The sequence below is a fragment of the Acomys minous genome (assembly GCF_964271855.1).
Source record: "Acomys minous genome assembly, chromosome: 14".
Lineage (NCBI taxonomy): Eukaryota > Metazoa > Chordata > Mammalia > Rodentia > Muridae > Acomys > Acomys minous.
In genome coordinates this window covers 76,529,069-76,601,157 of record NC_140496.1, presented here as the reverse complement: position 1 = coordinate 76,601,157, position 72,089 = coordinate 76,529,069, and the positions used below count along the sequence as shown (strand labels likewise).

At 40.7% G+C, this 72,089-nt stretch overlaps 1 long non-coding RNA gene across 2 annotated transcripts; it reads left to right on the top strand.

The window, feature by feature from the left end:
- The first annotated feature begins 26,013 nt into the window (after positions 1 to 26,013).
- LOC311582691 lies at positions 26,014 to 60,067 on the top strand. Of its 2 annotated transcripts, XR_014774195.1 has the most exons (7): positions 26,014 to 26,239; positions 26,666 to 26,688; positions 28,436 to 28,543; positions 29,399 to 29,525; positions 38,337 to 38,472; positions 57,275 to 57,490; positions 59,642 to 60,067. It is a non-coding gene; the product is annotated as an uncharacterized lncRNA (long non-coding RNA). The 2 variants fall into 2 exon arrangements; XR_014774194.1 differs by lacking the exon at positions 29,399 to 29,525.
- Positions 60,068 to 72,089: the final 12,022 nt, after the last annotated feature.

Below are 72,089 nucleotides of genomic sequence, written 5' to 3'. Positions count from 1 at the left end.
ATACTACTGCATGGGAAATGTGTTCAGGGAATACAGAAGGGGCCGGAGTCAGCTATTAAATAGAAGTGGTATTAGTAGGTTCACTAGATATTCCATTTTTGCTTACGATGGTTGTAATTTTACCACATCCCAAGCACTCGCTTATTCCAGTGCAAACAGGAGTAGTTGGTTGGTTATTGTGATGGTCTGGATGTGAAATGCCACTCAGCCTACTCACACACTGAGTGCTGGATCCAGAGACACTTGCACTGTCTGGGGAGAGCATGGAGCTTTTTAGCATAAAATGCTTTCCTGGAGGAAGCGTGACACAGAGTGCAGGTTTTGAGGGTTTCTAGCTTAGCTTCACTTCTTGTAGGCAAGATGTGAGTTCTTAGCTTCGTGCTCCCAATTGCACTCTTGCCTTTTGCAGTGTTATTCCCCCATTATGGACTCTAGCTCTCTAGCTCTCTGTAATAATAAGCCAAGGGAAACTCTTTCTTCCCTCAGTTGCTTTTGGTCATGGAATTTTGTCACAGGAACAGAAAGATAATTAACACGGTCACCCTAACCTTGGCATTTGAGATGCCAGGTTTTAAACCTCTATTTGTAGGTTTCAGGTGAATGCTGCATTTCATGAAGCTACTTGAGTTGGGAGACCAAGACATATATAACAATAATTAAATTGTTTACAGATCGCTTTTCTGAAGTTCTTTTTCACATACATTTATTTTTCGTGAGCATAATAATTTTACATGTTAATGGGGTTTGATGCATTTCCAAGGATGTCTGTAGCAAGTATGGCTCATATCCAGTTGTCCTTCTCTCACTCTCTCTCCTTCTGCCCTCCCTTCCCTTCATCTTTTCCAGCCCCTGGTAACCACTATTTTATTTTTAGGTTAACTTATTTACTTGTCTAATTTTTAATTTTCTCATTTTCCACATGCGAGAGAGATGTTGTTCTTGACTTTCTGTCTCTGGTTTGTTTTACCTAATGCAGTGTCCTCCAGTTCTATTCATTTTGCTGCAGATAATATTTTCCCACGTTTCTTCTGGCAGAATGAGAGAGAATCCATTGTGTACATATGCCATATTTTCTTTATTTCTCCATAGACATCAAGGCTGAGTACAGAATTTCAGTCTTGAGAACAGTGCTATTATAATGGGCATGGACGTGTCTCTTCTACCCGTTGGATTTTTATGCATATCTTGAAGTGGGAGAGTTCAGCCATGTGGTAGTCTTATGTTTTGGGAACACCCATACTCTCCACAGCGTTACTACTGAGATTTATGGATGACAGTTAGAAATCATTTTCAAGAAGGGTCTAGCCTAGGGAGCACAAGATTGACTTGCAGGATAGTGTTGACACCTCTATTCTGTGTCAGCACAGGATAACCTTACGGTGGAGCCACTCTGTGGTTAATAAAGAGTAAGGTGACTACAGCTTTGCCTCTTTCCCCAGGCCTGTGGCTTTGTGGTAGGGCTGCCATTAGCTTTGGCAGGAACTACTTGAGGCTGTTACACAAAATCTTCCTAGTTGCCATGGCTTCCTCCCTTGTTTTCCCTCCCTCTCCATCTTTTTCTACCTATTACCATCATTGGAGTTGATTCCCACTTCCTCCAAGAAGTTGAAAGGCAGATTTTCCTGACTCATGTGTGTGTGTGTGTGTGTGTGTGTGTGTGTGTGTGTGTGTGTGTGTGTGTATGTGTATGTGTGTGTGTTGCGTGCTTATGTGTACAGATGCTAGGATATATGCAGAGAGAAGGTCCCGTATGCCCTTATTCATAGTCTTACATTTTTAATAGATCTTTGTACCCTGAAACTTGTCTATTTCTTCGAAATCATCTAGAATTTCTCAAAGGAAAAGATAATTCATGGTCCTGTTGCCTAAAAGCAGCTGTTGCAGATGTTTGGAGGGAAGGCATATGTAAACATCCTGAAGGTATGACACTTTAAAGGATGACATGCTATTTAATAGTAAATGTTTGGATTTTCCAAGGAAATACTTTTCTTTGTAAATCAAGAGCCGTATGTCTAACTTGGGAAACCAAAGCGAGGCCACTGTTAGCACAGCCTCACGAACTCAGGCAGGCAACAATTTTCTGCAGCTTTGTTCTCGTTAATTAGGAAGCAGTGTCATGTCATGTCTATCGTGCAGGGCTTGAGGGAGGTTTAGTAGTGTCTTAGTCACTGTTCTACCATGACCATGGCAAGCCTTATAAAAGAAAGCCTTTAACTGAGGCTTTACAGTTTCAGAGGCTTCATCTATTTTCACCCTGGTAGAGGATGTGAAACAGGTGTGATACTGGAGCAGTAGCTGAGAGATACATCTTCATCCACGGGTGGGGGGGGGTGGGGGGGAGAGAGGGAGGGAAGAAGGGAGGGAGGGGAGAGAGAGAGAGAGAGAGAGAGAGAGAGAGAGAGAGAGAGAGAGAGAGAGAATGAGAGAATGAGAGAATGAGAGAATGAGAGAAAGCAAGAGAGCCAGAAACAGACAGAGACAGAGACAGAGACAGAGAGAGAAACTGCATCTGACTGGGTCTTTTAAAACCTTAAAGACCACTCCTCAGTGACACACTTCCTCCAACAAGGCCACAGTTCCTAATTCTTCTAACTGTCTAATCCTTTTGTATAGTGCCACTCTGGCAAATAAATATTCAAATATATGACCCTATGGTGGTATTCTTATTCAAAGAATCACAAAGTGACAGTCTTCCACACATAATAATGCCTCTGTAGGGCCAAAGATGTAGCTCAATTGATAATTTGCCAGGAATGCAGAAGATTCCGGGTTCAATGCTTTGTACTATATAAAGTAAGTATGGTGGCATATGCCCCCGTGATTCCAACACTTGTGAGAGAATCAGAAAGGTCAGAAGTTCAAGTTTATACTCGACTATTTAGGGAACTAAAAGCTAGCCTGAGCTAGAGACTCTGGGGGGGGGGTGAAGATACTTTTGAACGGTACTATAGCTAAGTTGGTAAAGTACTAGTTTAATAGGTACTCAGTCCTGAGTTTGACGCCCCAGTACCACAAGTGAGTATAGTTTTAATCTCAGTATGTGGGAGGTAGAGGAGCAGATATTCAAGGTTATCATCTGCTGTATAACAAGGGCAAGATCAGCAAGGGGGCACAAGATACCCTGCCTCAAAATAAGAATAAAAAGTGGTGACTGAGTAAATAAGCAAATAAATATTAAACTAAATTAAAAGGGTTCACAAATGATAGCTACTAAAAGTAAAAGGAAGAATCTAGCTCAGCTTGTGTGAATGATCTTACATATTAATTAGCACTAAGAAGCAGTGTAATGGGTGGCTCTGGGACTAGTTGGGCCCTAAATCATTGGTGACACTGAAAATAAATCTGAATTGTTCTTTCTCTAGGACCCAAATAAGTGGGATTTTTATACAATATAGAAATTCTCATTATTTGATACACAGAATAAATGGTTGAGAAATTCTCACCTAAACTTTTAATACTGAAATTAAGAGAAACACTTCCCAAGTGTTTTCAGCAGATAAATGAAATTGGTTGACTCAGATAACGAGCATGGAAAAATGTCAGCTTCCAGAGAGGATGGGAGGGAAATGGTGCTTCCCGTAGAATGACACCTCATGTCCTAGGTGTCCAGCATAACCTAGAAGGGGGTGGGGAAGGTGGGAGTCAGGACTCTGGCTCTTTCTTCCTTTGTGTCTTCTTGGCCCCTTGACTTCCGCAGTTCTTAGGCCTGGGGTAATGTCTGCTGTCAGAAGTTAAGGAGGGAAACTATTCTTTAGTCAGCCCAAGAAACACATTGGGAGTGGGTTGAGGAGAGGAGAGATAGGAAGCTCTAGAAGGTAAGAAATGGCACCTGATCCTTGAGTGCTCTGATAGCTCTGTGCTTAGTCTTATCGAGATGGTATCTGAGCAGCCTTGATAACTCCCCCTTATCTGAGTGTTTGAGATGACTCCACCTTTGATGATTTTGAGGTGTTTGTACATGGTAGAAAAGATAAGGGTACACTTCAGCAATGTTACTTCCAATAAACACAGTTGTTTTGCTAATCTTGGTATCTCATAATTTTAGTAGATGCTGTGAACTATAGGGCTATTGGCTTAATGTCAACAGCAATTTCCTTCATTATTTGTGTGTGTGTGTGTGTGTGTGTGTGTGTGTGTGTGTGTGTGTGTACATGTGTGCATGGACATGTGTACAGGAGTGGAGGAGTACAGGAGTGCAGGGAAACCAAGGACAAGTAAAATATCATTTTTCTCTTTCTTTCTTTCTTTCTTTCTTTCCTTCTTTCTTTCTTTCTTTTGGAGATAGCATCTCTCACCAGCATGAGGCTCACCAAGCAGACTAAGTTGGCTAGATGGGTCTGTGTCTCCCAGGGATCTGTCGGTCTCCACCTTCCCAAGCCTGGGATTACCAGCTCACCACAACACACCTGGTATCCGGGGATACAACTCAGGTTTTTTATGCTCATAAGACAAGTTTTTTTTACTGACAGACCCATCTCTATAGTTGTTCTTTATGGTTTTTAATCTTTAGCAATGTGTAGCTTCCTTTCAAGGGATGACGCTCTTAAGACTATTAAACTGGGGTTGGGGATTTAGCTCAGTGGTAGAGCGCTTGCCTAGCAAGCGCAAGGCCCTGGGTTCGGTCCTCAGCTCTGGGGAAAAAAAAAAAAGACTATTAAACTGCTTCAGGAGACCAACTTTCGTACAGAACTGCCTTAAAAACTTGCAAGTGATTAGATTGAAAGCATGAATAAAACCACACCTGGGCCAATTCTATTCACAAAAAGGTTCTATTGTTTTGTTTTGCTTTGCTTTTGTTTTTTGTTTTGTTTTGAAATAAAAAGAATTTTCTTCTTCTTTTGGTGTGTAGTTGAATTTCAGGACTTTAAAAATTCTTTAGATCATCTGGTTGACCTATGAGTACTTTCTACTTCTCAAATTCTCCTAATTTGTCTGATATAAAATTCAGTGGATTTTTAAGTAGTGGCTTTCCAAGTTACCCTTAAATTCTCCCTTCCCCTTAATCTGGTGAGTTCCATTTTAAGATTTCAATTAGAGTGTGACCTCTTCTAAATTAAAAGATGAACTAATATTACTTTCCTTTAACAATTTGGTGTGGAAAAAAATATAGAGATGGAATGCCAAATGAACATTGGGGGCTCCAGAAGGAAGAGTCAATTTAATAGCAATGGATTATAGGTAATTTTTGCACAAGAATTTAAATCTTGTTATTAAAATCTTATTTTTAAAATATCAATTGATTGATTATTTTACAGATTTCAGGGCATATCATTTAAAATAACCATTTAGTAAAAGGAATCCATGTCTAGATGCTTAACAGAGAAATTTTAATATTGAAAATTGTTTCAAAGGTGACAGAAAGGCCTAAAGGTCACATAGAAAATGATGTGGTATCATAGGCAGTTGTATCAACGGGACATCTCAACCAGACCTAAGTTTGGGACAACAGCATTTAGTCTTATCAGAATTCAGAAGCTAGGTTGCCTGGTGGGAAATGGGACCACATCAGAGAGGGAATATTTGGTGGGATGTAGTTTCTTTGGAGTGGCTTACTCCTTGGTAAAGCCCAGAAGAGTCTAGGGAAGGTGGTACAACTATTATTATAAGAAGAGGGGAGAGGGAGTGAATTTATCTGGAAATCTGTGAGCAAATGGCTGGATTGAAGAGACCAGTAGAGATATCAAGTGACTCACAGGGATGCATAAGTTCTCAGAGTCAGAGATGAGACAGCTGGCCTATTGTCAGTGTGCAGGTGGATAGCAGCTCCAGAAGGGTGGCTGATTACACCGATTACACTTTCCTGGTGGCTTGTTTCCTGAAGGTGCACTGTACCCATCCATAATGGGCAGGAAGTCATTCAGTGTCTATAGTCAAGGTGTGAACCTCAACGGCATGTGACAACAAGTATCACGTACCATGCATTGATGTTCTCTTCATCCTGGTAATATGGAATCTGAAGCGTCCATTGAATATCAAGCACATTCACTCCTGAAGGGTGGAGACCAGGTGTACTCAGCAGAAAGGGATGCAGTGATGCTTAAGTGCATACTCAATTTGTAGGCAAAAAAAAAAAAAAAAAAAAAAAAAAAAAAAAAAAAAAAAAGAAAGGCCAGAGGACAAGGCCCATATTTAGCACTTGTGTGGATCTGGATAGTAGCTAGCAGGGAAATTATGACCCAGGGCTCTGCAGATATGTTATTGATGACTAGATTTTCAGTGTTAACTTTGAGTGATTTTAATACTGGAACTGGAAATTAAAACCTCCGATGAAAGAGAACAGTCTTCAAGTTTTTTTTCACAACATAAGATTCAGAAGAGTTATTATGGATGATTAAGTAAAATAAGGAAAAGGAAAAAGAGGGTCCAGGCAGAATCAGACCACTGACATTTTCTCTAAGATTCATTGGCTCTCTAATGAGAAGGGAAGGGAATGCAGTGGCTGACCGATATTGCACACTCTGTTGTTTATGTTTTTCAATATATTTTTAAAGGCTTATTTCATTCAAATATTTATCAAATATCTATTTTGTGGAAGCTATAACAACAAAGTTAGAAAAGGAAGTACTGACCTGGACCAGAAATCTAAAAGGAGATTCACTTGGTAGAATGTGTAGGGTCCTGGGGCCCGGCATATTTTGGAAGAGTGTCTAATTTAGTTTAGGTAAGAAGACATGAGTTAAAGACATGAACCCCTATTAAATAGAGGTTATGTAATAAGCATGTATTTTTCTGGAAAAATACAATTGGGAGAGCTATTTCAGGAAAAAAACATTAGTATACACCAGTTCTTACAGGCAAAGGGAGAATGATGTTTTCAGGAGCAGATATTGATTCATAATGGCCGGTGAGCAGCTAGGTATGTACACAGTGCCAAGTAAGAAGCAGAGGAGTTGACATGAACTCTGATGCTCCATATTTGACCTCCTCTCCTTGGTGGGGAGGCCTGATGACAGAATAAGCAGGCTACCAAGATGAGACTTGATAGCCTATGACTATATAGTGGGAGAGGAGGTCCCCCTCAGTCTTAGACCTAGGGGAGGGGAATAAGGTGAGAGCAAGAGGGAGGGAGGAATGGGAGGATAGAAGTGATGGGATAACAATTGAGTTGTAATCTGAATAAGTTAATAAAATTAAAATAATAAAATAAAATAAAATAAAATAAGAAGCAGAGGAGTTAACAGGCTGAAATTCCATATTGGACTCTATAAGCCATATTGAGAAATTTGCACTTACCATGTTTATTGACTTTTGTCTCCATTGGACAAGCAGTTTTGAGGTATCTTAGGTACGTGTAGCTAATTTTCTCATTGCTGTTGACTAAATACATGACAGGAGTCAACCTAAGGGAAGAAAGGATTATTCTGCATTATGGCTCAGAAGGGTCCAGTATAATAGGGAAGGTATGTCTGTAGCAGTGGTCCATGGCTGTGGCCACAGGAACATGCTCACAATCCTGTATGAGCCACAGAGAGAGGGAAGATGCTTCCATTAGGTTGGCTTTCTCATTTTCCCTTTTGATTCAGCGTAGACTTCTGATCCTTGGGTTGATGCTGTCCATATTTATGGGGGTTCTTCTCTTACTCACACAGACACACCTAAATGTGTGTCTTGTTAGTAAGTGTTTATCTTCTTTGTGAAGTTGACAGTTAAAATTATCGCCACAGTCTGTATTCTATAGGAGCTTGGAATCGATGATAGAGATAATAACTGATGATAGAGGGAGGCAAGCCAATCTTCTTCCTCGTAGGACCTACCCTGCCTGTTCAAGGCAGTAGTACAAAAATTCATTTCATTTCCTGAAAAGTTCAATGCCAGCTCATTTGGTACTAACAAATGGCTGCTGTGGGAACATCAGTAGAGAGACTTAGGTTGACTTTAACTCATTGTAATCATTCACTTACAGAAAAGTAGAATGTAACCACATTGTGATTTTTGTACTCCTTGAAAGACCTTGCTGGGATATATAAGCTGTAGGAGAAATAATAGAGTTGTTGGAATTTGCTCTTTGGAGTTTGTTCCACCAACATGTGTGTATGTGTATATGGATATGTATTGTGTAAGGTTGTTGGAATCCATTTCCATCCACCCAATATGTGAATGTGTGTGTGTGTATGTAAGTATGTATGTATGTATGTATGTATGTATGTATGTATGTGAATATGTAAAGTAAGAGAAACTTTAGAGAAGAAGCCTATTGGAGTCTTTCTTACTTATTAAGTGTAAATGTGTGTGTGTGTGTGTGTGTGTGTGTGTGCGTTTGTGTATCTATGTGTGAGTGTGCTTCTTTTCCCTCCTTCTTTCCTTTTCCTTTTTAGACACTTGCCACCATCAGTGGGAGACCCTTCCAGGAGCCCTCAGGCCTAGCCTCACTTACATGGTTGCTGTAAGCCCCTGCAGGAATGCTATCAGCACTGGCTCGCCTCCAGCAATTTAATTCTGGCCCCTCAGTTCTCCACTGCTGTGGAAGCCCTTGATGGTAACAATCAGTTCCGGCCAGGAAAGTTGCAGGGTCACCAGCCTCTGGATCTACACCTTGCCTCAGTTTCCCCAGTTGATGTTGACGCTGGCCTTTGATAGTAGAGGTGGAGAGTCAAAATGGGCAAGCTCTTCCAGAGGGTAAAGCATTAGTTCAAGACCTATCTGAAGATACTGAAGGATAGAAGATGGAAGCAAGGCGTCTAAACAAGGCAAGAGCACGCGCAAAGAGCTAGATGCAAAGACGAAGACACCTCAACTGAATACAGGAAAAGATTACTCTGCAGCTAAATATGAAAAGGGCTGGAGTCCCAGGGAGTTCCCAAGAACAGTGGGAAAGAATATTAAGGTGCAGGATTGTCTAATCTTTTGGCATTTCTATTTGATGCTGTCATTTACATATATGGATCAATCACATCCATAGTTATCCTGGGATAAATGTAGCCTTTAGATGACAGTTGGGCACACCTGATAGAGTATTGATTATTGGATGTAAGTATGAAAAAAAATCAACTGATTCTCTCTATACATATTAGAACCAACATTTAAGTTTAATTGAGAAAAGATATGTCAGTAATAATACTAAGGCTATAAACAGCCAGAGGGCATGAACTGGCAATAAAGCTTTTACTCAGAGACATTCTATAGAACTGTCTCTTAGTCTAGGGCTGTTGGTACTCTGCTAGAATATGTCTAGAAACTTCACCCACTGTGTAGTTTACAACTAATTGAAATGCTTTCACTCCTGTTTGGCTTCTGAGTCCCTTTGTGCTCCAGTTACAAGACAGGGAGGCAGTTCTTGCTGGTAGCTTCTGGGTCATGAGCCGGAAGCACTGCCTCTCTTCATGGGTTCCTGCAGCCACGGTTTTCCTACCACAACTCCTCAAGAACGGCAATGTTGTCTGAATCCCGTTCTCAGTATGACTAGTTCCATCCCTAGCATCCTCTTCTACTTGCACAATTCTTGCTACTTAAAGTTATTCACACTCAAAATCTCCTTTGCTTTCCTACATTTCAGAATCATTTCAATTCTGCAAATGCTGTATTGTGAAACATACTGCCATTTTAAAATGAAAATTTCTGATTCTGTGTACATGCATTTGAGTTTTGCAGCATGCTGGCTGTAATGAGCACATATCTATCAGTAAAGGCAAGGTGCATAGACTTTCCAGATGTTAGCTATCTTAAGAAACTCTCTAAACCTTAGTTAAATGACCAAATATGCTACTTTGGTATTACCATAATGTCTTTGGGAAAGACATTTATCTGGCTATGTTTAATTTTCTAAGGCTGCAGTATCAAGGGAGGAAAAAAAAGAAGGAAGGAGGATTTATTTGCTCAATACTTTCCATGCTGATATTTTTATTTTGTATTAAACATACATACCACATAAATCCAGGGGATCTCCATTTTATCATACTTTGGGAATATTTAAAATATCACATTCTATCAGCATTTACGTGAAAACTTGTTTACCGGGTTTCTTTCCAAGCTGAGTGAATCCGGACATTTTCTAACTTGGAACAAATCACACACACACAAAATGAAGATAAAATGCCCACATCCAGGTCAAGGCAAGTAAATATTGTCACGAGTGCCACTGGAATTGAGGGAAGAGCTCTGGGCTTAGAGGAAGAAGAACTGGGTTTGCAACACAGCTTTATAATTAGTAGCTGTGGGACCTTAGGTAAACATAAACCTTTTTTTCTGTCAAATGGCTGGGACAATGGGTTCATGCCTTACTTCCTGTTTGCTTTGTCCATTTATGAATATACTTATTCATTATGCAATCATTACCAAGTGCTTATTATGGGATAGGCATTGTGATAAGTAAACTCATTGCTCCTGACCTGATACGTTGTTGTATAAATCAAAGGAGACTATCATACTGTTTTAGTCAGTGTTCTGTTGCTGTGAAGAGACATCAAGACACCAGAAACTCTTACAAAGGGCAGAATTTAATTAAGGATGATTTATGGTTCCTTCACATCATAGTGGGGAGCTTGATGGCATTCAGGCAAGCACAGTGTTGGAGAAGTAGTTTAGAGTTTTCTATGTTCAGATCTGCAGTCAGCAAGAAGAGAGAGACATTGGATCTCACTTGATTCACCTTTTGTGACAAGCTTCCCCAAATATGGCCATACCTGCTTCAACAGTGCCACACCTCCTAATCCTTTCAAATAGTGCCACTCCCTGATGACCAAGTATTCAAATCTATGAGCCTATGTGGGCCATTCTTATTCAAACCACCACACACACTAAGTGCTGTCATGTTCCGTGGTCACAGGATGCAATCTGGGTCGCTTCTTCTTCTTCTTCTTCTTCTTCTTCTTCTTCTTCTTCTTCTTCTTCTTCTTCTTCTCCTCCTCCTCCTCCTCCTCCTCCTCCTCCTCCTCCTCCTCCTCCTCCCCCTCCTCCCTCTTGTCAGTCTTAGTGCACATGCATCATGGCTCAGCTTACATGGACTTAGGTCCTCTCATGATCCCATTCCTGTTACTTACTACTCCTTATAAACACACAACATAACCAAAACACATTGAGAAGCTCATCCTCTTGGTGCACTGGCCTTAGCAGGCCAAGGCAGGAGAATAAAAAGTTTAAGACCAACCTGGGCGATTTAGTGACAACCTGTGTCAAAATAAAAAGTAAAAGAGGGACAAAACACGAGAGGAAAGCACTTGCTTTGACTTACAATCTCAAGGTGGAGGCTATCATGGTGGGGGGGAGGCATGGTAGCTGGGTGTTCAGGCAGCTGGTTACATTGTAACCACAGCTATGATGCATACAGACATGAGGAATGGAGCTTAATTGTCTTTTCTTCCCCTCCACCATTTACTCAGCCTAATACCCATACCCACGATAGGGTACCACCCACATTTTACTTCCTCAGTGAAAGCTCCCTGAGGAACACAGGCAGATGCAGAGGTTTGCTTCGTAGGTGAGCCATGTTTAGTTAACTTGACTAGGCATCACAGCCAAGGTTGCAGCTCAGTGGTAGCACACTTGCGTAGCATCTGAAAGGCCCTGAGTCCTCTACACTAGTACCACGAATCAAAACATAAAACGTAAACCGCATTCACTGTTGGATAACATATACCATGGCTGAATGGGATTCAAACTAAGGGGGGAGGATCCAGTTTGAAAGTTTGATTTTCATAGAAAACCAGAAAATACGAAGTTCTTTGCAGTGTGGGTGTGTGTGTGGTCCATATATGAAGAAATGTTATTTACTGTTACTGCCATCTACACTCATTTGTGACACTGTGAGAACAGACTCAAAACACAACTAGCAAACTAGTAATGGTTTAGTTTGGCTTCTCTGGGAGTCTCACAGATGCTCTTGTTTTTTGGATTGCAGTTTTGACACTTCTGTCTCTTTTCCCTGTGGGCACATCTTACTGCGGGTCTTTGCAGGTCATAGCTGGACTGTTGGTAAGCATATTATCTTAAAAGAGAAAGGAAATGGTTTCATTGGAGAATTGCTGTGTCAAAAAGGTTGTGTACCTCCCTGATGTTGAAAATGCCAATTTCTCATAAAAAGGCAAAGCCCTTCATTTCGAAAGGTTGAGTATAATGTTATTTAACTAATTTCAAATGGGTACCTTTAGGTCAGAGAAAGTCTAAATCTAAGAAGAGTCTCTGGGGCTTGTCACATTTTCCTTTGGTTCAAGAATGGCTAAATTTTAAGTTGTTTTAACCTCTTGCCTTTTGGTATTTGGCTCCTCTGACAGGAAGTGTCTGTCCACTGTAAGAGATTCGAAGCAACAGAATGACTTCCTTAATCAGGAATCAGTATCCATTACATTCTTGGGAGCTAAGCACCGGGAACGTATACTGCTTTGATGGGTTTATTGAAAATGTTGTGGAAACTGTAAAGATGCTAAGCATAGCTGAACAGAACATTAACAAGCCCTCCACAGCCTCATTTAAACCCTCTTTCAGGTTAAACTCCTGCTGTTGGCTGTTGTAGTTTTTATTATAAAAGTCTTCTTGGTGTTGGCACATTTTACAAATGACAAGAGATAGAAACCTATACCTTCCGTTCACTTGCCATTGTGCATGTGAGAGTCATCCGTGACCATCCTTGTGTAGCTGAAGTTTGCTCACCTTTATTGGTATGTACTCTCATTCAGTTTTGTATAGACATTTGGGCTATTTCCAGTCTGTGATGGTTAAAATAGCTGCTTTTGGGCCTTGGCAGACAGCTCAGTTAGTCTGAGAAGTTAGAAGATACCTAGGTACTTTTCCTTTTTGTCCTCCTTTCCATCTATCTCTCTTTCACACACACACACACACACACACACACACACACACACACACACACAGAGAGAGAGAGAGAGAGAGAGAGAGAGAGAGAGAGAGAGAGAGAGAGAGAGAGAGAGAGAGAGACCATTCATTCATGCAGCGTCTTTATTCAGTTTGATAAAAAATAATTTGTTCTTTAAATAAAAATCATTTTGGGATATAGCCTCTCCCTTTCCATTCTCTCAGACTAAGTAAAAGATCATTGTTCATTGTTCTGTGTTCCTTAAGTGTTGATAAAAAGTCGTCAATAAAGGCCTGTGGTCTTGGATTTTTTTGATAGAGAATGCTTAATTAAATAACTCAATTTAATTAACAGTTGAGGTTTGTCACACTCTCTTTGTCCCTTTCTTTCCTTCTCTTCTTATTTTACTTCCTCCCTCTCTTGGGTCTTTTTTATATAATTCAGGAAATTCTCCTGCCTCAGTATCTTAAGGGCTAAGATTATAAGTATACTGGTATGCACTACCATACGGGCTCCATTTTTAAAAATCACTTTTGAAACAGTACATTTTCAGGAACTTCTAAATTTTGAGATTAACTTTCATGAAGCCATGCACAACATTTTCTTATAAAAGGATGATGTCTGCTGTGTTGCTGTTTACACTCCCGAGTTTGGCAGTCTATCCTATTTTTTAGATTGATGAACCTTGTTAGGAGTTGATGAACTTTAACATTTTTTTTCAGAGAATAAACTTTGGCCTTTGCTGATTTTATCTGCTATATGTGGATTTTCTTGTTCACTTATTCATATTCTAACACTTATATGCAAATTCTTTCTGACGTATTTGTACTTAGCCATTCTTCAATGATAGCAATAATATTTGTTCACATATCAAAAAGGATGTGTTAGGATCTACCACTTATCTAGTTATTAAAATTCTGTTAGTTTTGTGATTATATTATTAAGCATATAGTATAATTATAAAGCACACAAAATCTTTAATTACTAAGTATATGGTTATGTAATTACACATATAAAATCGGTTTATTTTCTTTTTCAATGTAACATTACAAAATGTTTTTCCTTTATAATGATCTTTTAAAATATACTTAGTCTAATATTAGAGTATTTATTTTGCATGTGTATGTGTGTACAGGGTGTATGCATGTTTTTGTGTGGGTGTATCTATTTGTTCAAATGTGAGTGTGTGGTTCAGAGGTTCATGAGTGTCTAACTGGACCTGGAGCATTGCAATTCAACCAGTCTAGCTAGACAGCTTGCTCTAGATCCCCAGTCTAGGCCTCCAGAGGGCTTAGGCAGATCTCCATGCCTGCCTGGTACTTACGTGAGTTTTGGAGATGATCCAAAATGCCATGCCCCTGCTTGTGTGGCAAGAGTTTTATTCACAAAGCCAACTCTCCAACCCTCATGAGTAGAGTTCTAAAGTCCACTTTCTTTGGTTCTCATTTACATGGTACATGGGTAGCTATTATGTATTTTAGCACATTTTCTTGGCTTTGTAGGTGATTTTAATGCTCGTTGCAGAAATAATAATACAGAAATAAAATAAAAAAATCTTTTTAATCAATCTAAAGATGTGAGCCCACACATCAGTTGATCTTACATTATTGATCACTCAGGTTGCTAGTAATCAATACCAGTGTGCACTCTAGGGAACTAACTGAGCTTGAAGGCTAAACAGATAAATGGGCATGAAAATGAAACCCAAGTCATGTACAATGGGAAAAACACAAAATTTGCATTAGATTTTTCTCTACAAACTTAAAGTTAGAAAAGGATACCAGTTCCATTCTAGAAGAACATTTGATTCAATAATTTTTACCACTACAGGTTGCTCTCGAAGCATAACAGGACAGGGAACTTATAAAAACAAATCTACTAAATTTAACTGGATAACCTCATCCAGTCAATCAAGAGATGAAGTAATAAGATGTTCTGAATGGGAGAAAATAATAAGAAATTCCAGCTGGGAGCACTTCATTCATTTAAATATGGAACCAAAACTTGAAACAGGGTCTTGGTAGAATGCAATTGCTATAAACACTAACAGTAAGACAATAAGCTAGCAAAGTGGGCTACGGTGAAAGGACAGCAAGTACACTATTTTATGCCTGAGGATAGCAGCCATGGGTAGATCCCATCTAAAATCAAAAGAGCTGGTTTTGACATTTTCCACAATACTTTTCATTTACTTTACAGATATTTTCAAAAATAGTGTGCTTTTGATAAAAAGTCTGATATTGAACGATTTTTTTCTTCTTTTGTTTCTACGTTTTATTCATTTAACTAAAATAGAATAAAAACCACCACTGTAAATGTGAGGACAGAGAAGCCCTAAACAATGATGTCTTATTATTATCAATGCTATTTTGGTTGGTTAGTTTGGAGAGTGATTTTTAAACTTCTCATTGTCTGACTAAATTAAGGATGTGTATCACTTTGTCAAAATCTACAGTTTTTTTTTAAGTCAGAGAGTGCAATAGAACCATCCTTAGCCAGAAGAGTTTTTCCCCCTCACCTTTCTTTAAATTACTTTCACAAAGAAACTTTATATTTTATCTTAAAAGAAGCCACTGATTGAATTATTCTTTGTCAAGGTGTGCCTAATGTGATCAAGTTTTGCTTGGGTTTTGCTAATGAAGAGTGAATTCTCTTCTTGAGCCATTCTTAGCATTCAGCATCACTCAGTGTAACCTCTCATACCCTAGCCTTCCCTGTTTCAAGTCATGTCTGTCATCTCTTCTTCTTAGATCTACCAACAGACAGTGTCACCCAAAAGGACACTCTCTGAGGAGCGGATGATGATGGGGTGCTACAGGTTTGAAAGCTCGTCAGATTGACAGCCAGTCTGTGCACTTGGGCAGTCCTGAATTAAAATGCAGAGTATCCTGTTTTGTGTTGGGAGATAAGGAGGACTGGGAAAGCTGCCTCACAATTATTAAGCACCTGCTGTATGCCAGGCACAGTTTCAGTTACGCTCTCATTTATACAAATATTTTTCAATTGTGCGTGTTGGGAAATAGAACCTCAGAAAGGTTAGAGATGAATGATCTGGCTGTGTCTCTGATGTCCTCTCTGCTTCTTCTCCTGCCGTGTGAGTGTTCCTATAAGCTTTTACGCATTTTCTACCATGCAGTTTTATTTACTGTGTGGATGTGTGTGTGTGTGTGTGTGTGTGTGTGTGTGTGTGTGCGTGCGTGTGCGTGTGCGTGTGCATGTGTGTGTGTGTGTGTGTTCACGCGCGCGCGTGCGCACATGACTTCCTTGCCTCAACTTGGGCATATATGCATAGGACCAAGAGGTTAATGTTAAGAGTCTTTCTCTATCATTCTCCACCGTATTTTTTTTGAGGTGGAGTCTCTCAATGGACTGTTGCCTTAGACCTATTTGACTAGACAAGTTGGCCAGCAAATCCCAGAGACCCTATTGGATCTGCCTCCCCAGTGCTGGGATTACAGGCACCTTCTGGCCACATCCATCTATTTTTGGAATTGGGGAGATTGACTTTATATCTTCATTCTGGCAAGGCAATGAGGCCATCTCCTTAGGTATTGTGTATTTTTGAAACTAAATCAAAGTTTTGTCATAGAAATAGCAAGTTCTTGCTACAACCTCCTTATCCTAAAATTCTAAACGGCACCAGAAGTAGCTATATGTACCTAGAATCAAAATGTACTGGAAAATGAAATCAAACCCCCAAAGTTAATTACTCCAGCACTAATTAAGTGTGGTGTTGGGGGTGGGGTGGTACTGCTTTATCCTGGCGAGAAGCCTGTAAAAAAGGGATGAGCTTGTCACAGACTCCCAGAAGACTGTAATTAAGGTTTGAAACACGTCCCAGTCAAAGAACAGGAGTGAACTGTTCAAACAGCATCTCTTCAGAAGTAGTATGACCACTGTATGTCTTCAGATTGGGTTGATTTCGTCTCTTACTGTCTGCTTCTAAGTAGGAATTAAGAACTCCATTAAGAATTGCCAACAGCTCCCACCCAGGGCTCTCTCTTCTCTGCATAGAGAGGTGGGATGAACTACCACGGTGTGCATGTTGTATGTTGTATGTGCTGCCGCCAGAGACTGGCCGCAGGGCTGATATTTTGCAGCAGGGCAGGGATAATGAGCTCGTCCCTTGCTTACAAGTCTGATCTCAAAACCAGTCACTTAACAGGCACTAAGTAAGAGGCTGTGCTCTCATGGAAGAATACACAAGGAAATGAAAATACGTTGCAACAGTATGCTCACATTTCATGTTTCATTTCCTAACTGAGACTCAGTCAGTCGCCGCACTCAGGTCGCGATGTCGGGAATTCACACGTGGAGGGTTCATTTAGCCACAGTAGATTTCCCTTTGTAAATAGTGGCATCACCTGAATGCTCCTGCATGTCTTGGCTCATTATTTTCTTTGCTGTTACCATTAAGCAATATTTTAGTGACACTAGGATGTCTAGAGCCTATAAAGCATAGCTAATTAACAAAAAAGTAGAAATTGTCACATCCCTTTTCCATTTTGATTTTTTTGAGATTAAAAACATAATTGCACTATTTCTCCTTCTCCTTCCCCCCAAATCTTTCCATATACCCTTCCTTGCTTTCTTTCAAATTCATGGCTTCTTTTTGTTCATCAATTGTTAGTGCATGTGTATGTGCCTACGTATATACACATATTTTTAAACATAACTTGCTCAGTCTATATACTGTTACTTGTATGTATGTTTTCCGGGCTGACCATTTGGTATTGGATAACCAGTTCATGTGCTTTTGCCTGGGGAAGACTAATTCTCCCACGTCCAGCACTCGTTAGTTGCCTGTAGACTTTTGTCTATAGAGGAGGCATTATGATCTTCTCCCTTCTGTGTTAACATGTCTATTGGTGTTGTCCACGTTCAGGTCATGTTAGGCAGCCATATTGGCGAGACTTCCTGGTATTAGCATCTTTTCTTTTCTTTTCTTTTTTTTAATCCTTTTATTCCGCTGTGAGAACTACAATTTTATTCAGCTCATCTATGTCTTTTTGTTTTATTGTTATAGCACAATGATTTATTGCTTGTATCACGGGTCAACCTTGAGAATCCAAATTTAGACCCAAAGAGGCATAAAAACAGGAACTTCCAAACTTTTGTTTTTTATCCTTTTTTATAATTTATTTTTAATTAATCCACTTTACATCCCAATTTTAGCCCCCTTCCTCATCTCCTTTTGTCCCACCCTCCCTCTCTTTTCCCTCTTCCCCCTCCTAGTTCTGAGAAAATGGGATCCCTCCCTATCTACCATCTGACCCCAGCCTATCAAGTCTCATCTGGACTGCCTGTATTCTCTTCCTCTGTGGCCTGGCAAAGGTGCCCTGGCAGGGGGAAGTGATCAATGAGTGGGAAGCAGAGTCATCAGAGGCAGCCCCTACTCCCCATATTATGGGACTCACATGGAGACTGTGCTGCCTATCAACTACAGCTGAGCAGGGGGTCTAGGTGCTCTCTACACAAGGTCTTTGGTTGGTGCATCAGTCTTTACAGGTGCTCCTGAGCCCAGATGTGTTGGCTCTGTTGTTCTCTTTATGGAGCTCCTGTACCCTTTAGGTACTTCTATCCCCAAACTCTTCCATAAGACTCCCTGCACTCTACCCTGAAGTTTGGCTGTGAGTCTCAGCATCTGCTTTGATCCCCTGCTGGGTAGAATCTTTCAGAGGACCTCTATGGTGGGCTTCTGTCCTGTTCCCTGTCTTCAAGTGCTTCTGGTGTCTGTTGTATTTTCCCTTCTGAATGAGAATTAAGCAAGAGTCCTCCTTGTTATTTAGCTTCTTTAGGTCTATGGATTGTAGTGTGGCTATCCTGCATTATATGGCCAATATCCACTTATAAGTGAGTATATACCATGTGTATATTTCTGGGTCTGGGCTACCTCACTCAGGACAATCATTTCTAGTTCCATCCATTTGCCTGCATATTTCAAAATTTCCTTGTTTTTAATAGCTGAGCAGTAGTCCATTATGTAAATGTACCACAATTTCTTTATCCATTCTTCAGATGAGGAACATCTAGGCTGTTTCCAGATTCTGGTTATTACAAATAAAGCTGCTATGAACATAGTTGAGCACATGTCCTTGTTGTATGGTGGAGCATCTTTTTGGGTGTATGCCTACGAGTGGTATAGCTGTGTCTTGAGGTAGAACTCTTTCCAGCTTTCTGAGAAAGTGCCAGATTGATTTCCAAAGTGGTTGTACAACTTTGCACCCCCACTAGAAATGGAGGAGTATTCCTCTTTCTCCACATCCTTGACAGCATGTGTTGTCACTTGAGTGAGTTTTTGATCTTAGCCATTCTGACAAGTGTAAGATTGAGTCATAGATTTGTTTTGATTTCTATTTCCCCGATGACTAAGGATATTGAGCATTTCTTTAATTGTTTCTCAGCCATTCGATATTCTCTGCTGAGAATTCATTGTTTAGCTCTTGGTACCCCATTTTTAATTGGATTATTTTGTTTGTTGGTGTTTAATTTCTTCAGTTCTTTATATATTTTGGATATTATCCCTCTGTCTGATGTAGAGTTGATGAAGATCTTTTCCCAGCCTGTGGGATGTCATTTTGTTCTGTTGACTCACAGAAACTGTATTATAGAGCAACAGTAATAAAAACTGCATGGTACTCGCATAGAATGAGACTGGTGAATCAAAGACCCAGAAATAAAAACCACATACCTACGGACACTTGACCTTTGACAAAGAAGCCAAAACCATACAATGGGGAAAAAAAAGCATCTTCAACAAATGGTGATGATGCAAATAAATGGCTCCATGTAGAAAAATGCAACTAGATACATATTTATCACCCTGCATGAAACTCAAGACCAAGTGGATTAAATACCTCAACATAAAACCAGACACTAAATCTGTTAGAAGAAAAAATGGGGGAAAGCCTTGAACTTATTCGCACAGGAGAGAACTTCCTGAACAGAACACCAACAGCCCAGCCTCCAAGATCAACAACTAATAAATGGGACTCCATGAAACAAATTTTTATTTTTAAAAAGTGTTTATTACAACCTCTAGATAAAAATATTATATAATATTTTAATACTTTATAATTTTCTGTAAGGTACTACAGTACTTATGAGGGTATCCTTTTTATGTCTCAACAATGCTTTAAAAATATTTTGTAACTGCCCTGATTTTATATGTGAAAGTTCTAAGATCAGGTATAATAATTTGCCCAATGCCATAAACAAGAGGGTTTTATACCTAAGTCTCTTAACCACAAATACCAATAGTTTTTGTTGTGATGTACCTTATATCCTCTAGAAAGACATGAATGGTACCCCTAAGTGCACACCCGAAAAGACTTCCTATTGACTAGAAAGAAGTAGGGAGTTTTGACCCTGCATTGTCTTGGTAGTAGCAGATTAGCAGAACCTATCTCTTGTCTATACGAGCAGAATACTAAATGGCATAAGTCAGTGAATAAAGGAAGTGCTTTGGCTTTGTGCTCCTCACCTGTGCCTCTCGATTCCGATGGCTACCATTTTAGGTGGAAATGGAGCTAGTGAAAAATGATTCCCTTGTGAAATGAGAGGGATGTCTTCCTCTTCTGATTCCCTCCTGGTTCTTCTGCTCATCACCAAGTCATTAGAAATCTCATCACTCAACCATATCTACCATAATGCTTGCTCCTGCAGCCCATTTTCCACTCTAAAAGGTTTCACACACCATGGGCATTGTGGTGGTAAACGGACCAAGATCACCAACTGCTTTGTGCTTCCTTAGGTGATCCAGAACTATGGAGAAACTGGCCTCTGGCACAATACTTTCATCCAAAGGAGTTTGGTTTCCTATGATCTCAGTGGTATTTAACAATAAATCCTGAACTACATGTTTAGCAAAAGCAGGGGGAAATGGGTGTCAAATCCATTAATCACACATGAAAAAAAATCCTCTGGGTTTGAATGTCAACCAGGCATTAGCCTTGTCCTGCACCGTAAAATCTATTCAAATGGCCTCCTGATTAGGGTCAGCTTGTTTTTTTTTCCCCCTGGGATATTTTAAAGCAGAAACTGGCCATTCCGGTGTCATCATCTTGATGATACTTTAAGCTGTGAGTAGTTGGTATTTTGACATAAGGAGATCCGCGTGCAGTGCTATACTTACAGGTGTCGGCGGGACAAAAGCACATGCACAGTCCATATAAACCCACCTGTTCTGTAAAGTATTTGCCTCCATTAGATGAGAACCATTTGAGGGTAATTTCAAACAGTCTGAAAATATCCATTCATGCCTGAAGTACTTATTTAAGATTGCTTTGCAGGATGGGGTAAGCAAAAATGGTGTTCACCTCTCATATTCCAGATAAAAGGAAATGCTATCAAAAGGGGTAAGATATTGGCATTTGTGACCATGTTAGTGATGGAGAATTATCAACTACTAACCATTTGAAAGTTTCAAATGACTAGCCTTTTCAGAACTCCTGGTGTAAGCCGCACAAGTACACCATCAATACATTTACAACCTATGAATCACTAAAGACTTGCGAGGCAGCATCTCGTCCCTGACAGATGCTGCCGGCATTCCTCTGCTCTCCCAGTGGCTTTCGGAAACACAGTCTGCTTCTTGAGAGAAGGAGAATAAAGGCTCCAAAAGGCTGAAATTAGAGTGGCTTTGATATGAAATGCATCTTAAAAATGTACTTTAGTGCTGGGGTAAAATGAGACTATTGTGGTGTTTGTCATAATTCTGTTTAAAAATGAGGCTATTTCTACAATGATAGAGGCGCCAACCGGGGAAGGAGAATAGGGAGCTATTGGAATGTTTGATGATGTCCTCTGCCTTCCTGGGCACTGGGAAATCCCACAGTTGTCATTCGCATTAGCAGAATGGAGACCATTAGCTGAGCAATGTGAGGTGCTCTCCTGGGAGGAATCAGGGCATCTCTGTCCATATCATTAACCCCCAGAGTGCCACATTGCTAGAGGAATTGGTGTGCATGGGGAAGGATGGTGGGGAAACTAGGATTCTACAGTGTAAGACAGACAAATCCAAATGACAGGGATACCGTAAGACCTGGAGGCAGCTTCTCCGGACTCATAATTCTGATACCTACATGGATACATTGTTCAAAAACATTATTATTTGAGAATTCCATACAACTTCACCATGGATAACCCCACCTTGACTCCCACCATGACCTTTCCTCCTTAGAACTTCAGGATCTCTCTGTTTAAAAAAAAAAAAAAAGATAACACAGTAGTGTTTGGTCAGTGCTTCCCCTATGTGCATGGTTGTGGGCCAACTCATGAGTGGCTCCCCTCTTCTAGAAGCTACCAAGTGCCATTAGCTCTCCAGGGATGGGTGTGGCCATAAGGGCTCCTTCCTACTCCATGCTGGAATTCTGGTTGGCTTCATGTTTTCTGGTTGTGGGCAAGAAACCACAGCTTCATGAATTCCTGAGTGCAGGAGCAACATTGTGTCTGGAAGACAGGACTTAGCAGCCTTCCTCTCTATTTTCTAGGTCTTACATACGTTCTCAGCCTCTTATTTTATGTTCCCTGAGCCTTCATGAAGTTGGAGGGGGTGAATGATAAAGAAAACTGGACTTGTTTGATGATGATGATGATGAGGAGGAGGAGGAGGAGGACATGATGATGGTGATAGTGATGATGATATGATGATGGTGATGATGATGACTACTGCTGTTGCTGCTGCTGCTACTACTACTACAACTACTATTTTGTAATGCTGTCTTCCTAGGCAAGGGCTCTACCACTGACCTAAATCTCCAACTCCAAGATGTGTCATTTAGGGATGAGCACTTACAGTCATTTCACTTGGTCCCAATGCTTTGGCTAGCATCTTTCTTTTCTTGTTCTGTATATGCCAGTGAGAATACAGATACCTTAAACACTGCTTTGCTGCACAGCCAGTCTCATTGCTCCCACCCTCCTCCATGTTCATCCTTGGAAGGAACTTTCAGAAGGAGAGATGCTCAAAAACCCTGCTTGCACACAGCCTGGTTTGGTCAGTGCTTCTAATAAGCCGGTTCTTTCTCTTTTGGATCTTAACCTGTATTTCTTTCAGAATTCTAGTGTAAAATTCTAGGGATTTATTCTAAATACATCTAAAATCCCCAAGCTTGAAGATAGAATGTATGAATATATTCTATAGGACATACAATTTTCTTACATTTACTTAAAAAAACATTGGTCATGCCAAATGACTTTAGAATTGCTTTGCACACTGAATCTTAGAGAACACTGGCATTTTAATTACATGTATTATTACTTTTTTCTGTTGAAGTGACTTGGGGACATTTTCTTATCCAAAAGGAACAATAGGTAGAATAGTCTTCCAGGGCAGAAGAAGACCTTGTGTCTCAGGAGAAATTTGCTGAAAGTGGGTGACAAAACAAAGTGACACCCTAATTGCCATTCCTGAGGCAGGAGACTGCTCACGAGGGAAAAGGGCTCAGTCTGAAGCTGGCCCCACATGCAATCCAAGGAGTATCATTGCAGACAAAATGGCTGTAGTGAACACTTTCTGCTTTGTCTCAGATTTGAACCTTATATTTAGTTTTTTATTAGTAAAAAGAATTTTTTATTATCCTTCTATTGAGATAAATAAACAGAAACTTAGGATGAGGATTGCTTTGATCAGTGAATGGAAGAGCCCTGCTGTGATTAATGCTGAAGCTACCGTGCTAACTTTTCCTTAAATCACACATGTGTTCACATGTGTGCATGTGCATTTGGATGCCAGATTCAATTTCAGCTGCGTTTACTCAAGTGCTATCCTCATTTTTTGAGAGTGTTTCTCACTAGCCTGGTATTCCTCAAATAGGCTTGTTTGATTGGCCTGAGGGCATGGGGAGGATCCTTCCTTCCTGCTCCCACCCACCCACCCAGTGTCACCATACTTAGCTTTATTTATGTGAATTTTGGTACTTGAACCCAGGTCCTCATGCTTTCAAGGCAAGCTCTTAAATCACTGAGCCATTCCTCCAGCTGGTCCCTAAATCTTTAATAGCAGCAGCAGCAGCAGCAGTAGCAGCAGCTGCTGCAGCAGCAACAACAGCAACAACAACAACAACAACAACAACAACAACAACAACAACAATCAGTAATTTGCAATTTCAAAAAAAAATGGGAACACAGAGGCAAAAACAATATCAGAACTGTTGAGGTGGTGCTAGGCATTTCAAAGACAGGTTTGCTGAGAATCTGCCTCTGACTCAGTGTTCCACAAATAACAACTGGCCTGTGACTCATGATACTGAAAGCCTTCTGACACAATGCCTGAGGCCAAAATTGTGCCATTTTGGATAATGTTTGCCCTAATGTGGGCTGAGCGCAGGCAGAGATTGGAAGGACCGGAGGGTCTGCTGGTGCTGAGATGACCTCAGGTTTTAGGGAGGCTCAAGGACATCAGTCATAGACTCTCCCCGTCCTTCACTGATACCTCTTTTCAGCCCGTTGTCTTAGTTGTGACTCACAGTGATAAAAAAATTCTCATAAGAATAATTTTCCATTTGGGTTCCAATTATGTACTGACATTGAGTATCATTAAACAATGCATTCATTAGAGAAAACCAAAATACGATCGTCATGGGTTACTGCACCTATTTCACATGCTGCCAAGAGAAGCCCTGAGCTGATTCAGAGGATGCAGAATTTCCTTGTCATTTCAGTTGTCATCACTAATGATACATAATAAGAATATGGACGTCTACTGAACTGAAAACAAGTGCCAGGAGGTGGCCATGATCTGACTAAGGAGGGATGGAGCAGAGCTTCCATTCTAGAGAAAAGGCTGTCACACCCTTCTGGTGATTTCCTTCATCGAGATCTATCTAGTCTCCAGGAAGGGGTTCTCATCGTGAATCTATTTTTTTTCCCCCTGATAGAAGCATTTTGTGGAGCAACGACAATAAAGTCTTTCACTTTGATGAAACACTGGTGACTGAGTACGGGATCCTTGTCACCACCCCTGCCAGCTTGATATTTATACTGATAACCTGGCAATGAAAGCCCGAAGCAGCCTGGTTTTTGCCATTCTCCTCTTCTGAATGACAATCCTTTTCACTCTTACCAACTTGCGAATGCTGTCTTACTTTACAGAGTGCCTTGTGTGTAGTACAATTTTCAGGAAAATTGAAATCTCTTTTTCCAATACGGCCTCATGCACGTGTGCATGTGCATATGTCTGCAAGTGCACACACACACCCAGACACCCCTGAGTTAATATTAAAGGGAGATACTTACTCTGCAGGTCATTTGCCCCGCATAGAGACCTGGCCGCTAAAGGAAGACGCAGACTCGCCTGACCTCAGTGCTTCGTGTTATTTGATTTCTTAAATTAATTTTTTATTTGTAATCTCAGGTTTTGTTGACCTTGGATAACCCTGTGAAAGAGCAGTCACAGAGCCGATGCTCATGTGTAGACAGACCTATGGAGAATAAGAAATAATAACTTAGTCTGATAAGCCAAATTTTAAATTCATATTTTAAAGGTCAGAAGTACAAATTCCATTAAATTTGGACTTATGGTAAAACGTATTTTAAGCCTTTCCCCATTTTTTTTGTTCAGGAATATGTGAGATTCCTTATCATTTAGAAACTTTTGCACACGAGAGGGAAAAAAATTGAGTTGTAAAATCAAATATAATAGCCATGCTTAAAACACAAGACTTTATTCACTAAGCCTCCATTTGTTCACTTCGAAACAAGTTGTATCCAGAGGTGAATAGACATATTTGTGATGGAAAAGTACTCATTTGAAAAAAAAAAAAAGACAACTTAATATTGGGAACAGTGTTTCTGTGGACCTCTTGATGTGCCAAAGTGGTTCTGTTTTGAATAAACTCTAGGACGTGGGAGTAAATTGGCTTGAAGAATGGAGCAGGGTGGGGGTCGACAACATGGGGAAGTGCATGTGCTCCTTCCATGGGCTGTGACTTCTGTGTCTTCACTTTCCTGGCTCCCCTCATCTGTGGATTAGGGGAAATTTGGGTGAGTCCTGTTTTCTCTGTATCCCTATCTCCCCAAAGTACCCGCTTCTTGAATTCTGTCCTTCTTTGATCCTGGATAAATTGCTGAATAGGCATTGGTCTTAGCTTTCTGGTTTTCCCAGCAGTCTCCCGATTCATTTCAAGCTAGCCAGAAAAATGAATGAACGCATGAGGCCGGTGGACTATTAAAGTCCAATAGTAGTTGGATAGAGTACATCCAAGGTAAGACTATGTCCTAGGTGAGACTACTCAAAAGGCTTCATTTCCCCGCATGTAGACATGACTACCAGAAGATTCTGTCTGGACTTCAATGACACCTGATGCCCTCTAACTGACCTTCCGTATTGAACTCTTCGGACAGCTTCAAGGCTTTGGTCCTATGCCACTGTTTCCTGAGGGCAGTCAGGCTGAAGATACATGCCCAATTCTACTTCACATAAAATATTTTCCACATGCTTGGGAGTCAATAAGACTGAATCTTTTTCTCCCAGGGCAATGCCCTTGAACTAGTAAGGTGTGTACTTGAACTCATTGTTTGGTTTGAAGTGGATTGGGATGAGGGTGAGAGAAAGCCAAGTGCCCTCTGAGACTGTGAAGTCTCAGCACTTAAAACACATATTGTCATAGCCATGCAGGCTCCATTTCCCAGAGCTCTCTATTTTATTTTCCTTTACTCAAGGAGTGGTGACCTCATGCTGTTGTTGCCAACCTTCCATCTATGGTGGAGACTTTAACTAGAACAGAAAGGTCACTTGGGTTACTGTATACTAACTATCAAATGACATTGAAAACCAAAGACGAGATTATTGCTTTCACTTGTCATGGTAGCTTCTAGTTAAATGGAAACATCTCCGTCTGAAATATGTATATGAATTTAGATAAGTACATGAAACATGGACTCATTTGCTTTTTTTTTTTATCCTGAACATTATTTCACAAGATTTCAGCTGGAATTTTAAACATGTAAGTAGGGCCTTTGTTGTTCATGTGTGTGGATATTTTGTCTTCGGGTATTTCTGTACATCACACCATAGCTGTTGCCTGGAGAGGCCAGTTACAAGCCATCGTATAGGGACTGGGGATCAACCCAGGTCCCCTGGAAAGGTGGCCAGTACTGAGTTTGGCCTGCTGGGCCAGACCCTTTTTAATGCTCTTTTAATGTCACATATAAACTTAAAATCTGGAGCAATAAAGTTTCAAGTGAATGATGTATAGGAGTTGGCTAAATCAGAAAAAAAAAAAAAATCACCTAATATCCTGACTGTGTTAATGTAAGAAACTCAGGTCTCTCTTCAAACAGGGTGAGATATTTTATACTGTAGCTAAATATGAATGACCACTCCAAAGTGGTAACAGTTTGATGAAAGTTTTTAAAAACAATATCAGCAGAACAAAGAAAGTCATAAATCAAAATACTTTTCATATACGTTGTTAGACAGTCCACCAGGTAAGCAGAGTGTCTGTAGGAAAGAGTACAGACCTCTGCTGTAGACCTCAGGTGTTACCTGGCATTATTCTTAGTATTTTCGTTGGTGGAAGTGAGTAGGCCTGTTAATACAGTCCAAGAAGTTCCACAAGGATATTAGGTCTGATGCAGAGGTAGACAAAGGATGGCTGTTAAAGGGGCTAAAAATTGCCCCCAATAAAATGTAGTTAGGTTCTGGACCTTTAACATTCTAATTTCCCCTCAACTTCTGCAGTCCTAAGCACTTGTGAAGTTCTAGCCTTCCAGAAGATTCTCCATAAAGGGTAGATGTCTTTACCAGACTTTCTATTCACAACTGTTTCCTCGTGGTGGTGAGACTGTGCTCCTGAGTCTTTTGTTTGCTTTATTTATAATCATTGGTAACTTAATGACAAGCCTGTATGTGTGCACAAGTGTGTGTGTGTGTGTGTGTGTGTGTGTGTGTGTGTGTGTGTCTGCGCACACATGTGCAATGTCTCTCTTTATATAAATGCATCTGTCCAGAAACACACAATGTGGATTAGGCTGTCTTTGTCCTTGCGATGATGCCCACCTCTGTCTCCTAAGTATTGGGATTACTGGTACTACCTAATACATGGGCACTTTCCTCATTCCCTCCACTCCCCCACCCAACCTTGTCTTTGTTTCCCTGCTCCTTCCTTTCCTCCTTCATTCTTTGTTCTTGATACAAGAGGATGTGTAGAAGGAAGGCCATAAGAGAACAGAAGAGGACCATTGGTTGAGGGAAAGTGCCAAGAGTAAAGACAAGAAAGGCTTTTGGCAGCGACAGGCATTTGCTTCAGCGCGTTGCCCCTACTCTCTTCCTGCCAATATCTGTAAGATGGAGTTGTCAAACATTTGAGTGCATCCGCTGATGCCTGGGAGACTAAGGGTACATGCGGTCATTCATCCTTCTTCCTCCCACAGACATACTTCTGATGGAACATTCGCATAAGGTACTAGTGAGCCAGCAGTTGGTGTAAAAGAATTCATTTTATTTCGTTTGTTCCCCTACCACAGAGAACACGGGGAACATGTAGTATAAAATGCAGAATTATGAGCAAAACGCAAGCCCTGATTCTTAATTGATCTGCTGGTCTCTGTGGGTTTAAGTTAACCATTATGAGTGAGTCCCTGCTGCATTGTTTTCTAATTAAGGCATATATATGTCTAATGAGATTTCAGAATAATAAGGCATTTATAATACTTTAATGAAGGGCATTCTTTTCATCTTTATTTACTTAGCAGCATAATCAAGACCAACTGAGAAAGGTTAGCCACGGTCAAAAGAAATTGATGAAGAGTGGCTATTAAGGGATGGAGCATATGTACGCAGACTATGGTTAAATAACGGTAAGTAGGATGTGTTTATTAAAATGATGCAGGGATTTTTATACCTTCATTCTTGATGTCTCTTAGTACCTGACATTATACTGCTATGGTTTCCATGGAGACGGCACACACTCTTCCTTTCAGCTGACCTGAAGTTCAAGCCCTGCTGTTGCAATAGAAATTCTAAAAAAACCACTTCTACCTTTATTAAAAACAAAAATATAAAATCTATGCAAAAAGAAAAAGAGAAAAAAGAGGACGAGAAAATCCATTGACTATATTGCAGAAGAGAAAAAGAGAATGCGTGCTGTTTTCATTAAGATGGAATCAAGAAAAAACTTACTATGCTGGAGGTTGAGAGTGTCTGTCATTTCCTTCTCCTAAATTACCTTAGAATTGATGCCCCTGAGCCTGCCTTAACATCTGCACCTTTCATTTCTAATTCAATATGCTCTTACTATTTTTAGTTTTCTGGAACACACACTTTCTCCCTCTCTCTCTCTCTCTCTCTCTCTCTCTCTCTCTCTCTCTCTCTCTCTCTCTCCAAATTTAAGAACTTGCTTCTATGTGGCTCACACACAAACAAATGTTGATGTGGTGTATGAGTTGACTTTAACAAAGGCAAGTTTACACTGGGGAAGAATTGCTGAGATAAGTTATCTCACAGGAATAAGGGACCAGGAGCTCGATTTCCCATCACAGCTCTCCTTTGTTTGGCTTATATGTTAAGATGGATAAGAAAGGGAATATGTGACTTCCAAAAGTCTATTCATTTGCTTGCATAGCCAAATGGTGCAAGCATGTCTGACTCTATTTGTGAGGTCTTTTCCTTTGGGACTCGATATACTCTGACATCTGTGTTTATTTGGTCCTCAGGTCATCTTCAGTGAAATGTCTGAAGCGGTTACTCAGACCGCAGTAGTCAGACATACAAAAGCAAGAAAATGAGAGTGATCTTTTCTGGAAGTCTCTACTGGCTGGCGTTCTGCACTCCATTGTTTTGGTTTGGTCAAGATTATATGCTGGGAAGACATAGGTTTATGAGGCTGGGGAGAAAGTCAGAGGAGAAAGTGCTTGCAATGAACACCAGAGCTTATATTTCCAGCCCCCATGTAACTGTCGGGCTTGTGTGGTGGTTTACTCCTGATTCCACTGTGCACATAAGAGGCAGAGACCAGAGACGAGAGATTCCTGGAGCTAGCCAAGCTGGTGAACTCTAGACTCAAGTAGATACTCTGCAACAATACGTAATGTATCTGAAGTGGCTGAGGGAGACAAGCCCATGTTAACTACTTTTGCCTCCATACCTACACCAGACACAGTCACACACACACACACATAGAGACCTAAACAAACACACACACACAGACCCAAACACACGCGCGTGCACGCGCGCGCGCGCACACACACACACACACACACACACACACACACACGACAAACATGTGAACAAAACCTCCCAGAGGATCATGTCAATTGCTATTATGCTTAAGATACTGCCTTAGTCAGGGTTCTATTGCTGTGAAGGGACACCATGACCATGGTGACTCTTACAAAGGAAATACTTTAATTGGCGACGGCTTACAGTTCCATTCTCATCACGGCAGGCAGGCTGTGAAAGTCGCTGAGGATTCTCCATCCCGCTCTGCAGACAACAAGGATGACGGGAGAGAGACACTGGGCCTGGCTTAGGCTTTTGAAAAGCTCAAAGCCCCCACCTGAAATAACACACTTCTGCCAACAAGGCCACACCTCCTAACCTTTCAATAGTGCTCCTCTCTAAGCATTCAAATATATTAACCTGGGGAGGGGCATTCTTCTTGAAGTCACCACAGATATGCATTTCTTTTCTAGGCTAGACTAATTCAGTTCCTGCTCAGGCATGCAGGCTGCATGGCACAAGTGTCTATGGATGTAACGTTCTGAACAATCACAAAATGGTAGGGGCTAGATGCTTAGGAAACAGCCATTGCCCTCTGTAAAATGTCAGCTTGGTGTTAGAACTATGAATCTCAGGCCAAAGTTTCCATGGATCCCAGTATCAATACCCCCCATCCATAAATAAGTGGACTTCATGATGTGTAGTCGAACGTCTGGCTTAATAGAGGTTGACTAGGGTACAGCTCATTTTCTGTCTCATGCCCAATTCAAATGTGACAGTTTAACCCTTTTTAAATTATAGTCTGTCTCTTCCAGAGCACTTAATATTTTTTTAAACCATACAATAAAATATGATCTGCACTGTGTTGTTAACTTTTTTTGCTGGATCACCACCGTGAACTAGAATAAACATCTTTCTTTGTATAACTTGCCCATTCTGTGTATTGTGTTTTTAGCAACATAAAATAATCTGATTTAAACTACTGACCTGTCAGATTTTTAAATTTTAATTTAATTTTTTTTTTAGTTCTGCAGTTTTTAAATTTAATTTTATTTATTTTATCATCCTTCAGAATCAGGAGTCAGCATAGACAAAGACAAAATACCAGTAGTCTGCTTATTTTCTTTCTTTCTTCCTTCTTTTCTTTCTTTCCTTCTTTGTTCTTTGTTTTGTGTGTGTATTCATTTTTCTTTATTTCTTTTTTTAAAAATTTGTTCACCTCACATCCTGATCATAGTCCCCGCCCTCATCACCTGTCAATCCTACCCTCCCTCCCTCATATCCTCTCCCTGTCTCCCCTAGTCCTCAGAAAGGGCTGTCCTCCTTCCCTAATATTTGACCTTAACCTATCAAGTCTCATCTGGACTGCCCATATCTTCTTCCTCTGTGGCCTGGGGCAAGGCTACCCCATCCGGGCGAAGTGATCAACATGTGGGGGTCAGAGTCCATGTCAGAAGTAGTCCCTATTCTGCATATTATAGGACCCATGAGGAGACTGTGCTGCCTATCTACTACATCTGAGCAGAGAGTCTAGGTCCTCACCATGCATGGTCCTTGATTGGTGCATCAGTCTCTGCAGCAGCCCACTGCTCTGCCTAGGTTTGTTGGCTCCATTGGTCTCCTTGTGGAGCTTCTGATCTCTCCAGGTCCTTCTATTTCCCAACTCTTCCACAAGACTCCCTGTGTTCCACCTTGAAGTTTGGCTGTGTATCTCAGCATCTGTTTGGATCTCCTGCTTGGTGGAGTCTTTCCGAGGATCTCTATGGTAGGCTCCCTCAGATTTATGCTAGAAGCCTCATAAGGGATTTCCTCTCTGTGTTCTGATTCTTGTTCTCCACTAGGGGGCTCCTAGTGGAGCAAAGTAATCAAGACTCCTCCCACTGAAGAACTCCTCCCTAGCTCTGAGCAGAACTCCATCTGCTTATTCCAAATGAGCCCCTGTTGTGGTCTCTTTGGCCTTGAACCTGACATCCAAATAGCTTCCAGAAATAACACAGGAATACATTTTTTTCCCTACTGCTCTGCAATGTAGTCCTCAGCCAGAAATCTGTAATGAGTGTGTAAAGGATTTTCTTTATGAGATTTTTCCACCCATTACACTCTTTGACATTAATTTTAGATATAGTTCCCTAAGTCACCCAAAGAGTTTGCTCTGCTTATGTGGCTACATAAAGGATGTTCAGTAGCAAAGATGATATTAAAAACACCGACAGCCTGTGCCACCCAGAGACCAGGCAAACCAAACAAGGGCTGGTAACTCGACATGCCACCCATACCTGCAGAGTGCGCATGAGGTGGGCTATTACATCCTATTTCCCTTCCCCATCTGTAGATGAAATGATACCTCTTCAGAGTCTCCTGGAATCATCTCCATTCCTCTTCCTCAAGCTGGGAAAGCTGCCCCTCAGGGAAGCAGGTGACCCCCTTAAATCATACAAGATTCAAATGTAAGTCAAATCAATTCCAGAATCCCTTGCAAGCAAATCCCTTTGCCTTTTGTTTCATACAAAGAAATACAACTTAGAAACAAAACTAATCAACACACATCCTGAGATATTTTAAGTCTTTCTGGGACATAGTAGAGAGGAAAGAAAGTTTTTAAATAAGAGCTAAGGCCACCTATAAACACCTCGATTTCTGTTCTTGCTAACCTACAAGACTTTATGTCCCTACCTCTCACCACTCTTTCTAAAAGTGACCCAGAAATGCCATTGGTTGGATAGGCTGAACAGTCTTTTTCAACCAGGGGGCAAATACTGTGGGACTTTCTGTAAAGGCATATTCGGTTCATTAGAGGTAGCTAACCAGCAGAACAAGAAAGTACATCCCTTGCCCTACCAACAGTGACCTACACAACAAAGCACTTTAGCCGGCAAGGATGCGGAGCTTGTTTCTTTGTCTGACCACTTCGTAGTAAGAAATAATTTTAGGAGATTGTCCCACTGTACAGAGAATCTCTAGGTATTAGAGTTGATGTCAGACCACTGTGGGGTTCCCAGCTCTGTGCAAATGAGGAGTGTGTCTGCTTTCTTCCCAGCACACAGAGAGCAAACTATAAATATTTACTGAAGGGATGAATAAGCCTGAGGATAAATTAAGAAACAATTTAGGAAGAAAATGATGTCAAAAGGAAAAGGAAATGGGCAGCTTACTATTCTTCCTTCATTTTCCTCTTCTCTTCCTTCCTCCCCTTTTAACCTATCAGAATGATTTCAGTTGGCCATTTACAACAGAGAAAGCGTTTGGTTGACTGACACTTTTGCAGACCCTGGTGATTTACTTCTGCACTCCATCTGTTTTTCTCTTCCTATCACTTTTCCCTCCTCTCGTATTCACTGTATGCATGAAAGAGTAATTTTCCATTACGGTGTTATTCCAAAGGTCGCTGACAGGGTGGCAGTAAAATGACACAGCTAAGTGATACAAATTTTAATGACTCAATGCTCTCGTAATTTCTAATAAAAACATCAGTAGAGACAAGGTGATGTTTCAAAAGGCATAAAAATGGAACATGTATCATAGTAAAAGATGTTTGCACAAAATTTCTATGCCATAGAACAGAGGCAGGCAGGACAAAGTTTGTACAGGCAGGTCCGTAAAATAGATGCTATTAGTAAAAGAGGACAGTCGCATCAGAAAAAAAAAAACTCTAAGTATGTCAGAAGGAAAAGAATAAAAGAAGACGACAAAAGGAAATAAAGGTGGATTGGCTTCTTAGCAGGGATAAAGAGCAAATGGGAAATCACAAAGAAACGAAGGAAGGCTTGGCCCATCTTATGAGCAGGCTTGGTGACAAAGGGTAATAGGGGAAAGAGTACTTAAAGTAATAATAGTCAATGAGGAGAGACAGTGCCGGAAAGCACTACGCTTCGGAATATCCAGAGTAGCAAAATCAGCGCGGGACACAAAGGGAGAGGACGGAGGTAGTGCAGGCTGGCTCGCAATTATTTTTGAGACCTCATGGAAGACTATTAGGTGCCTAGGAATTTGAAAAGGGGGAAGGCAGCATGAAATTTTTATTTTTAAACCATGATGAAAATGTGCTAAAGTAGGTCACAGAGAAGAATGCATGAATTTAGGTGGATTAAAAAAAATTTTTTTTTGGGCACCTGGGAAAACCCCATTGAAGTGAACAAAATGGGTGAGTGAGGCTGGCTAGCTTGCATCCACTGCTCACATGTGGGCCTCTAAAAACCTGGGTCAGGCAATCACCCATTCGCTACACCTCTGCACACACATACCAGCCACTGGCCATCAGCTGATGTGTTACTATTCCTAAGATGGCTAACGTGTATCCCAGCCTCACCTGTGGCATGTGGAAGCAGGGATGCTTTCCCTTCTTCCTTCTGCGTGAACATGGGGAGGGTTTGTTTTTCCATCCTAGTGCAGAGATGGGTGTTTGTTTAAGTAGAAGCATCCACTGGTTAAATTAACTCCACATGCTTTTTCTTTTCTTTTTTAAAAAAATTATTATAATTTATTCACATTACATCCAATTATTATCCCCTCACCTGTATCTTCCTGTTCCCACATACCCTCCCTCTTCCACCCTATTCCCCTACCCTAGACCTCTGACAGAAGGGGACCTCCTCCTCTCACAGCCAATCAGGTCTCACCCGTATAGCCTGTATCCCCCCTTTTCTGTGTGCCCACCAGGCCTCCTCAACAAGGAGAAATTATCAAATCAAGAGCCCCAGAATTCATGTCAGAGGCAGTCTCTGCTCCCCCCACAGCCTTGGGGATTGTGTATAGCTGTCCATCGGCTGTATCTGAACTGGGGGTCTTGGTTTATTGCATGCAATGTCCTTGGTTGGTGGAACAGTTAGTACAGTCCCCCTTGGGTCCAGATCCCCCAGCCTTGATGGTCTCCTTGTGGGGCTTCTGAACCCTCTGGGACCTTCCATCCCCCTTTCTCCCATACCACACTCTCAGCGCTGTGCCCAGAGTCTGGCTGCAAGTCCCAGCATCTGTCCCATTCCCCTCCTAGGTAGAAGACATCTATGTTGGGCTAATATTCATGTATGAGTGAGTATATGCCATGCATTCCACATGTTCTTTATATGCATAGAAAATAATGTATTTACTGAAAATGTGAGCTTGCAGGTCAGACAATAAACCTGCCTATTACTCTCAGTTCTCAGGATGAAGGGGCTCCTGTGCTCTGAAGGAGCCATATGGGAACCACAAAGAGTGAGTTATAACATATGTGTACAGGAGGGAACTCTGTCCAAGGAAAGGAATAGGCAAGACCAGCCAGGCATGCTTAAATTGGTTACTCTGAATGGGTTTCCGTTTGCCCTTGGAAACTAGGATGTGCCTTCTTGTGCCTGGCCTTGGGGTTATTAGAACAGTTATTCAGAGAAAGTGTGGGTTGTGGGGTCCAGATTGGTTGGTGTTTGAAACTGTGTCCCTTGGAAGGAATCCGCCTTTCAGATGTGTGAGAGAGTGTTTACTGCCCCAGATTCCTTTGCAGGCATTCTAATCTCTAGGATAGCAGTACCAGGAATCGAGACTTTTGAGAGTCAAAGGAATGGTACGGATAAGGGTCTTGTGAGTGAGATGAGTGAGTAAAAGCAATTAAAGAGATCTCTGCTGTAACACAAAGATGTCAATCCATGGAACATGCCATCACTAAAACTCTTATCAGGCAGCTACCTTGATCTTGGACTTCCCGATTTGGCAAGAAGCACATTCCCCACTGTTTACAAACTACCCAGCTTATATTATCTGGTTACTGCAGTGCTCATCAACTGAGTAGATTGGGGGTGGGGTGATAAAGGAAGCAAGAAGCTGAGGTAAGAGGACACAACTACACAACTACAGCAAAGTGTGGCCAGAAGATGAAGGTGGAGCAGAGGTTCCATCACCAAAAATTTTCAGAAGTTTTAAAGTAGATAACTACAGTGGGCATGCAACTCAACAGTTTGCTAAAAGCAGGGTAAAAACATCTGGCCTTGATGGACATGGCTCCTAAGGGAGAGTTGCTGTTTCAGTGAGCATGCTGCTATGCCTCTGCAGAAGGGCTACACTTGGAGAATTTACATGAGAGAGGGAAAAAAAAGCTGTGGTTACCAGAAGCTACTGAGAGGCTTTTACAGGGTACTATGGCATACCCTAACTAATCCTTATTAACGACCCACTGTACCAACTCGGAGAAATCACTGCCCAGCATGCTATAGTCTCAGAGACGTTCCTCATTCATTATTAACACTTTCTGCCTCCTGATGTGTTAATTTCTCTCTAACATTGGTTCAACTCATGTACATGTAAGACCAGTTGATTAGTAATATATGATTACATTCTCTCTGTTCCCGACCATATCTGTCCTTAAAACAAAAGAGTAAAAGAGTTATTAATAGGCAGCTAATAGTACTAATAAAACACTACAAATTGCTGCTTATTGTTATTTTCTATTTTGAAGGAGAAGAAAATAAATACCAGAGAAATTACATAATTAACCCAAGGTTATGGGGCTGTCAGGGGATTATGCCAACGCTGGCTTCCAGGTTACTCAGGCGTGCATTCCAGTTCTGTGTTCCACCATAAGCCACTGCCAAGACCAACCCAGAGCTCAGATGCTCAACTCAGTGAAGTACTTAACCAAAAGAGCAAAGTAAACAAGAGAGCTTTCTGTAGCCTACTGATAGTTTCTATCGCTTCCAATGCCCAGCCTACAGGCTCCAGCCCTCCAGCCTGATCTTGGGAGAGAGGTGTAGGCAGGAATGCAGGGACAGCTTCCTGAGCCATAGTTCAAGATGAATGCTGCAAGCTCTCTTATCTCTTACTTTCTTTATTCCCCCCCTCTCTGTTTCTCAGTCAGTCTCTCTGTCTCTCTGTCTCTGACTCTCTCTCTGTCTGTCTCTCTGTCTCTCTCTCTTTCTCTCTCTCCTCTCTCTCTCTCTCTCTCTCTCTCTCTCTCTCTCTCATATCCCATGGAATGGTTGGCTGACGTCAATCAGCTTTACTAACTCTACAACAGAAATAGGAAGCCACTTGCTCAACCTCCCTGGGAAATACGTTTCACTTTCTATTGAAAGAGGCAGGTGCAGGGGACATCCTGATCACATTATTTGTTCCCTTGTTCTTGCTTGGAAAACAGACATGATACCTGAAACTTCAGCAGTTACTTTGCTACTGAAAGGCAGTGAGCCAAAGAACAAAAAGACAAAGGCAGGCAGTGGTGGCACAGGGCTATCTATAATCCCTGCACTCAGGAGGTAGAGGCAGAGAGATCTCTGTGAGCTCTACTTCATCCTGGTCTACAGAGTGAGTTTTGAGACACCCGGGGCTACACAGAGAAACCCCGCCTCAGGGAAAATAACCAAAAACCCACCACCAGCACCACCACAGCAAAAACTAGAATTAAAAGACAAGAGCTGTCTGTGACACACACACACACACACACACACACACACACACACACACACACACACACACACAAATGGGAAAGCCAGAGAGTTCTGATGTCTTTGAGCAGTTGTAGGAAGTATCTACCATTGCCACCGGCCTTCTGTTAGGTGTGAAAGACAGGTGGATAAGACCTCCATCTGGCTCATATTTTCTCTCATTTAAGCTAAAGAAGTTCCTAAGCAATACCTTATTGTTATATAAACTCCATTTATTTGTAAAAGGTCATAATCAGGCCCTTTTCTAGTTTACTTATTTAGGTCTCCATTCTCACTCATTTAAGTTACACCAATGATTTAATTCACTTAAATAATCTGTGGGAACCCTAGCTCTAAAGGCTTCTCCATGTTTGCCATTATTGTATTTACACTGGATGGGTTTCCTTTAGCTTGAAAAGGTTAATCCCATGCCTTGCAGGAAGCTCTACGGGTAGTTTTCTCTGGTTGTTGGGATTCTGGCTTTTGTGGAAGCACTATGTTGGTCAGATCCCATTCTTAGTTCATTAATAGAGCGAGCAGGTGTCGTAATCCAATCAAACAAAAGCTTCATCATTCTACAAGTTATGCGTTCTCGTCTCGGATGAAAAATTGCCTTGATGGGTGTTTCAATTTGTTTGAAGAGTATGGGAGAATTAAACCTTACATAAAATGAGTCATTAATATCAGATTATAATGGAGAATGTTCTTTTGTTATATCTATGAAGGTGTGTGCTCTGGAGAGGGGCTGCATTTTCTCATGTGTTGTATTGGGGGCAGGTGTAAGGGTTGCCTTTGGAACACAGCGGTACAGTGTGGGAAGGCTGAGGGGTAGGCTTGGATCAGGTACCTGGCTCGTGGGCTGCCAAGGACTTCCTGTATACCACCTCACTCTGGCATTTGAATAACTTTGCTATTGTCTCTGTTTTACCTATAAAGAACTCATAGTTTGATCATGGAAGATGCCTTGACTGGTGATGTAGTGATAGCTGGTGGCATTTCTGAGTTCCTGGCACTGGTCCATCTCCTAATTGTGTTTCTTTACCTTTAGTGCCTTTTGACTTTGGAAACTGGCAGAAGCAGCCATCCAGGAGGCTGAGAATCTAGTACTTTTCCCCCCTTGACTTCTCAAGGACAGCAATGAAGACACAGGGAGACTAAGCCCTTATTCACCGTCCATTCACCAGGTAATATTAAGACTGGTAGGTGGTGACAACCAGGTCACACACTGCTTACATAGATGAGGAGTAGTCAACTTGACAAAACTTCTGAAGTACTTTTGTGCTGGTGAAGAGTTTTCTGAGGAAAGAATATCTTAATACCTCATGGAAGCATTATCCAAAGGCTGAGCTATTGATGGGGCAGCTCTGAGCTGGCCATGGCTGTGCACGTGTGTAATTACAGAATCCAGGAGGCTGAGGCAGGAGGATCATGAGTCTGAGGTCAGCCTGAACTAATGGCAAGAGTCTGTCTCAAGCAAAAACAAGGATAACCACACCACCACCACCACCACCACCACCACCAACAACAACAACAACAACAAGAAAAACTTCGAACCCTTACCCAGATCTAGCCAATGGACAGGACTTCTCCACAGTTGAGTGGAGAGTAGGGTCTGACTTTCACATGAACTCTGGTGCCCCATATTTGACCATGTCCCCTGGATGGGGAGGCCTGGTGGCACTCAGAGGAAGGATAGTAGGCTACCAAGAAGAGCCTTGATAACCTATGAGCATATACAGGGGGAGGAAGTCCCCCTCAGTCACAGTCATAGGGGAAGGGAGTAAGGGGAAAATGGGAGGGAGGGAAGAATGGGAGGATACAAGGGATGGAATAACAATTGAGATGTAATATGAATAAATTAATAATATATATATATAAAAGAAAAACCTAAGGCACAGTTCTGATTTCAGCAGTTCTGATCTCAATCCCAAGGCCATCCATGCTAACTGTCAAGACCCTTGTTCTAGTTTTATTTCTGTTGCAGTGATAAAGAATGCTGACTTAAAGAGACTTGGGGCAAGAAGGGTTTATTTTGGCACAGAGCCACAGGTAATGCACTTTGGCTACAGGGGAATCAAAGCAGAAGGAACTTCAACTGTCAGAGCCACACTGAAGACTGGAGAGAAATGAATTGCACCGATGCTCACTTGCTTCTGCTTAGCCTGATTTCTCTACTTTTACACAATTCAGGACCCCCTGCCTAAGGAATGGTGCCACCCCCACTGGACTGGTTTTTCCTTATCATTTAACTTAAAAACACACACACACACACACACACACACACACACACACACACACACACATACACACAAGCATGCCCACAGGACAAATGAATGTAGACAATCTCTCATGATCACTGTCTTCCTAGGTAGTTCCAGGTTGTGCCAAGTTGACAAATCATTTTCTGTCACCTAGGCAATAGTATAATAATCGTATGTGATATGTAAGACATAGAAAAACTGAGACCATCAACGAACCTCTGGCTCATTAGGCCAAAAAAAGCTCTAGGCGGCAAATACCTCGGTAAGAGGTAACTCCTTCTCCACTCCCTTTTGATTCCAAATGAATTTTCTGGGTCTTGAGTTGTCTACCATTTCTCTTCTACACATCGTCTCACAGAACACCACCATCCTGGGTTCTGCTCCACAGACCGAGGGGAATGTAAACATTTTGATCCCAAATACTGCATCTAAGTTTTCTCAGAGATTTTAAAGTAGGTAAGTATGGTGGGAAACATTGTTAGCAGCTTCTTTATGTGAATTAGCACCACCTGCCCCTTTCTGTTTGTTTTGTTTTGTTTTTCTTGAGACAGGGTTTCTCTGTGTAGCCTTGGCTGTCCTGGACTCGCTTTGTAAACCAGGCTGGCCTCAAACTCACAGCGATCCGCCTGCCACTGCTTCCCGTGTGCTGGGACTAAAGGCGTGTGCCTCACTACTGCCTGGCCATCTGTCCCTTTCTAGGAATGTCACTAGGAAGTGACATTACATATGTTTCTGGGTCTGAGAAGTTAGTTACCTAGGTACATTTCCCATTTGTCATCTTTCTCTCTCCCTTCTCTCTCTCTCTCTCTCTCTCTCTCTCTCTCTCTCTCTCTCTCTCCTATGTTTGTCTCCCCCTCCTGCTCTGCTCTCCCTCTCCATCTTTCTGTCTTTTCCTCCTTTCCCTCTCAGAGAAAACCACCCCTTTCAGGTGGTATAGCTACAAACTAAAAGAAAAAGAAACTTAGTCAGAATACCCTGGAGTTTGTGTGTGTGAGAAAAGACAAAACACTCTCAAAATACTGAAAAATTGGGCAACTTTTTTTTTTAATTAGCTAAAGATTAGACAAATGTGGCTCAGGAACCCCAAACTGTTCCTCAGGCTTTTGGGAGACATTTGTGATGTGAAAATTATCTCCACAGCAACACTATTCCTTTATTCAGAACAATGCAACTGCTGTTTTCAGAACAATGCAATTTCCTCTCTAAACTCTCTTCTCACTCTGAAGGAGTTTCCAGATTCTCTATAACATATGATGATGTCATTGCTCTCACAGCCAGTGGAAATGTGTCCTTGGGTATGTTTGCATTTAAAAGAGGTCTGTTTTGACTTACATGTGTTCAGGATTTATAGAGATAGCCCACCATATCAACAAAACAGTCTTGAGACTCTTAAATGAATTTGAAGAATGGAATGGGACCTTGAGATCAAGATATTGAGGGTCATTAAAGTAACCTATATTTTGTACAGACAATTGGAAGAGGCATGTGGGATCACTCAATGTCTTTGGTTTCAAAATTACTTTCAAGGTTTTTTTTTTTTTTTTTTTTTTTTAATGAAGCAGTGCAGAAGTAAAGAAAGAGAAATAAAGACATTTTCAATTCAGTCAAAAATTTTCTTTTTCAGTGGTGGGATAACTGATGCAAACTGAATACTGATGGAATAATCAAAAAATAAAGGCAGAGTCTGAAGCCGGGATCATCGGAAAATGAATGATGCATAACAAATGAATTGTACCGTTGATCCGTTTTGCTCTTGAGTATGTTAGTACAGTGTTAGTAGTTTTAACTTAGAGCATTAGCTAGAGTTTTGGTGGATAAATTATATAAATATAAACAGATTGATTTAGGAAACTGGCTGTGTTTGTTTTTTCTAATTAATTATTAAAGCAACAGGTTTAAGCTTTTATAAGCACCTGTTTTCCACTGTATCCTTTATACATAATTAATAATTATTACTAACCCATATAATCCATAAACATTTCAATTAAAACTTCCATTTTTAACCTGAAATTGATATTAACTGTCAGAACCAGACTTCTGGCTGAGGTGTGCTTTACATCCAACATCTTTGTTTTTTTACATGCTGCCAAGTTGTCCTGATGAGATCATGTCAGGCTTCCCAGAGATAGAATTATTTTGGTTTTAAATGTAGTTGTGGCAATTTCCCTGACATTTTGGTTTTCAGAGACTGTCCCTGTAAAACAGAATAATCTTTGCACCCTGAAGATATAGTGTGCACACTGAGTGAAGTTTTGCTGCTCTCTCTATTTAAGATTCAACTCACCAATCTTCAGTGTCTTCTGGGATGCCTCATTGTTTACAGATACTTGAGGCTCATCTTTATCTATTCTGTCACCAAGTATTTATTAATTTCCTTCTGCCTGGGAGACATTGCCCTAGACATGGTAGTGGGCAGAATCCATAGACATTCTATGTCCTGGAACCAATGCAACAGAAAGAGCTGAGATTAAACAAGATTACTATATAACATATATAAGGATATGATAACATAGGTTACTACATAACATACGGTAGGCATAAAGTTTAATGAGAAGAAAAGGAGGCTTGGGGGTAGCAAGATTAATGGTATAGTATACATATACACATATATATATGCATATATATATATATATATTTCATATTACTAGGCAGACTGGAAGAGGATACATAAGAAAAGGATAAGAAAGAGAAGCAATCCCTTGGGTCTCCAGGGGGAGAAATATTTGATGAAAGCAGGAAGCCTGGAGACAGGAAGTGCTGGGGACAAGAAGGCTACCCATTGTTGAAACTGAAGGAATGGGGGCTTGGATAGCCATTGTGAAGATCAAGAGCTCTCCTATGAGAGAGTGGAGCTCTTTTAGGATTTACAGTGGAGGGAAAAAGACACGATCTATGGAGGTCACTTACAGAAGCTCAAACAGGCTAAGATGATCTGTTTTGGCTTTATTAGCTTTTTTTCCCCCAACCTTTGTATCTGCACTAATTTAATGTATTATAATTTCTTTTTCTCACGTTACTTTGCTCAGGTCTATCTTGAAGGATGTGTGTGTGTGTGTGTGTGTGTGTGTGTGTGTGTGTGTGTGTGTGTGTGTACACCTTGGTGTTTCTGTGCACAAATGTGCTTGCATGTGGAGATCAGAGGAGGGAGTAAGGTATCTTCTCTCAGTCTCCATCATGTTCCATTGAGACAGGGTCTTTCACTGAACTAGGAGCTCATGATTTTAGCTGTGCTGGATGGCCAGGGAGCTCTCGGGCTAGAGCGATCTACCTATCTTTACCTACCTTTGCTGGTGCTATAGGCATGTGCAGCTATGGCCGGCCTTAAGGACCATTCTCACTGCTTTTCTAAATTCTGAAATCTCGTCTGTTTCTTTGTGCTATCACTACATAGTTAACCAACTGTGCATAGCGATTCCTCACACCTTTTGCTATTATCCTTTGCTGTACATACTTGTTACTTCTCTAAACTCTAATCTTTTTGTACATAAGGGCCATGCCATCTTGTAGAATGCCTGTTTGTGTACCGAGCTTGATTATATTTCAAAGAACAGTTTCGTGACAGGAATGGACAGGAGGAGATGCAAAGATGCAGTGGATGTCTTGCTAAGTAAACAGTGTATTTGGGTCTAAAAATTATATGTTACTGTGGAAACAGATTTGTTATACATTCCTATCATAACAGGCAACATAACAATTCAACTGCTTTGGGCATAAAATGGACTTCACCGCCTTACTATATTTTCATTTAAAGGTTCTTCTTAAAACTGGGCATCTGAGAAAGAGAAAAAATTCTAGAAAGAAATGGTGAGATACAATAATTTTAATAACACAAAAGACAGTTTTTATTTTGTGTTTCTGAAGCACAATCTCATATAGCCCAGGATAGCCTTAAACTCATTTATTTTAGTCAAGGATAACCTAGAACTTCTGATTCTCCTGCCTCCATCTCCCAGTTGATGGGATCATAGGGATGTGCCCCCGTGCCCAGCTTATGCTATACTGGGGATTTTCCCCTGGCCCCCTGGACATTAGGCAAACACTACATCAACTGAGCCATATACCCAGCCCAGGAGACACAATTCAGCTATACATAGACAAAACTGCCTCCTCTCCTCTGAGAGTATGAGCTGCTGTGCAAAATGTCCATGCAGACGTGAATCTGCTCCGTTGACAATCTTGTGCCCTCCAGTTTGATGAGAGGCCCACTGTTACTTATTATTTTGTCCAGGGCCACTTTACACACTGACTTTGCTTGCATACTGCCACTGGCTTTCCTGGCTTCATTTATTTATTATTCCCCATCTACCATGAAGTGTAGCAGGAATGAATGATGCCTCAGAGTCACACAAGGTAAAGGGCTATTCGTTTGGCTCTGGAAGGGATATGAGTCTGTGACTTTTGTTCTAGTGAACAACATAATTGTTTTAATTTTTTAAAAAAAATCACCTCCTACCATTACTTGGTAAATATTGTATCTTAAGCTGTAGTTGGGCTAAGAAAGCCACAAGATAGATTCTGACCACAGAGGCACGCAAGAAAATCAAGTAAATAGGAAGGGCAAATACTGTAAGAGTGAAAAAGAAAAGCCTTTTCAGGAATGGAAGTTCTTATTTTCAGTCTTCGTTATTGATCAGCTTGATTTCCTTGTTTCCACGTTAGGTTCTTTCTTGCCCCGGAGACTCAATGATTTTATGTCTAGTGGTTCATAAGTTACAAGATATCTGGAATTAGGTGGTAAGTATTTTTCTTTCTTTAGTGCAGGCCTATAAAACCTCAGCAGTTTGTATTTTAAGGCAATCAAAATGAAATGGAAGCTTGCATAATTGGCTGCTCTCTCTAATGTTTCCATAAAAACAAAATACTATAGACAACCCCTGAAAATATGGAGACCTTTTTCCTTCTGAATGTAAATGGAATGAAAATTAGGTTGAGACCAATCTGCCTACGTGTACATATATTAAATTGGATGAAAACACCACATTCAGCTTTGTACACAGTGCACAGAGGGACTGGGGCCTTTTTTTTTTTTTTTTAAGTCTTGACTCTTCTTAACGAAGAAGTGTCACCAAAAAATTTTGGGATAACTTGAGTTTTCAGAGGACCAAGCTGATGACAGATTGCGACTGTTGTGTGAATTCCTTTAAAAAATATCTCTAAAAATGAAAGTGATGGGAGATAAGACCAGCGAAGCCTCAGAACTTTTTATTAAATCACCCATCTTTTCATTTCTCTATCTTAAGAATAGTCAGCCCTTTTGCTGCTAGCACTAGATGACCCACAGGACGGATGTGAATCGGCTTTTCTCATCCTTTTATTAGAAGAAATATCTCTCTTTCCTTTTCACCTTCTGGGGGCTTTTAGCCCCAGAACTTCTAGAAAAGTTGGAAAGGAATTTACCGGAAGGAACAATTGAAGCTGACTTGGCAGACTGTGCCCTGACTTGGGCCATAGGCTCTGACATCCCGTTAAAGAATATTATTTTGATGGAAGACGTTACTTTGAGAATCCGACACAGTGATTTAGAAGAAATGGAAATGGCGTCTCTCTCTTAAAGTGCTGGCTGGCACTCTGACTTGGCCAGGACAGCATTCCTGGGAATGAGGCCTGGAGAATGTGCCTGGCAGGGAAATTAACATAATGAGTCTCCCAGTGGAAATGGGTTTTCAGAAGGTTCACAATGAACACAGTGCATACTCAGGGTAGAGATTATCCTAAACACGGGGAGTTACTCCAACTACATCATAGAGAGCTGAGCACCTAACAGAAGTTGCTTGGGGTGGGGATAGACTAAGAGGGAGGCTGGCAATGACCGTGTATGAAGGAAACTATGGACAAGAGTGAAAAGGAGGATTTACAGAGATTGATAGCTGGGAGAGAAAGGTCAGATGGAATGAAATGCCTAGAGAAAGTAAATGGAATATTCTGGCATAACTACTATTGCCTGAGTCCAATATCTGAATTTTGTGGAATTCCACGAGTCTTTGAAGAGACAATATCAATCAGGGTAACTTGGCTAGATATTAGCAAAGAAGAATTGGAATTCCTTATCTGAAAACAAAGTGACAGACAAGGGAAGATTGTATTTCTAAGATATGTAGCCTTAAAAAAAATAAATTTAGAACAATTACGAGATGTAGTGGTTCACACCTTTAGTTTTGAAAAAAAAATATGTGTATGGATGTGTTTTTTGCATATATGTCTGTGTACCACATGCATGCCTCCTGCTCCCAGAGACCAGAAGAGGGCATAAGATCCCCTGGGACTGGAGTTATAGACAGTTAAGAGTTGCAATGTGGATGTTGGGAATTGAATCAGACCCTCTGAAAGAGCAGCCAGTACTCTTAATTGCTGAACTATATCTCCAGCCTGAAGGACTAATGTTTTTACTTTGAAGGCTGAGAGTAATTTTCTCAAGGAATATAGCTAGAGTAAGCTCAATTCATTCATGGTTTAAATGCCTGGAGTGAGTAGAAAAAGACAATTTACAAAATTTCCAAAGTATTGAAATATTGCTGGGTTGATGACAACACTTTTTCCCATCTGTGTTTTGGAGAGAGATTGCTAATATTAGCACGAGAGAAAGGCCGCAGACTGCAACAATGGAGAAAAGAATGACATGCCATGAGTAGGTATATGTACGATTTGACGGTTAGGGAAGAAATTGACACAATCCAATCATCCATCTATCACAGAAATAATAATGCAGATAGTTACACTTAATTGGCTTAATTTAAAGGGTCAAATGGGCACATAATAACTATAGCACCATTTCTAAAATGAATAAATTTACTTTAATTTCATACATTAACCGGAGGATTTAAAATTCAGCAAGGCATGACTTATCACATTATTCCATTTGCTTATTATAATGAGTATAAATAGCACCTGTTTAAATAGAGGATGGTACAAAAACATGTGAGACAGGGAACCGATAGACACTGCTTGTATGGCCTTGTGTTCACTGGAGTATACCACACCTTTTATATAGCAGTATTTTGAAACAACTCCAAAGTAATGTTCTTGCAAATCCTTTGGTGTTAAAGAGCATTCACTATGCAACAACAACATTTTAGGAAAACTTCCACCAGAACTTCAGACTGAAAAACCAAATAGAACTTAATGCTTACATTCTAAGTGGAATTTTAGGGGCCAGAGAGATGGCTCAGCAACAAGGTTCGTGTTGCCCCCTAATAAGTCTGGTTAAAAAACTAGAAAACGCATCATACTTAAGCTGATGAATATTTAAGATTTGGATGCTATGCACCCTGAGATATTGGGAGCTGGGAGACAAACGCCTGTCTATTCACAACTCAGTGGAATCTACAGCATACTGGAACTTTTCATCTTTAGTGACTGTTAGGCAAATACAACTTTATAAAACAAAGAATTATTGATTTCTTCTCTAAATAAGCATTCCCTTTTAGTTGTTGTTCTAAGCCAGCTAGCATGATGTTTGGTGCACATCCTATCGATGAGTCAGACATTAAAGTTCTCCCTAGGATGGCCTTGTTCTGAGCGCACTGGTGTCATTTTTCTTAGTCAAAGATCACAAGTGAACAACCAAAACCTGGAAGCTAATCTCCTCATCATGTTTTCTACAGCCAGCGGTGAGACTACCTTGTATACTGGAAAAGATTAGGTAAACTTGAAGAATCTCACTGAAGTAAGACCCCTGAGAGGATGCAAATTAGCAAAGAATCCCCAGCTCTGCTAATTCCAGTTTATCTGAGCCTGCAAAGAGTCCACATGGTTCTCAACTTCTGCTCGACTTTCCTGCATCCGTTATGCTTACTTTCATCTGTTAGCATCTGCTAACTCCTCGGTTGTTGTCTCTGGTCTCATTTGGAAGTATAGTAGTCTTTCTCTTGTTGTCGTGGTGTGTGTGCATGCGTGTGCATGTGTGTGTGTGTGTATATATATATATAGATATATATATATGTGTGTGTGTGTGTGTGTGTGTGTGTGTGTGTGTGCGCGCGCGCACGCACATGGAGGCCAGAGGTGACTTCAGGTGCCATCCTCGAGAATGCAGTCTACCTCTTTTGAGGCAGAGGTTCTCATTGGCCTGGAGCTCAGCACCTGGGCTACACTAGCTGGTCAGTTGGTCTCAAGGGTCCTTCTGCCTTGTCTTCCCTGAGGCTAGGATTACAAACACACAAGACCATGCCTAGCATTTTTATGAGGGTTCTGGGGATTGAACTCAGCTCTTTAGTCTGACAAAGCAGACACTTCACTGACTGGGCTATCTTCCCTTCCCCTAGTAGGTCTTTCTTATCTGTAATACAAATTTCTGTAATTTCAGTTGCTTTTGATCAAATACAATTCAAAAATGTGAAGAGGAAAAATTTACAAATCAACACAAGGCTGTTCTAAATTTGATATCACCTCACTATCACTAGAATTGTCTAATATCGTCTTGTCAAGGTGTGACTTAGTCAGGGTGTGCACTGTCTCTTCTCCTAGGCTATCCAGATAGCTATGCAAATTGCTGTGAGAGAATTAGTGCCCACCCTGCTTACGCCACTTGAACAGAAACACTGAAGACACATCGTGTCTGGGGGCAGTTTGATAAAGACATGGTATGGTTGCTTGTGGAGACATGTTGGTCTTCTTACTCCCTCCCTTGTCTCTCTGTTTGTCATACCAAACAGCTCTTCTACCAAACTTCTACTAACCATAAACTATACTTTATCTTTATCCAATGATAGGAAAAAGCCCACTGTCCACTGAGTCAGAAAGCAGCTGTCCAACTTCTGTTCATATTTCATCTTTAATTTAACCATGACTTTAATTGAACACCAGTAAAGGGCAGTATTAAGTATGTTTATATAGACTTGACACAGCAAAAATTATTTAATCTAAGACATAGCCACGAAAGAGTCATTGTGTTTAACAGATGACATGTATATACAGGTAGACATTTTTCCATCTATGCTGATATTTAAAAAAAAAAAAAACTTCCTCCAAAGTTACAGGGCTGATAAATGGAGGAACCATGAGCATCTCTTGTTCTGGTCCCTATTCGAGATGCCTACTTGTAGATTCATCTTTAGTGACAGCAAGACTTGAAAGAGATGGCAATACAAGTAAACACATCATTGAGGAATCTGAACAGCTAGCACTCAAAGTTATGAAAGTGGGTAAAAAGCTGCTCAACAGGCATACATATTCTTACTGATTTCTAGTATTTTCCATACCATGCCTTAGAATCACTTATGTATTCTCAAGTACTGATTGTTTATTATGAGCTAGATATTATACCTGACTCATGGGAACAATGACTGTGTTAGTTTTCTATTGTTGTGACAAATACCTGAGAGAAACAGGGATGAAGTTTGATTTGAGATCATGGTTGCAGACTCTACAATGTAGCGGGTTTAGTTTATAGATGTTTGGCCCCGTCACTCTGCTGAGGCAAATCATCATGGCAGCAGGAAGAGAAATAGAACAGAACTGAGCACTTCACGGTGGCTGAATGCAGAAAGCAGTAACAAAAATGTCTGTACTTGCCCTTGAAGAATATTCCATAGCAAAGTTTTCCTCTACACAGTCCCTATCTTCCATTGTTACACTTACCAATAGTCTCTTCAAGTTTTGAATCCATTAGCAGGTTAAGCCATTGACAGAATTAGATTCAACCATCCTTGGAGATGCTGCCACAAGGATGTGCTAAACTGGTTTCCTGGGTCTCTCTCAGTGCCCCAAAGTTGACACTTTAGATTAACCAACACCATTGAAGAACATAGAACTATTGATATTCATGCATCTTAGAATCCCACTGCCTTCCCATTGGGCTTCTGCTTCTTGTATTTGGCTGACTCTTGCCATTTGCTTAAGGAGCTTATGCACATTAATTCCTATGGAAAGGATCTGGATAGAACCACATAGTGAAGTTATCTGTCTTGGTTGTCTGCTTTTGTGGGATTATTCCTCCATTAAAAGCTAAAGTAACCATCATGTTTACAATTACCTTGATATTAAAATGATACTAGTAGTACATAATAAAACATTTTCTTTGATTGAAGAGTAAATGAATATATCCAATCATTTTTATGAACTTGCATGATACTCTGATCCTTGATGCTACAGTAGTGGTGCCTAATGGATACATTGATTATGGGTCTAGGTACCAGATGGCTAAAAGCCATTGCTGACCAGAATGACTGGGGAAAAAAACAAGCCTGAACTTATACTCTCCTTGGTTTGTAATGAACTGCCAGTGACTTTTCTGCGAGTTGAAGACTTTTGCTTTTGACTGCTATAATCATCGCTCAGCTGTCATTTGGTAATTGCTTAATTATACTATGTGGTGATAAGTGAAGTTTTAAGCAACAAACTCTCCCAAACAGCTGTGGACTGGATTTGTTTTTGATACTTTATTTAATTTACAATTACATTTGTAAATCATAATTAGTCTAATTTATCTAATGACCCCGTCTCAGAGTGTTGAATATTTTCCCAGAGTATTTTTTTTTAAATTATACATGAACAAGCACCATAATTTCAGAAGAGTTCAAGTGAAATGGCCATTCACACAATGCCCCCCATGCAATCCCAGCCAAGTACTTAGAAATCTGCCCCCAACCCCTAGAAAAAGGTTCTTAATGAATACAGAATGTTTCTTCCAAAAGGTTGAATTCATATAGTAATTTAGAGACGTATCTTTCTCTTCAAAAGCCTTGGAATCTAGCTCGTGACCTTTTCTTCTGTGCTCAGGATAAATAGAATTCTTTGGATAAGCTGAATGATGTTAGAACTGATCCCGAGCAAAAGGTTAAGTTCTTGTAAAGACCACAATTGGATTTTTGCTTAATCTGTAAAAAGTGCCTTTATCTGTTTTGTTTTCTCCTCTAAATTTTGCTGTCTCTCCTAATTAGCTGTACCTTGCAGGGAATTTGTGTTCTTTCTCAGTCTTTTAAGGAGACTGTGTTGGTGACATTTAGAATAATCCGAGTGGGCAAGAGTGAAGCGTTGCTGTCGTTTCTACTTGCTAACAATTTAGAGTTCTGAAAAGTCTGGCCGATGCAATGAAAAGTTTGTGTGCTTAGTGAGATGGTGTCCAATTGGGCAATCTTCTAGGTCTTGGGAAATGTCCTAGAAGCTTGGCAAGAAGACGTTCTCATGAGAACACGAATGCTGCCAATTTCCAATTGGCCAAGACACATTACATGGACAGCCTTCCCTCTGAGCGAGCAGGCAGTTCCACTCCAATTGGAATCTGCAATGCAAAGATGCACAGGGGAGGAAGATTAAACAAATCTTTTCAGATTTCCCATCCAGGTGAATCTTTCATCCTATCTAGTCTGCCCCAATTTTCTTTTGATCATCAACCATTTAAAATATTAGGGGACAGTAGGCATCTTGTGGGTTAGATTTTAGGATTGTTCAAAAGCCAAGGCACATGCCAGATGAGTGATCTCAGATCCCCTTTTACACATATGCAAAATATTGAACCTGCTGGAACAGTGAAATTTAGATTTGCTCTGTGAGGCAACCTGCCTGTCAGGTTGGCCTTGGCTCAAGTGGTGCCCACCCTTCATGCATTTTGGGGGAAATGGTGACAGCTGTGTTCTTTGCCTGACTGCTTCCGTTTATGAAAACATGAGGGTAAATGGTAGACACTCCCACAGGCCCCTTTACTGTGAATTCTTTTCTAGCCACAGCCAAGAGTAAAAGGCCTGAACAGCACTGAGCAACAGTCATCTATAGCCTACCTCAAATAGCTTGAATACTGTTTTTATTTAAAAATAAAAGAGCCCAGTAAAATTTTAAAAATATGCTTTCCTAAGTGCAATCTGCAAACAACAATTTTGGGTTTTTTTATTTATTAATTGTGAGTGTGTGTGCACACACATACTCCCATTTGTTTGTGTGAAGCTATGTGTGCATACTTGTATGAATGCATGTATGGAGGACACCTGCCAACTCAGGGAATGTTCTTTGTTTTTTTGAGACTCAATCTCTCATTGGTTTCTCATTATGTCTCATGCTTGTGTAACAAATACTCGTGTGACTAATGGCCTCCACACATATCTGCACACAAATGATCAAGGGCACAATTAATAAAGAAAAGAAGAAAATTGCCATTTGCAAATTTCAATTAGGTAAACATATTCCATAAATGATAGAAATCATGTAATATTTTTAAGGTTGACTTAATTCACTTATGATTAACTCTGGTTGTACCCATTTCCCTGTTAACCACATAAGCCTATTGTTCTTATTGTTCTTTATGACCCTTTTCCACAGCTTAATTGGGTTGGTTGAATGATGTTTGGAGATGAAGGCAAATATGTTGTTGTTTCCCTCACAGACATGTGCACATTTAGGGGATCAGTTCTAAGTTCTACACTATAAGGAGATTTTTTTTCTTTTTCTTTTTCTCCTTTATTAATTTATTCTTGTTACATCTCAATGGTTATCCCATCCCTTGTATCCTCCCATTCTTCCCTCTCTCCCATTTTCCCCTTATTCCCCTCCCCTATGACTGTTCCTGAGGGGGATTACCTCCCCCTGTATATGCTCATAGGGTATAAGGTGATTTTAAAAAGTGATTTTTTTTTACTCATAAGAAAGAAAATCCTTTTGTGAGAGAACTTAAGAGTTAGGTCAGAAGACAGATGACTGAAGGAACTTGTGCTGTTTGCCCTGGAGAAGTAACAAGCCAAATGACTTTAATCCTTTGGAGGATCATAATTTGCAAGATGAGTTACTCCAGAGTATGTGACGCCTCCCATGGGAGCATGTCTCCTACTAGACAGCCATCAACAGCTAATCAAGGCTCTTGCTCCCACGGCACGGGGCAGCCTCACCCCTTTAGTATAGTACTCTTAGTGCTTACTTATTATGTAGTATATAATTAAAGCTCCCCTTGAGTGGTCAACTGAGATGACTGAGTAAAAGAAATCCGGAGTTGGCTTTAAAACCTCTCAGAGTTGATCCGTAAAGGAATGGCTTGCTTTTAAGTTTAGAGGATTCCTTTAACAAGACAGATTTACAGGGATATACACTTCTTATCACATTAAAAATTTAATACATCTGTTTCTCTTGGTGGCTTCATTTTTCCAACCCTAGTTTTTGTTATTATGAGAAGGAGAAAACATTGAGAAACAGGAAGGTCTGTGTTATCGCAGGACTAGAGATGACACAAGTCTTTAAGTCACAATGACAGCACCCTGGCTGAGCTCCAAGACAGAAGATACACCAAAAAGAAAAAAAAATGTTTGTCTCCAAAAGAAAGGAATGAACATCATTTTTGTGGGTACAACTTGTGGCTTGAGAAATTGGGATGCTAGAAGTATCTGGAACAGGTTGGATTGTAGCAGATCTCATCCCTTAAACCTTTGCAATTCCAAATTAACCTTGGAAGAAAAAAAGGGTCTTTAGTAATGATGATGCAAATTTCCTATGAGGCCAACAGGCAGGTGCCTCAAAGTCAGATTTCATTTAACTTAGGTCAAGCACCAACATCACAACAGAAATTTCTTGTGCACACTTATGTTTGGGGCTAAGGTTTTCTACAGCATAGCTAATACTCATAGCTAATGGCTAGGAAGCCATTGAGGAAGTTCAAATGCTGAATTCAGACAGTGAAGTTAAAAAGCCCTTTTCAGTTCCCTTGTATGAAATCAGGCATTAACAGTTTCAGTTGTTATTATTTAGACAGGGCAAGTTTATTTCCTTCCATTCTATCATATATATATCTTTTATTTCCTCCTTTGCAATTGTCTCTAGATTTCACAATAATTTGAAGTTATTTCAAATGTACGATTTCCTTCTTCTAACTCTGTAGGCTAAGTGTGGCCTCAATGTCTGCAGCTGTGAAATGTGGCAATTAACAGCATCTGTTCAGGGACAGATTCACTACGAAGTTAATGAAGTCTCACCTTTGGGCTCCTCTCACATTCTTTGAGCCTTTTCTTAAGCCCTTTCAGCAAAGTTTCCAGGTTTAGAATGGAAGATACCTAGTTAAATTGCATATCAGATTTTAAAAAGAATGTATATTTAGTATAAGTATGCACCAAATTTTTCATGAGAAAGGCACTAAAATTATTCAGCTGTTTGCCTGAAACTTCAAAGTTACTGAGTGCTCTATATGTTAACTTTACTTCAGCATTGCCACAGCTACTAGTGACTTTGTTTTCTTCTCAGGAAGATAGCCTGGGTGGGATAATCTCTATGCCCCCACAAAGACTAGGATCTTTTACTTGTGGGTCACTGTTTGTTATCTTGATTAACTTAAGCCACTTACAATTATTTAAACTACCATGGGGGCTGGAGAGATGGCTCAGGAGGCTCAGAGTATTTCCTACTCTTCAAGAGGAACTGGGTTTGGTTATAAATAACTTAACTCTAGCTCCAGAGCACCTGGTGTCCTTTTCTGGCCTCCACAGGCACTGTAGTCACATGTACACAAGCACATACAGATTTAGCAATAAAAATATTTGTAATTACCATTGTTGTCATTGCTATAGAGAAACATTTCATGGGACAAGGAGGAATGGATTTCATGGCCTCTGTTGATACATCTATTTTATGATGAGCCAAGTGTTGAATTGTTTTTTTTTTCTGGGTTAAATTTTTCACTTGCCTCAGGACCTCTTTATTCATACCATCTCCATTAACCTGAGATATATTCCATGACCTCTGCTTCTCTGATCAAGAGAAAAATAAAATACATATAATAAAGAATCAGAAACAAGTTCTCATTTTCACAATTGTCTGTGAAAATATTATTGGACTATTCACAAAAGGGAACTGGAATCTTATTCTAGGGTAATTTTATGCTCTGTTTTAGCTCAGGGCTTATTCTATGGGTTCTGTGTAGTCATAAAGGTCTTTTTTCCTTCTATGTATTTTATTCTACTACTCATGAGTGAAACAGGCATCCTTCTCTTCCACCTTAGGTTGTAGCTCTCTGAATATCCCTTACTGTTAGTCAAAGCATTTCCATGTTGACATGGGAACTGTGCCACTGATGCACACACACTTGGTGTTAGTCAGGGCTGCACTCATCCTGCACTGTCCTACTTTCAAACAACTCAGGTACCCATCAAAACCTTGATGAGTTCCATCTACACTGGATAGGATTCTGATGACTCATAAGGAGAGACTGACTCTGTTATTGCCTACTAGGTATTGGGTAGCACTTTCCTCTGAGCTGAAGCATTACATTCTTCATGGAGGCTCATGAGACTTAGGAAATAAACTTCAAAGATTAAGAAAAGCTCAAACTTAGAATGTCCATAAGGTCCTTTTCTCATAGAGCCAGTAAACGGCTTCTGGGGGAGGGCACTTGACCAGTCCAGCTACCTGGAAGAGACTCCCTGGTCAGCCCGTTACTTGGAGGGGACTACCTGACCTGTCCAGCAACTTGAAAGTTGTACAGAGAGCTACACTGTTCCAGCTTTACTAATTCTCACCTGGCTTGGGCTGAGCTTCTTGGTGATGGCTCCTGCTCCCGTATGTAATCTTTTATGTACACTCCTATGAATAATTCCAATAAATTCATTGGTTCACTGACTTGGACCTTGGATGTGTGGTTGTTATTTTGGCCCGTCATTGGCTCTCTAGCTGGGATTAAGAGGCACTGTGTCCCATTCCTTCAGAAAAAGTGACACATAACACTGGGACATAAAGGACTTTTAATAACAGGATGTCCATACGAAATGAGAATTTACCTATCCATTTTTTAAAGATTGCTATGGTAAGCAACTAAAGCACAGCTTGTAATAGTTCTCCTGTCCTAATTGCTAATGCCAAACCAATGATCTCACCATCATTTTGAACATTGTATGGGAAGTATAAGACGTATGCTAATGGTCCAGAGAACACTACTTGTCCCCAGCCCCATGGAAACAGTGTGCCTCTATCACTGATAATTCTCATTCCGTGCTCACCTGTGAAGGAGTTTTCTTCCCCAGCTCATGTCTCGGGTGCAATGGTGTCAACAATCCCTTTTGTTCCTGTACACTAAGCCCACACTGATAGAAGATTCTGGGCACAGTAAAAACACTTGCTTGTCAGCACATTGTCAGCTGCAGTCATTTTGATGTTGACCTACTACCATTTGACTTATCAAACCCACCCCAAAATAAGGTGCTTAAATGAGTTAGGCATTGTCCCTCCCTGCAGGACCAAAGGCTGCCTTCCAAAACTATGTCTGCCCTCCCTCCCCAGGACCCTCCCCAGGCTGCTTTTCCCCCCCTGAAAAGCCCTAGGATAATGTCACAGATAACAATAGAGAATTAAAAATTGGTCTTGTTTATTCTGAAGGGAAGCAAGCACACTAAATGATTTCAGGCATTCAAGACTTTCACTAATAATGGTTATTGTAGCAGTTAACATATCTGGTGGGCTTTCCATGTGCTGGATTCTGCAATGTAGGACTTACTCCATCATGGCACTAAGTTCTTACCACCAGCTATGTTACTTCACCTCAAGCTAATATCAACCCCCTATTATATAAATGGGACACTGAGTAGCTTAGGCACTTCCCAAAGTTATAAAGCCAACTCACTATGAAAGATTTGGTTGAAAAGATCAAAATATGGGGCGGATTCAAGATAGCAGTACCAATAGCACACTGTGTCTGATTAGCAGGAAAACCAGGACTGAACAGTGACCTAAAGACCAATCTGAGAGCTACAAAACACCAGTGCTGCTGATTTCCAGAACAAAAGAACTGGACACTGACATTGGATCAGACTTGACAGGATGCATTCCCCTCAGCATTCTGGACACTGACATCCTGTATCTGTCATGTTTCAGCACCAAGTGCATCAATTGCTGTTCCTCATCAGAACAAGACAGCTTCCAGGACACTTTCAAAGAAAGCTTCCAATCCTAATTGGTCCAGCATTTCAGATTGTCCCACACAGGACTCTAATTAAGCCTGGAATTTCTCAACATTTAGAAACTGGACCACAAATGCTAGACCACCATTTCCCCAGTTTTATTTGGGCCCCTACAAAGGTACTATTTGTCCCAAATCAGCCAGAAGAAACCTTAAGAGAACAGTGTCCCATTCTCTTTAAGGGGGGAGGGTTGGTAGGTTTGTGGTTGTTTTCCTGGGCTAGAAAAGGTTATTATCAATGGAAGTTGATTACAAGTTATTATTGGTCTTATTTAATGAGAAAAGAAGGTTAGATGCAGTGATGTTTCTTTTTTCCTTTATTTTACATTCTTAGGTCTGGAGATAGGGGTTGAAAAAAGAAGGAGGAATATAGGAATATATAGGGAAGATAGAACAAAAAGTAGATTAATGAATCCACTCCTCAACATAATACCTCAATTGTCACTCACAAGGTCATTTTTAATTTACTGGTATAGAATTTTGTATATAGATTCAATATAAGTTTAATTCTAGAAACAGTGGTATAGAATTCAAATGTAAGATTATTCTTCATACACCTTATATATATTTCTACTCTAATATAAGGTCTATACCCATATAACTCAATTATAATAGAAGGTTTACTTCCAATACTTTGAAAGTGCTATTGTGGGCTGTTTAGGATAAATAAGCTATACACGTTAATGGTCAGTTGATCAAATCATGGTCATGTCAATTACTAGTCTACTTTTATCACAAGAATATACATCTTAGGTGCTGAAGATAGATATGATTCTATAGAAAGATAAGGTAGGATAGTTAGATAAGCTCTTAAAAAATCTCAGAGATATGCAGAATATGGCCTTTAAAGATGTTTTTATTATTTTAAAGATTCACTGACAATGAGAGAGGTTAACTACTGACAACACCCAGCCTACCTCAAAGAGGATGATGAGCATCAAAGAACTTCCTTATGGAGATGGCTTCAAGTGTGGCAAACAAGCCATTGGATAAAACGTCCTTATTTCTACCACAGACAGAATTCTGCCTAAAAAAGAGCAAGTTTGCATGCAGGCAAAGTCAACGGTCAAACTCTACCAAGACAGGGTAAGCAAGTCCTCAGTAGTTCCTGCTTCACAAATATGTTTGTCAGATATATTGGGCCAGAAGGCTGAAGAAGATGCTCCAACATTATAGAGAGTTTGGGGTGACTATTCAGGTAGCAAACTGTTTCTGTCATCTTTTCATTTGGAAAGCTACTAACCTGCACTCCAACTATACTCAGGCAATCAAATTTATTCCTTCTTAAGTCTCTGATGGGGTTGAAGACCAGGTAGCTTAGTTTTACAATGAAACTTAGTTGCTTAAGGGTTAAGATTATTTTAGGTCTAGATAGATGTTTTAAGTTGATAATGATGAGATGTGATGGAGATTGATTCACATTCAGAATTTTAGATACACCAAGATAGGAAAGATGTTTTCTTTAAGATTGTCAAATACAAATAGTCAAAACACTAAGAATGTAACAGGTATAAAATTCCTGATTGTGTCATGGTTCTTCTTGTTATAGATAGTCTATTGTATATATGTGTAATAATATAAATGTATATGTAAGAAATAAAAATGCTTAATTAATAATAAAAAGGAAAAGATCAAAATATGAGCCAGGGAGATGGCTCAGTTAGATCAAACTTGAGTTAGGTATCCAGAATCTATGCAAAAAAAAAAAAAAAAAGTCAGGCGCATTGGCCTTTGACTGCAGTCCTAACACCAGGGAGGATAAGACAGGAAGATGCTTGGGCCCTCCTGGCCAGCACATCAAGCTGTATCTGTGAGATCAAGATGCAGAGAGAAACCCTGTCTCAAAAATTAGGTGGAGGGCTGCAGATAAAGCTCAGCACTTAAAAGCACTTAGTGTTTTTGCAGGTGCATGAAGTTTAGTTTCCATCATCCATATGGAGCAGTTCCAAGCCTCTGTGATCTTCTGCATGTTCATGTGCACATACATGCAATACACACACACACACACACACACACACACACACACACACACACACACACACACATATATGATAGAGAGTGATTAAGGATATCCAATGATGGTAATCTCTGACCTCTACACCAATAGGATGTATCCTTACAGCCACATACTCATGTGCACATGCAAATACACAGGAAAGAAGAGTTCAACATAAATCTGGCATGCTTTGCATCCTAGAATTATCATCTTATTCCTATTATAAATCAAGCATAAGGTAAAGAGTACCTACCTATACTTAAATTCTGACCACGTAGCTCACTTATACTTTTCAACCATATCTCACTTACAAAACAGATCTAGAAACAACATCTGTGGCAAGAGGAGGTAATGATTTAAGAGATGAAACCCACATGAACAGTTACACTACCACTTACATTAGTGGTGCAGAGAACACTACTCATCCCTCACTCCGAGGAAACTATATGCCCTCATCACTGATAACCCTTGTGTCTTGGTGCCGCGATGATGCCACCCATTCCTTTTTTCCTATACACGAAGCCCACACTGAGAGAAGATCCTAGGAATGGTGGATGCTTGCCATGTGCCAGTCGTTGTTTCTGAGTTCAGTGAACACCCACTTGTCTAATTCTGACCATGCTCTATGAAAACGAGGAAGCCAAGGCCACAGAGGATTATTAACTTCACCAAGGTCATGAGGAAGTGTATGGAAGAGCTATGATACGAATCCAAGCATTCTGTACTCAGATTCACCTGTATTGGTTTCGGCCATGTCAGCAGAACACTTGGTGTCCTGAACCTCCACATGGCGATCCATCAAAGAATCTCACCATTTAAGAATGTAATTTTGTACCAGACCCTGTACTAGGTATTTGACATGTGTTATTTCAGAAAATCCTCCAGATTAGCTCTATGAAGCTGATTTTACAGCTGTAGACCTCAATTTAAATGTTAAATTCCAGTGTCATATCCATGTATGTGGCTGCATTGAAAAGCATGTACTTTGCCTTTGTGGCCTCCCCTTTCCTTAAAACCTGTAGGGTATATTTGCAATCTGCAAAGGTCTATTTGACGTTTTTAGCAACAACAACCTCAAGACAGTGGAGTGTTTTCAACAGAAGCTCGTTAAATTTCCTCTGCTTCTCAAATGGCTTCCTTGTAGTCTTTTTGATACTTGTTTAGGTTTGGTTTCATGGAAAATCAATTTCATGATCGTGTTTTACTTTAACTCCCCCTTTCCCCCTTCTCCTCTTTTTCAGACACAATCTGTCTCCAATCTCACTGGGACCATTGGTGTGGCAAAACCACTTCCCATTTCGGTGTTTTGTTGCACCTCATATTGGGGTGATCTATCAGGCAATCAAGCCACAGCAAGATGCTAAATGCCAGATGGTACTTTGTGAGTAAGAATCATCCTTTGAACATCTGTGGCCAGTCCTGAAAAAGGAAATGCCCTACTGTGCAAAGCATCCGGGCTGCAAATTAGCCACAAAGACTGATGCGTACAAAGGGAGTTGCTCCCAAAGGAACCTGGCTGCATCCTATGAGCTCAAAGACAATCCCGGCAGGTGAAGACGGGGATGTTGGGAGTACATCCTCCAAGGAAGAACTTATCTACTTTGTCTCCTTCTTTTGTCTTTTTTAGTCCCAGTAGCAACATGGGATTTTCTAGGATTTGCTGTGTCTTTTTTTTTGTTGCTCAGGTAAAAAAAAATAAATAATTAAATAGAATAAATAAAAAATAAAAACATTAACTAAAAACAAACAGGAAAGGAAGGTATCCATTTGGCTTACGGACTACATAGTCTATTATCTAGGGAAACCAGATTTGGAAAACTGAGGCAGGGACTGAAACAGAAACCAAAAAGAAACACTGCTTGCTGGCTTGCTTCTCCTGGTCTTCTCTGCTATCTTTCACACAGCCTATGTCCATCTGCTCAGGGGTGACACTGCCTACAAAACAATGAGCACTAATCACCAATCAAGAAAATGTCTCACAGACAGGACCACAGGGCAATTTGGCAGAAGTAATTCCTCAAGAGTTTATCTTCTCAGATGTTATAAAAAACCGATGTCAGCCTTCATTCTTCTCTATTTTATTTTATTTTTTCATTATGTGTGAATGTATGTGCGCCATCCTCATGCAAGTGCCTACAGAGGCCATTACAGGTGAGCCACCATGTAGGTTCTGGGAGCTGAACCTAGGTCCTCTGCATAAGCAGTAAGTGCTCTTAACCATGGAGGCATCTCTTCAGTCCCCATGTCAGCCTTTAAGTCAAAGTCAAAGCATTTAGATAGTATTTGCTATAGGGAAGCCATTGTAATATAAGCACTGTACAGATAGTTGTTACTAAAGGATCATCACCTGTAAAAGGGGCAGGTAAAAAATTGAGTCTATGTGCCTCTGTTCACTTTAAGTGATTTGATTCATTAATTTATTCACTAATTGAAAGCTTTGATATTGAATAATTAGTATATGCTGGATGTTTCAGCAGTCCTAGACTAGTAATGAAGGCCTAGAGGATTCTGGGAATCCTGCAGGAGAGTCAGTTATCTTTAGTCTGCTTTGTAAGGTTGAAGAATCGGGGTTCTGCTGGCAGCAGAAAATGGAAGTGGCAGACACAGGAGCAGCAACAGAGTCGATGCACTTGCCAGCACACTGTGAAGGCAAGCAGACAAAAAGCAATACTTTCCCTCAGATCATCTCTGGGCACCACAGGTACTGACCAAATTTAGAGTAGGCCTTTCTACTTCAAATAACCTAATTAAGAATAACCTTTATAGGTGTGACCAGCAACTAATCTTTTAGTTCTTTCTGGATCCAAATGATTTGACAACCAAGATCTACCATTACAGTTCCAAAAATCATGAGTCCAAAATGGGGCCAGGTCATAGCTCAGTTGGTGCAGTGCCTAGCAGGAATGAGCCCTGATCTTGATTCTCAGAATACCTTCAATCAGGTGTGGGGATACACACAGGCAATCTCAGTTCCTGGGAAGAGGAGGGAGGGAGATTGAGAACTTAATGGTTATCAGTTGTTATCTAGTGAATTGGAGGCCAGCCTAAGTTACATGACACCCTGCCTAAATAAAAATGTCCAAAATAAGTTTTAATGGGCAGAATCAAGGAACTGGCAAGTCCATGTAGCCACTGGGCTTTGAGTGCCAATATGCTTTGTTGTCTTTCCAAGATTACAGAGATCTAGTACACTCCTCTGTATGTGGCTCCTTCCATCTTGAGGACTAACACCCATACATTTTGGGGTACCTGGTGAATTTCTCTTAGATTCAGGCTTTCTGTTCTCATTGTTACATTGCCTGTCCTTGATGACTCTGATTTTCTTGCCTTGCCCTTGCCCTCTCATAGGGCCCTTGTGACTACTCTGAGTCTACCAGATAGATAAGAATAATCTTTCCACCTCACTATGCTTAATCATACTGGCAAAATAGCTTTTCACAAGGTATATTCTGTTTCAAGGGCTGTTGTAACAAAGCACAAATCCTTACGCCTTAAAATGTAGCTGTCAGCAAGACCTTCACTCTGAAGAGATGCATCAGAATCCTTCCGGACTCTTCCTAGACTCTGGTGATATCTCTATTTAGTGGCATTCTTGGGCTCACAGCTACATTGCTCCACTTAAGGGATGATCTTAGGAATCTCTGCTTTGACATAGCCATTTCCCACATATATGCCAATCATATTGGCCCTGGGGCTACAACAGTGACTCCATATTTCTGTACATGTGCAGGGAACTTGTTTCCCTTGTTTCCAGTAGCATTACGAGCACAGGTACAAGTGGGTTCGGACTTTAATCTATTCTTTGGTGGTACATGATTCAACTCACAAGGCCATGTAAATTCTCAGGCTTCGACAATTAGGATGTAAGTGGCTTGCATGGGAGAAGCTCCTATGAATCGTTTTACCACATATTTACAGATTGTAGATGATAAGATAAAGTACCAAAGAAGCTAAGAGATGAGTCAGTGTTCCTATCCTGAGTGTAGAGTCCAGATCTATTGACTTCTTCCTTGTGTCACTTCTACCTGTCTGGGTAAGTGCTAAGCCAGGTCATATGAAAGAGTCCTTGAGTGGAAATGGAAATTTTCAGAAATTCCATTAAAATCATTGACATGACGAAGATTCAAAAATCTCAGGAACCCTACAAAAGACCGTTTAGGCTGGCGGATCTGGACCTAGTGTGTGTGTGTCGGGGGGTGGGGGCAGGGAGAGTGGCCGCACAAACTGCTGTACCAACCAAGGACAATGCATTCAGTAAATGTAGACCTCCTATTTAGATCTAGCCAATGGACAGCACATTCTCCATGGTTGTAGGGAGAGTGGGGACTGCTCTGGCATGAATTCTGATGCTCCCATTTCACCACTTACCCTTGGTGGGGAGGCCTGGTGGCGCTGAGAGGAAGGGGAAGCAGGCTATCTGGATGAGACCTGATAGGCTAGGATCATATGATGGGGGAGGAGGTCCCCTCTGTCTAGGTCTAGGGGAGGGGAATAGGGTGAAAGAGGGAGGGAGGTGGGAATGGGAAGATACAAGTGAGGGGATAACAATTGGGATATAGTATGAATAAATTATTTTTTAAAAAAAGAAAAAAATCTTTTCAATGACTACTTTTTTTTTTTTTTTTTAATCCCATGGTCTGACTTTTTTGGTCTTGAGGACATCACTTTTCAAATTTGATCTCCGTTCCTTTGCTTTGAATGAGGATTATTACACAAATCCAAAATGAAATTGGCTAACGACTAACTAAAGGCTCCTCATCAACCATATGAGTGCTGAGAAGCACAGAAGGTATAAGCAGTACTTGTGCTAAAAGCTGCCTGGCAGATCCTAGATATGAGTGTGCAGTCAAGGACAGAACACAGTTTACTGCAGGCTGGCCCCTGAACTCTTTTGCAGGTCAAAGTACTTAAAAGTTAGCTTGTGTTTGATGAGAGCATTTAACATCTAATGCTAGTATTCTTTCTTTAGCACTGATTAATTCAAAGGAAAGAAACCTCTGTAGACATGTAAGCTTTCCCTAATTTCCATTTCCTCTTAAAACTCTCAATGTTTTTTGTTTAACTAAAAAACAATGCACGAAATACTTGATCAAATTCATACACCCTATGGTATAACAAACCCTTTCTTATTGTAGAAAGGTAAAAACATGTAAGACATGGGTAGCTTTCAAACCTCACACATGTCAGAAGGTTCCATATTTTAACGAAAGGGTCAAGCAAGCCATTTTCTGGGATCATGTCTCTACAGAGAAGGGAAATTTGTCAACACCTGGGAGAGTCATGATCAGAACAAAGTGGCTGAGTTTGCTCCTTAAAACCAGGCAGTAGGCAAGTTTGGAAATGCAAACCTGGCTTTTTCTATTGCTAGGCTATGGATGTCCAGGGAAAGGCATGTTGCTAAGGAGGAGTCCATGCTCTTTTCAGAAAGACATTTTCTTCTTTTAAAATTGTAGTTTATTATAATTTATTCAGATTACATCCTGAATGTTATCCCCTCTATTGTATCTTCCTGTTCCCACCCTTCCTCCCTTTTCCACCCTATTCCCCTCTCCTAGACCTCTGACAGAAGGGGACCTCCTTCCTCACCATATGGCTACAGCATAGCAAGTCTCATCCAGATAGTCTGCATCCCTTTCCTCTGTGTGCCTGCCTGGCCTCCCCACCAAGAGGAAGTGATCATACAGAGAACACATAGTTCATGTCAGAGGCAGTCCCTGCTTTCCCTACAACTGTGGCAATTGAGCTGTCCATTGGCTAGATCTGAACAGGAGGTCTAGGTTTGATGCATGCATTGTCTTTGGTTGGTGTAACAGTTTGTGCAGGCCTTCCTAGAGGGTCTCCTTGTGGGGCTCCTGAACCCTCTGGGTTCTTCCATCCCTCCATTCTTCCATATCACTCCCAGAGCTCCACCTGGAGTCCAACAATGAGTCCCAGCATCTTTTGCAATCCCTTTCTGAGTGGAGTATCTCAGAGGACACCTATGGTGGGTTAATAACCATTTATAAGTGAGTATTTTTAGCATGCATGTCTTTCTGGGTCTGGGTTACTTCACTCAGGATGATCATTTCTAGTTCCATCCATTTCTTTACAAAAGAGTAGATCTATTTTACAGATTTATGCACCAAGTCCTGGATACTCAAGTTTAATCCCATCTAGTTCAGCACTTACTTCTGGAGAATGTGGAGCCAAGATAATTGGCCCATTTTAACCTTAAACTCCATAGGTATGTATACAAGGTTCAATAGATTCTTAAAGAATTTAGATCATATGAATGTTAAAGAATAATATCATTCCCATTTGTGGTTCCTCAGTGCAGGGACATCTGTGGAGATTGTTGCTTCTTTATGTATTATGGTTTACTGTAGCTTTGACACAGCCTCATGGGCCATAATGAGAAATGTATGCTTTGAAAGACAGGGTGAGGAGGCAGTGCAGATATGAATGCCATAGCAAGTGAATCCCACTTTCAAAATGATTCTTGACAATAAAGAGAATTTTTGTCAGAATTAACTCATGGACAGTAGTTAACAAGTTATGCACCACCACCACCCCAATCCTGGAAAAATCTGGTCCACAGAGAGCCAAATAAATCCATCATATATTATTACTATTATATTTTGACACCTAAAAAGGGTTGAATAATAGACAGGGATAGAATTTGTCCCCTAGAAGATGAATTTTAGGGGTTTAATGGCATGTGGTGGTGTTTTTGTTTCAATACCAGAAAGCTATTAGCTTACTCATCCACCAGCATTACCTTTTTGAGAGCCGGGTCCCAGCCCAGATCTACTTAATCAGAATTCCCATTTTTTAAAAAAAATCCCCAGATACTTGTATACTCTCTGAAGTCCAGGAAGTACTTGATTTAGTACCACCCTGCCATAAACAGAAAGCATCTTGTTCATTGAATACAATAATAAATCCAAGAAGATATAGTTCAGAATCAACGTGCTGTCTTAGTGATTCAATTGAAAACCAATTATTACCACTTTTCTTCCCTACCACACTAAAAAGGCAAAGCCATTATTCATTGACCTTATCATCACAAAGTAGCTATTATAGTATGTCTTATAGCCAGGAGGAAAGGTGGAGGGCAAAGCAATATGTTAGTTAATGATCTAGTAGTTCCTAGAACATTGTACCAGAACCTAGTACAATGGCAAAAGATCTAAGATAAACAACTTAAAAAGAAGAAAGACTTGCTTTGGCTTTCCTTTCACTGGTTTCAATTCATTGTCATTTGGCTCTGTTTCTTTGGGACATGTGGTGAGACAGAAAATTGTTTGGGGAGAGTGGGGTGGAGCAAAGCTGCTTATCTCACAGTGGGTGGGAAGCAAGGACAGGTGAGGCAGGAAGAAACCAGTTTGCTAGCATCTCCTTTAAGGACAGAACCCAATGACCTAACTTCCTCCCTTTGGTTCTCAGTTCTTAATGACTCTACTACCTCCCAACATCACCACAGGATGGCAACCAATTCTTTACCAAATGAAACTTTGGGGAATATTTGGAATCACATTTATAGCAGGCAGTCATGAAAAGGAAATATTACGGCTTTTTTGTTTGTTTGTTTGTTTGTTTTGGAAGTGAACAGACCTCCAGGAATTCTTCCCCTCATTGCTTATCACTGTAGTGCAGGGCTAAGATGAACACAAGGGGGCTGCAGAGGGAAACGTTTGAAGTTCACTGTACCACTCAAGGCACAAGGCAAATTCGGTGCATTGGTCTTATTCATTAATACATTTTGATAAAGAAAAAAATTGGCCAAGTAAGGCTGAGAAATAAATCTACATAGGTTTCCTGTATAGAAGTCTTCTCAAAGGTTTTTATGCAAGGGTACACCACAGATTTCCCCGAGGGAAATATAATTATAGCTTTTCCATTGACTAGATCACAGAGCTTCATTTTCTAAGAATTGGCGGCATTCCTTTTGAATCAAATGACATTTAAAAAATAAGTAGATTGATATAGTGTCTCTGTCAGTTATTCAACTCTTGTTAGAGTGATAAAGCTCAGAATAATATATAACAGAATTATTTGACCTTATATGGACCATATTTTATCACTGCTTTTGAGTTGATTGCAACAAAAAAATTAATACAACAATGATAACACCTACTGATAGTTATATGATATCCTTCTACAAATTAATATATTTCCACATTTTATATCTAGTAAAATATGTTTACATACAATGTAAAATGCACGGTTATAGATATAAGCATGTTATCTTTGGATTTGATGACAGCATTATTTTATTTCTTAAACATCTAGAGTGCCACGCTATAAAACCTCCTGAAAATAGAAATGGTAACCAGGACTGTGGATACTGTGTGTAGCTGCATTATTCAGAATTCTCTAGAAGAGACATATGTTTATATATGTAAATTATACAAATATAAATACAACTACATATGTTAAAAGAAGATGATTTTAGAGTGGCTTTTAGGCTCATAGGCTGTAGTCTGGCTAGCCCAACAATGGCTGTCTATCCATAGCAAAGCCAAGAATATGGAAGAAATTTAGTCTGTGAAGCTGGCTATCTGAGCTCACTTTGGTCTATGCTGGAACTCCTGAAGAAGCAAGTTATAATATCAGGGAAGAAGAGATGCCTCAGCAGCAGGAGAGAGGAACTTGTCAGCTAGAGTAAGGGCAAGCAGGCAAAGAACAAAAGCTTCCTTCTTTTACATGGGCTGCCACAAAAAGGTCTTCCAACTTCAGATGGTCCCATCAAGAAAATCCCCCAAGGCGTATCCAGCAGCTCGGTTTTTATTTGATTCCAAATGTCAGGTTGATAACCAAGGCCAGCCATTACGGCAGCTAATTTTATAAACATCTTAATGCTTTACTCTATCTATGGCCTTGTCTTTCAAGATGCCTGGAGAATTCCTTAATTTAATCTTCAAGCTTCTTCCAGGGTGTGTGTATGTTCCTGTGTGTGTCGGGGGGGAGGCTGTGCTGGCCTGTCTGAGGCCACAGGTAAACTTACAATTTCATTCCTCATGTGCCATCCATCTCACTCAGTTTGAGACAGAGTTTTCCATTGGCCTGGAGGTTGCCTGTGAGGCTAAGCCATCTGCTCAGTGAGTCTCAGGGCTCCATCTGTCTCTGTCTCTGCAGTGCCAGAATTAGAAGTGTATCACTAAGTTTGGCTTTGTTACATGGGCTCCTGAGTCCAGACTCTGTTCCTTGCTTTTACAGTAAGTACTTTACTGAACCACATCTGTCGCTCCTCAGTGCATATGTTTTTGTGTCTTTAAAAATAACTTAAAGGTTATTTCCTAATTCTAAGAAGCATAAGCCACAGGTAGAGCTTGTCTGCGTGTGCTGTGCCTGTCCATGGTATTCTCAAGGCCGTGCACAGGGCACAGTTGATGCTCTTGAGGAAGGCTCTGTGTTAACTGTGATGTGGGAGTCAGAGATGGGGCAGCCGAATAACTTCATGGCTTCTGGGCTGATCCTGGGGTATCGGGGTCAGCATCCTCCATGCTCACAGATACACTGTCTCCATCCCTTTAGTGAGCCATCCATTCAGCCTCTGCTGGTATTTTCTGTCATGCCACTGCAATGAGAACAGATCCCACGGCGACCACAGTGATGTACCTGTGGATTGAGTTCAGGCCATTAAATCGCCATCGTGCGACCTATCTAATGTCATTATAGTCTGGCTTCAGCAAAGCAGAGAAATAGAGGGGGAAAAATGACACAATTACCAATGTGCGTGTCCTCAGACTTTCAAAGAGCCTGAAGGAAGAAGTGTCTCTAAGAGATGGTACGCGCACACACAGGCAATCGCACACTGAGAGCTGCCTATTGGTAATGAACACTGCAAACTGTACAAAGGAGGGAATTATGAACTGAGGTTTGAACTGGGAGGAAGCCTTGGTGCACTCTCCATAGGATCATCTATAGCCAAGTCTTTATTATTAATATTTTTCCTAGAGGCTTGTGAAAGAAAATTTGGAAACTCAGAAAGGGAAGTGCTGGAAATCTCAGATCTTTTGCTATAGTGGGGAAGACAGCCTGTGACTTACACTTCTTGTATTTTACTTAGGCATTGAAAAGAAGAAAAAGAATCCTGTTGGGTCACAAGGTGGACTAAAGCACATGTCCAGGAAAGCTTAACAGGCCTGTGCATAGGTTTATTTTTGCAGTACTGAACCCAGAAGCTCTCCCATACTGGCCAAACACCCTATCACTGAGTTACATCTACAGATCATTATTACTTGTGTTTTGAGTTTCACTAAGTTACCTAGGCTGGCCTCAAACTCATTCTATTGTTCAATCTGGCTTTGAATTTGCAATCCTCCATGGTTCCGTCTCCCTGGAAGCTGTGATTACAGGTCTGTGTATGAGGACTCAAGTCTCTATATGACTTACTGAGTTTAGAACATCTTGAGTTTGCTCACCGTACAGTGATTTGTAGTGACATTTTTCTGAAACATTTTAGAAAATTTTCTCTAAAAATCTGCTTTAGGGATTTCCAAATAATTTCTTATCTCTGCAGGTTTCCCGGGTAAAATGTTGCCTAATGCTTTGTGTTGATTTCATTTCTTAGCGTTTATGTCATTTATATGTCTTTATTTCATTTGCAGAACAGTTGTATTAGGTCACCCTTCTTAGAGAAAGGCTTGGGCAAAATGTCCACTTCCGGTTTCTCATAATTTTATATCAGTCAACCTAGTTATCAATTCTTAAAAATAGGCTAGGGGACTTTGGGCAACCCTATGCCTTAGTACTATTTTTAAAATGGTTCTCATCTCTCTAATTAGCTGCAACCAGGAAGGCTAGTTGGTGGACACATGGTGTCGTAGCTCTGTGAAAAAGCTGCCTGATGGCTATAAACACAGCCATATGTTCTCTCTGAAACGTGGTTGTGCTCACCTGTGACAGGGACAGCTGATCGACGAGGATCTGTCTCTTCCTCTTGTGGTACTTGAGAAACCGGGAGGCACACACATTGCCTCAGTGTTTTCCACTAACTGTCACCACTTCGGCGAAATGTCATTTGCATGTTAGCTCCATTCTGCCCAGCGTGTACTTGAAGCGGCAGCCGCCGTTTGCAGAGTACGTTCGGCGCTTTTCCCTTTAACGCTGCGACGCTTTAATTGGATGGCCTCCTTTGGAAAGCAGGTGGCACGCAGGTTGCACAGGTTTCTGAAACTAAGTCGTTATCAAGAAAGAGGATAAAACCATCAAAATTTTCACAGTGCATGTACAAGAATTTCTCAGCAAAGTTCAATAGATTTGCCCTGAACTGGTGCAGCTTATAAAACCCTTGAGCCTAATTGCTTTCCTGCATTTTGGCAAGAAAAATAGCTGACTCGTACCAGAGTAGAAAGAAAAGGTTGGAAGAAAGTGTCTTTTAAAGAAAAGCTTACAGTGAAATTTTCAATCAATATTTTTAATCCCACAAGATGAGATAAAATATGATATCGTGTTCTGGCAGTGAGAGATTGGGGACAGGGGAGGGGTTTTGGGAGCCAAACTGATGAGGGGCTGTGGAGTAACTACTGAGCTTGGCCTAGGCACGTGGTGGGCTTCATGGCTGGGCTATGAGGCAGACATATCTGATTTTCCCATGTAAGTAGGTGAGAGAAAGGCACGTGTGAGACACGTAATGTACTTTCCCTTCGTCTCTCCATTTAGTATCACTTGACTGTTCATTAAAGTGACCGGAGGAAAATTGAGTGAAGGCACCAATCCACTTTCGTATTTAAAAATACTTTGCGTTACTAATTTCAGAAGTGCGTTTTCTGCCTGTGATTCATACATATGTATGCACATTTATACCTTTAGCATCATACATAATATTGAAAGCTTATTTTATTGCTTTTTCAATGCTTTAGAGGCCTTGCTTAAAACAGGTCTCTCACCTTTTACTCTTATTTTTTTCCCTCCCCCACCCCATATTGTATGCACCGCACAAGCTATTAAACTGTGAGCTGGCTGGTGATTGATCTCTTTAATAAAAGCAAGTTCTTTAGTAAGCAAAGAGTGATAAAGATAAACAAATGTACTGGTTTGTCCAGTGCTTTGGAGATTATGGCAACACAGGGCCCCACGAAAGCCTATTAACAGATAACTCAGATGAAACCATCAACTCTGATTTCAGTAAGTCGGGAACCATTCGCTTTAAGTTAATTTTATCCATGTTTTCTCTTCATTTGTAATACTTTGTAGGTTTTAACAGAAAAATATTTAATAGTGTGCTGTGTAGTCCATAGATAAACGATGGGGGCAATTTCTCCACCTAACTGCTTGTCAAGCCCTTTAGCAAGGTACACACTGGCCGGCAGTTTATCATCTCGATTTCTAGATTGTTGTGGAAGATCACTGAGAGGCCTGAGACTCCCCAGAGGACCATGCTCTAATCCTGTCATTTTTTAAAACGCTGGAAACTGTAAGGTTACATGGGAAGATGATTTTACATAAGGCTTTTCTTTAGCTCGTCACAATAACGCTTGCTTTCCATGGTAACCACTGTTTCCATGGTACAGGCTGCAGCTCCTCTAGAGCAGCTGAGGGGCTTTCTGAAGATGCTCACCCACCCACATGTGTGAGAACACACCTCCCCCTCTCCTTTCCTCTCTCCTCTCCTCTCCTCTCTTTTTTTCCCTCCCTCCTCTCTTCTCACCTCTCCTTTTCTAACCTACACCTTAGCATGAATTTCCAGCAATCACTAAACACAGCAAAGCCTATTTTTCAAATAAAGTCTGATTTCCTCTCCATCATTCGATCAGATAAATAATAACTGATGTGGCCTTCTGGAATGATCTGGAAATATAACAAAAGCTGGCACTGTCCTCAATGACACGGATTAACGGGATAAAATCTTGAACAGAAAAACTTGACAGGGAAAACATTCGGCTCACAACCAGGTTTTCTAAATGTATTTCCATTCCTTAAGCTGAGCTAAGTCTGTAGCTCAGCTTCCTGTTAGATGTTGTACGTGACACATAAAGGATGTTAACACTTATGCGGGGGGGGGGGGGGCTTTTGCTACCTTTTGAACATCTTAGAGATTGTGATTCAGCTGTGTAATAGTAAACAAATAATACAGTACTCAAAATTCACTGCTACTATAGGATCACCCCAATAGCTCTAGGTTAACACCAAACCATGCATCTAGCATTCTGTGCTCCACTTTTTGCTTTTATTCTCAGGACAGGGACACTTAACAGACTTTAGGAAGGTAAAGTTTGTATAATGAAGAATGGCTCTCCAGGTTCCATCTGCTTAATTGTTAAGGACAAACAGCAGGGATGTTATTCTTTTGTTTCCGATTCTGTATTTGGTATCGCCTTTCTCGGCATAAATGGTCACTTCTGAAATGAATGTTCACATGGTTTAAATAGCATACTTGTGTGGGAGCATGCGCGCGCACACACACACATGCACACACACCGGGGGGGGGGGGGGGAGAGAAAGGGAGAGAGAGATTGTAGCTTTGGTATTAAATAAATGCAGTTCAATTCTGGATATTTTATTTAAAAATTTTTAAATTACATTTATTAGTACGTGTGTGTGTTGTTGTTGTTGTTTTCTCAAGAACAAGCATGTGGAGGTCAGATGACAAATCGTGGGAGTTGGTTCTCTCCACCATGTGGAATCTTAAGGATTAAACTCAAGTGGTCAGGTTTGGAGACAAGTACCTTTACTCACTGAGCCATCTCTCCAGCCAAGGATATT